Source organism: Elaeis guineensis, chromosome 13, assembly GCF_000442705.2.
Source record: "Elaeis guineensis isolate ETL-2024a chromosome 13, EG11, whole genome shotgun sequence".
Taxonomy (NCBI): domain Eukaryota; kingdom Viridiplantae; phylum Streptophyta; class Magnoliopsida; order Arecales; family Arecaceae; genus Elaeis; species Elaeis guineensis.
Window position 1 is genome coordinate 12,775,044 of NC_026005.2, and position 72,089 is coordinate 12,847,132.

Here is a 72,089-nt window from a genome sequence, read left to right on the forward strand (position 1 = left end):
AAGAAAGTATTAGAAATTAAATAAGCTGGGTTGCCTCCCAGAAGCGCTAAGTTTTATGTCTTCAGCCAGACCAAACCTCGAAGCAACTTAATCAGAATAAGTTGGTTCATAAAGAACCATGGCATCTTCAACAGTCTTGACAGGTAATTCCAAGAATGGTTTTAATCGTTGACCATTAACTTTAAAGATAACACCATTACTTGGGTTTTCAATCTCAACAGCTCCGTGTGAAAAAACTTCCTTTACTAAAAATGGTCCTGTCCATCTAGACCTAAGCTTTCCTGGAAACAGATGTAATCTAGAGTTATATAAGAGCACCTTTTGTCTGATATTGAAAGTTTTTCTTATAATTGATTGATCATGAAATGCTTTGGTTCGTTCCTTGTATATCCTTGCATTTTCATAGGCTTCATTTCTAAGTTCTTCTAATTCATTCAATTGAAGCTTCCTATGGTTTCCAGCATCGTTCAAATTTGTATTTAGTTGTTTGATGGCCCACATGGCTTTGTGTTCTATCTCAATAGGCAAGTGACATGGTTTACCAAACACAATCCTATAAGGAGACATTCCTAGATTGGTCTTGAAAGCGGTTCGGTATGCCCAAAGTGCATCAATTAATTTTAAAGACCAATCCTTTCTATTGGCATTAACAGTTTTTTCCAGGATCTGTTTGATTTGTCGGTTTGACACTTCAACTTGCCCACTAGTTTGAGGATGATATGGTGTGGCCAATTTGTGGGTGACATTATACTTTTTCATCAATGTTGCAAAAGGTCGGTTACAAAAATGGGTTCCCCGATCACTAATGATTGCCCTAGGAATACCGAAACGGGAGAGAATATTTTCTTTAAGAAACTTAATGACCATTTTGCTATCAGGTGTTCTACATGCAATTGCTTCTACCCATTTTGAAACATAATCAACTGCTACTAGAATATATTCATTTCCAAAGGAATTTGGAAATGGTCCCATGAAATCGATCCCCCAAACATCAAAAACTTCAACTACCAAGATTGGGTTGAGTGGCATCATGTGTCGCTTGGTGATTCGGCCCATTTTCTGACATTGAGCACAATTTTTACAATATTCGTGAGCATCCTTAAACAAATTGGGCCAATAAAAACCACATTGGAGAACCTTAGCAGCAGTTTTCTTAGACGCGAAGTGACCCCCACATGCTTGATCATGACAAAAAGATAAAATATTCATGACTTCGTTATCTGGGATACACCTTCTAATAATTTGATCAGGACATTGTTTAAAAAGATAAGGATCATCCCAAATGAAATACTTCACTTGGGCAAAGAATTTATATTTATCCTGCTTAGTCCAATGAGAAGGTATCTTGCCTATGGCTAAATAATTTACAATATCAGCAAACCAAGGTTCAGTAGACAAAGACATGAGTTGCTCATCTGGAAAAGATTCATTGATGGGTGGTTCACTAGATGGTGCAACTGGAATTCGGGACAAATGATCTGCTACAACGTTCTCAGTGCCTTTCTTGTCCCTAATTTCTAGGTCAAATTCTTGAAGGAGCAAAATCCATCTGATTAAATGTGCCTTGGCATCCTTCTTTGCTAGGAGATGTCTAATGGCTGAGTGATCGGTGTAAACAATGGTGTGGGTCCCAACCAAATAAGATCTAAATTTCTCTAAAGCAAAGACAACGGCAAGGAACTCCTTCTCAGTTGTGGTGTAGTTAAGCTGCGCATCATTTAAGGTTTTACTTGCATAATATATCACTCTAGGCAGCTTATTTATTCGTTGACCTAAGATTGCGCCCACAACATGATCGGACGCATCACACATTAATTCAAATGGTTCAGACCAGACAGGAGGATGAATGATTGGAGCTGATACAAGTGCATTTTTTAGAAATTCAAAAGATTCCAAGCACTCATGAATAAATTCAAATTTAGTATCCTTTGCCAAAAGATTAGTCAGTGGACGTGCTACTTTGCTAAAGTTGGCAATAAACCTTCTATAGAATTCAGCATGACCTAAAAATGAACGTATTTCTTTCACAGATTTAGGTGGTGGAAGACTTGCAATTAGATCTATTTTGGCCTTGTCCACTTCAATCCCCTTTTTAGAAATGACATGGCCAAGAACTATTCCCTGTTTGACCATAAACTGACATTTTTCCCAGTTGAGAACTAGGTGCTTCTCCTTACATCGTTCTAGAACTAATTGCAGGTGATTCAGACACTCGGAGAAGGTTAGACCAAAAACAGAAAAGTCATCCATAAAAATTTCTAGAAATCGTTCTATCATATCTGAAAATATGCTGATCATGCATCTCTGAAAGGTTGCCGGTGCATTACATAGTCCAAAGGGCATTCGTCTATAGGCAAAAGTACCAAATGGACAGATGAATGTAGTCTTTTCTTGATCTTCAGCGGCTATGGGGATCTGGTTGTAACCGGAGTATCCATCAAGAAAATAGTAAAACTCTTGTCCGGCTAGTCTTTCCAACATTTGATCAATAAATGGCAAAGGAAAGTGATCTTTCCTTGTCGCAGCATTCAACTTTCTATAGTCTATACAGACCCTCCATCCCGTTTGGGTCCTAGTTGGGATAAGTTCGTTTGCATCATTTTGGACCACTGTTACCCCAGATTTCTTGGGTACTACTTGAACTGGGCTTACCCAAGAGCTATCAGAAATAGGATAAATTATTCCACTATCTAGGAGTTTCAGAATCTCCTTTTTAACTACATCCTTCATAACTGGATTAAGCCTTCTTTGGGCTTCTCTTGTTGGTTTAGCTTCTTCCTCTAAGTATATTCTATGTTGAACTATAGAAGGGCTTATTCCTTTGATATCTGCTATGGTCCAACCTATTGCTTCCTGATTTGCTTTTAGAACTGACACTAACTCCTCCTCTTGCTTGGGATCTAGGTCTGATGCAATAATTACAGGCAAAATTTCTTTGGGTCCTAGATATGCATACTTGAGATGTTCTGGGAGGGGTTTCAGTTCTAAAATGGGTGCTTCCTCTATCGATGGTTTAGGTGATGGTTTTACCATCTCAATGATTGGTTCAGTAGGAAGTGTCGATTCCTGATTAATCTGATTTTCTTTAAGTATTTCATTGACATCCTCAGACTCATGGATTAACCAGGGGTTAGACTCTAGGTCGACTTCATCATCACTAATGTCAATGGATTCATAAATACCATCTTGGACTACATTGACATCAGCATGAGAAGAGGATTCTGTTCTAAGTTAAAAACATTAAGCTCAATGGTCATATTCCCAAAGGATAACTTCATCAGACCATTTCGACAATTGATTTCAGCATTGGCCGTAGCTAAGAATGGTCTTCCTAAAATGACAGGTATATGTCCTTTAGGATTCGCAACTGGCTCAGTCTCTAAAACAATAAAATCTATAGGGAAAATAAAATTTTCAACCTTTATCAGAACATCCTCGACCATTCCCTTAGGGATCCTGAGAGATCTATCGGCTAACTGTAATGTGATCCCAGTAGGTTGAAGTTTTTCTAATCCTAGTTGTTCATACACCGAATATGGAAGGATATTCACACTAGCTCCTAGATCTAGCAAGGCCTTTTTTATATTGGTTTCTCCAATAACACAAGAAATTGTTGGAGCTCCAGGGTCCTTATATTTAATTGGCACATGGCTAGATAGGTATGAACTGACACTTGCAGCCAAAAATGCTTTCTTTGGTACATTAGTGGTCCTTTTCTAGTGCAAAGATCTTTTAAAAATTTGGCATAAGTTGGAACCTGATGGATTATATCTAAAAGAGGAATATTAACTTAGACTTGTTTAAATACCTCTAAAATTTTGTCTAAATGTTCAGATTTATTGGATTTCAGTCTGTTTGGAAAAGGAGCTCTAGGACTTTTAAGTACTGGACTAGGTGAATTTTCAGTTTCTGGTGCTTGAGGTTGAAAGGTAGTAGTTTTAGAAGGTGACTCGACAGATGAGTCATCTATATCATCAAGTGCAACTACCTTATTGTCTATTTGTTTTCCTGATCTTAAGGTATGAATGGCATTTATACCATTAACTTGGTTTCCTTGTTGGGGTCGTGGACCATTTTGGTTCCTAGGATTTGGCTCATGTTGGCTAGGTAACCTACCATGTTCTCGTTCACTAATGGTCGAAGCCAGCTGACTTACTTGCATTTCCAGACGGGCTATAGCTTGGGTGTTATTATTTATGAATTGACCCATAGTTTGCATAAAGCTGGTATGTGTTTTCATCATGGCTTCTAGGCTTTTCTCTAAAGAGGTAATTTTTTTGTCATTATCATGGAAGCCTGGCGGGTTGTTCATCACTGGGTTGGACCTTAGATTTTGCTGATTGAAATTTGGATTACCTACATTAGGATTCTGGGACCATGAGAAATTCGGGTGATTCCTCCAACCTGGGTTATATGTGGGTGCATAAGGATTGTTCAATGGTCCTTGATAGGTGGCATTCACCTGTGCACACTCATTCGAGTAGGAACATTCTTCTAAGACATGGTCTGGTGCATTGCACCCTTTACACATGGGTGCAGATATTTGATTTACATTGGCTGGTCTCTGTAATTCTAAGGCTTCCAATCTACGTGTTAAGGTTGCAATCTTGGCCTCTGATGCTAGGGTTGGTTGAATTTGATGCATTCCTCCTCTTGAAGGTGTAGCTTTATCAGGTTCCCTAGTTGTTTCCCACTGTAAATTTTTCTCGGCTAGGTCTTCTAAGAATTGCCAAGCTTCAGTAGTTTCTTTGTCCATAAATTGGCCTTGGCACATGGACTCTAGCATGGTTCTTGAGTTTGAATCTAACCCCTCATAGATGATCTGACACAGTCTCCAAGTTTCTATTCCATGGTGTGGGCATTGGGTCAAAAGATTCTTGAAACGATCAAAGTACTTCCAAAATGATTCACCAGCTAGTTGGTAAAATTGATTTATTTCATTCCTAATCCTAGCTATTTTATGATGGGGAAAATATTTTTTTAAAAATGTTCTCACAAAGCCCTCCCAGGTAGTGACAGAATAGTTTGGCAGACTATAAAGCCACTTCTTAGCATTGTCCTTAAGGGCAAAGTTGATTAATCTAAGTTTGACCTCATCCTCTGTTAATTGTAGTTTCATGGTTGCACATACCTCCTCAAATTCTCTAATAAATATATAGCATCCTCTAATCCTGTGAATTTTGGAAGCATATTTATGATTTGAGGTTTGATTTCAAAATTGTTAGCTGTGGGTTGTGGCAACCTGATACAAGATGGTTGGATGGAGCCAACTGGATAACACAAATCTTTAAGGGTCATGGGTTGGATTGGTTCAGCCATTGGAACAACAGGAATTGACTCAATTCTAACTAGACGACCTGACACTCTTCTCCACACACGAAGTGTACAGTTCTCGATGTTTATACAATTTTTTTTTTTTAATAAAATTTTTATGTATAAGGAAAAGAAAGAAAAGAGAAAAAGTTCTAAAGAGAAGATCCTAAGGAGTCCTAAATCTAAAGAAAAGTAACCAAATTAATTTAAATTTTAAATTTTTTTTTTTTTTTCAAACAAGTGAATCAATAAATTAAACTCAATCTATCCTAGGGTTAACCTAAATCTAGACAGCTCCTAACTGTTCCAAGATGACCCTTCAAACCTTCCAAGTGGAGATTGATCAACTAGTTAGCCAGGTAAGTATAAGAGGTGGGAGGTTCACTCATCGTTGCCTTTCTAGACACCAAACGAGTTGGCCAGGCTAGCAACTGAACCAATTTAACAAACCACCCTCAGGGACTTGCCTAGACACCAACTAATCAAACAACTCAAACTTGGTAGAACTCTTAGGGTTCCTTGTCCTATTGAGCTCGAATTCCTTAAGGTTGACATCTAATTGATTTTAAGATTAAAAGTCTAGGTAATGCAATATGATGGAGATGGTTTTTGGGCTAAGGAAGGGTAATGAAATCCCCACCTTATCTTGTTAATGGGTTGATGCCCTTAGATTAATTATGAAAATGCAAATACAAATAAACAAGATGACCAAGAATGTAAAAGATTTTAATTTAGAATTTTTTTTTTATTTTGATATTTTACTTCACGATTATGAAATATCTTTTGTTTTGTTTTATATTTTTTTTTTTTTGTGATTAAGTAAATTCAAATGATTAGGTCTAAAAGCAAAAGTAATTAACTAAAAATAATAAAAGAGAAATTAGAAGCGTACCTGAGTTTTCCAGCAATCACCAACTAAATATAGAAATCTAAAGAAAAAAAAAAAGAGAGTTATAACGCACGAAGAACAAATATTTGAAAACAATTTAAAACGCCAGATCCCCGGCAACGGCGCCAAAAACTTGATCGTTCAAATCTTAAAATTTATAAATAAAACCGCAAGCGCACGGTGTGCAGAGTAGCACGACCAGCGAGTACGGGTCGATCCCACAGAGACTTGGTTTTAAAAATAATTTTCAAATCTATGCTCAAGCGAGCTTTAACAAAAATCGAAAGTCGAAAGTTGTTTGCTAAAGACAATAAGACTAAGGATCTAGGGTTTTTGAATCCACTAGATCTAGATTAGGAAATTCTACCTAGAATTTTTCTTATTGATCCTAACGACTACTCCTCTTGTCTTTCCCAAGCATAGATTATGAAGGGACTAAGGCCCAACGATAACCCATCAAGATTCTTTACAGGGGAGTAGTAACTAGGATCCCTTAGGGTTTTCTCCTCCTATGCACTGAATCAAGCATGAACTATGAAGGGACTCTGACCCAACTGTAGTTCATCAAAAATTCTTGGCAAAAGAGGAAGAAAAAGAAACCCTAAGAAAAAGAAAGAACCCTATGTAAAATCTCTACTCATGATCTAGCTTCATCGCAAACCCTAGAAGGGATGCTTAGCTAGACATGATCTAAATCTACTTGCAAAATTTAAATACAGAAAAATAAACTATCCTAATTTCATAAATTAAACTATCCTAATAAATTTAAACTGCATAATTTAAACTAACCTAATTGCATAAAATTAAATTGCATAAATTAAACTATCCTAATTGCAAGAAAAATAAATTGCATAATGTAAAGAGATGAAATTGCATAAAAATAAGATTTTATATATAAAAAAAATTTATTACAAAAACCTCAAAGCTCGAGGCTTGAAAAGAGAGCTAAAAAAACCCCACTATCTAGGGTTACAAGCTTGATCAGAAGGAAGAATATATAAAACAAGGGCCTTTGGGGGCTTTTTATAGGCATTTGGGGGTTATAAGGTTTTCAAAACTTCCGATGTGGGACTAAGAGGTTTTAGGGGGTTTATGGTGCGCCGATAGGTCCATGGTCCATGCGCCTGTTGCTGTGGACCAGGCGGCTAACCAGATCACCAAATCAGTTGATTTTTGACCAATTTTGATCTGATTTGACTCGGGTTTGACCCAATTGAGTCTTCTTTCTTCATTCTTCAATTCCTGGGTCAATTTAACTCCGTTTTGCATAAAATTTGCGCCGTTGGAATCCTCTTTCCTTGTTCTTTCTATTGATGATCTCTTCTTCTGCAAAATATAATAACAAGTATCAATTTCTTAATAAAGTTAGATAATTTAGATATTAATTGATACTTTTTATGTCAATTTGTGACATAAATCAGCTCCCCTCCCGCAGACGTCCCCGGGCCCAGCCGCTTGGAGATCATGTTGATGACTCCGGCCGTTGGCTGATTGTTCGCCGCTTCTTCAGTCGGCTGGGATCGTCGATCGGCAACTGGTTGGGTCGGCGGATCCTTCCGAAATTTATCGAGATACCCCCGGCGGATGAGAGCTTCGATCTCATCCTTCAGCTGGATGCACTGCTCGGTGTCGTGGCCGTGGCTTCGGTGAAAATGGCAGTACTTCCGACGGTCGAGGCCTTTTGCCTTCAGAGGCGGAGGCTGTCGTAGGTATTCTTCCCCCTCGATCTCCATTAGAATCTGCGCACGAGGAGCGGAGAGAGGAGTGTAGGAGTCATACCTGGGGCGTGCCGGCCTCGGAGTCTGTTGCCGGGGTGACTTTTGGATTCGTCGGGGTGGCGAGACCCGACTATCGGTCGGGGGCCTGCTAGGTTCGGCGGGCTCCCGACCTTTCCTCCGCTTTTCTTTCAGGCCTCTGGGCTCGGCCAAGCGTCGGTCGGACGCTCCTTCGTCCGCGCGCATATACTTGTATGCGCGCTCCAGTAGCTCGGCATATGTCCGGGGGAGGGTCTTGTCCAGAGAATAGGTGAATCGGGACGCCCTCAGGCCCCGCTTCATGGCTGAGACAGCCATGTCTTCGTTGAGGTCCCGGACCTCAAGCGTGGCCGTGTTGAATCGCGCCACGAAGTGTCAGAGCGTCTCATTTTCCCCCTGTTTGAGGGAGAAAAGGCTGTCCGACGTTCGCGGCAGCTTTCGGCTGGTGCTGAAATGGGCCACGAACGAGTGCTCGAGCTGCCCGAAGGAGTGGATACTTTCCGACCGGAGGCCAGAGTACCAGGCCCTGGCAGCCTTGCGGAGCGTAGCGGGGAAGCCGATGCAAAAAAGAGCGTCAGTTGCCCCTTGAATCGTCATGAGAGCTTTATAGCCCTCGAGGTGGTCGACTGGGTCGGTGGAGCCGTCGTATGGCTCCACGTGCGGCATTTTGAACCGACTGGGAATTGGCTCGTCGAGGACCAGTCGGGAGAGAGGTTGGGCGGTCTGGAAGTCAACGTCGTTCGAAGACTTCTGGCCGTCCATCTGCAACTGGGCGAGTCGGCGGTCGATTTCCTCGAACCGGCGCTCGTAGTCGTCCGCTCGTCGATGCTGGGAGACCCCGGGAGTGGAGTCTCCGAAAGATTCCGAGAGGGAGGCCGACGGCGCGCGCGGTCGTTTCTCCTTCCTTGCCCGTTCCAGCGGGGAAAGGGAGGGCTGCTGGGACCGTCAGTCGTCACGCCAGGGCCGCTCCTCCTCTTCTCCGTGGGAGTGCTGTTGAGGGCGCTCGCGCGGAGGCGACGGAGATCGGTGCGGTCGTCGGCGGCTGCTCCTGGAGGGCATCGGACGGGCCGCCGGTTGCTGCTGGAGGCTTTTGACTGCGTCCGTCAGTACGGTCATCTGCCGTACGGTGGCCGCAATCTGCGCCTCCGTGGTCACTGCAGGGCGCGGAGAGCTGGGCTCCGCCGTCGGTGGTGGCGGGGAGGCCTCTTCCCGGCGGGAAGAGCGCCTTGCCGATCCAGTGATTCTCGATCGTTGAGCTCTTGTCTTTGTCATGCTGTCCCCTTTCTGGCGCGCCAATCTATTGCAGCCAATCGCCTCGTCGATCGATCGTCGGGGGACGTGCACCTGCAAAAATGAGAAGTCCACACTGACCGGAGGCGGCTCCGACGGGGACCCTCCGACGGTCAAGTCAGAGAGGTGACTGGGCAACAGTGAAATGTAGACAGAGAGCTCGATCGAGAGGGAGAGAGGGAGAGAGGAGCGAGCCTGTGGTTTCGAAGTCGAGAAGTGAGGGAGCGGACCGGATCCCTTGCACTGTTGCCTTCCCCGATTTATATAGTGGAGCACGGTATGGCGCCGTCATTAATGGCGCAGACAAGTGAGGAACTGTCAACTCACTGTAGACTGTCAGAGTCGCCGTGAAAGTGTCATGTCGCCGTGTGGCCGTCAAATCACCACGGTTGACAATGCCCTCGGCGGGACAATGCCCCTAGATAGCCGTGCCGCATGTTGCTGTCAGAACTGACAAAGTCTGGCGGCTGTATGGCGATTGGAGGAGCCGACCGACCCTAAGTCGGTGGCCAGCTGAGTGGCGTCGGGCCCCTCCGTTGGTCGGCGAGTCCTTCGTGAGTCGGTCATCAGACCTCTGGGTTCAGTCGGTCGGGAAAGGTGCGCCCGACATATCCTCAGTCGGTCGTGAGCCGATAATTAGTCGGTGATGGCGTCCGTCAGTCGGTCGCTCCGACCGCCAATTGGTCGGTCCGGCCGTCGGTCGGTCGGTCGGACCGTCAGTCGGTCGGTCCTTTCGGCAGTCGGTTGGTTCCTCCGGCCATCGGTCGGTCGGTCGGTGGGTATTCCCCAACAGAGGTGAATGAACAAGAGATATATATCTTAACCACTTTTCTTTGTATCATCCAAGTTTGATGAATGAATCTTTCACTCTTTTCTCTTTGCTCTTCCTTGGTGGATGTTTCAGTGTTTTGCTCAAGGGCATCTTTTCCTTGTTGTTTGCTTTTTGTGCAGGTTCTGATGAAAAGCTGGTGGCTGGGAGGAATGGATGCTATGAGAAATTTGGTGACCATGGGAGTAGCTTCCCACATGGTGCTCCAATGATGCTGGTTCCTTGTTTTGATCATTCTGGTTTATCTGATTCAACCACTGAGGCCTCGGCAACTGAATCAGTGGCCAACCACACGAGCAGTGCTTGGCTGCGTGGTGAAACAGATAATGAGAGGGAGAAGATTAGTCTGCCCTTCTTTGATTTCCTTGGAGTGGGAGCAACATAGAAAGTGAGGTTGCTGCCTACTGTACAGAAAGTCCATAAAGAGGGTGGAAGAAAAAGTGGGGGGCAAAAAAAAGAGGGCGAGAAAGGTTAAAAAGCAGAAACAAAGGGGAAAGAGTGAGAAGGGGAAGTTTTTTTTTTTTTTTGGCTCATTAAAAGCAGCATCTTAGTTTTGTTGCTGGAAACCTTAGTCCGATGTTGTTAACTCTTCTCAATGAGGTTATTAGGAAACTAATGCCATGACATCTGTTTCAATTTTCTGAACAAAGGGGATGCTGCGGTAGCCTGTAATCTCTTGCGCCTTTAGTCATACTTTCTAAGTCTCATATGTGTAAGCTATTGACTTAAACTAAAGTAGGAAACACTGATATATATTTTCAGTCACATAGATGGTGGGATTTGTCAATTAGTATGGCGGAGGTGACGTAGATGGAGAAGGAGGTGCAGGCTCAGTTCTATGATGCGGGGTTTTGGAGGAGCCCATCGCAAAGGGAAGTGGAGGAGGAACGGTGACCGCAAGGGTAATGACATCAGTATCGGTAGCAATCTCTCTTTCTCTATCTTCCTTTTCCCCTATGATTCTCCACAGTAAAAAATTAAAAGACGTGTCTTTTTTTTTTCTTTCAGACACTCTTTATTTTTTGTTTTATCTTTTCGAGACTTGATTTTTACTGTTCGTCTCACTGGATTCCACGGAGGAAGAAAGATATGGTTCCAAGATATTATATATAAAGTTTAATATAGTTTTTTTTTTTATTGAGAAAGTTTAATATTGTTGAGTCGGTCTAATATACAGAGAAAGGTTAAACGATCTGAACAATTATTATCAAAATTTTTATTTTTATTATATATATTAATTATATTATTATAGTGTAAGTGTTTAATAATATATGTAATTGATTCTGTTGAGAAAGTGTCAATTTCGATCAATAAGGAATAATTGATTTTGATATCTCATGTATGGTATAGGATTCTAAGCTAGTATAATAATAAAAGAAATAGTCAAATTGGTGACGTTTTAATAAGTGACATTCTAAATATTTGATAAGTGACATTATAAGTGTTTAGCATGATCTATTATAATTTGATAGAGAGAAACATATTAATGACCTTTTGATAAGTGACATTTTGAGTATTTGATAAGTGGCATTTTGAGTATTTGAAAAATGACATTCTGAATATTTAATATTATTTATTATATTAATAAAAAATTTATATTAATTATTAAATTAAAAATTATTTATTAATAATTTTTAATATTAGATCAATTAATTAGTTTCAATTATTATTTTATTTAATTTTAAAAAAATATATAATTTTATATATATATATATATATATATATATATATATATATATATATATATATATTTTTTTTTTTTTTTTTTTTTTTTTTTTTTTTTTTTTTTTTTTTTTTTTTGTTACCCGTGCATCAGATGGATTTTAATATCTAGTAATTTTAAATCAAGACCTAACCTTCAACTAATCAACCAATCTCCAGTTAAATTAATAGAAAGTATTTTAGGCTCACTGGGTCCACTACCTCACGTCAAGTCATGCACAACCTAATTTAGCCCAATGCAGTGGTAGGCCTAGTTGAACATAGGTTCATGTCCCATACAAGATAAAATGAAGTATCCCAGTAATAACATATTTAAAAGAAAGACTAAAAAGCGACAATAACGATATACGTAACAGATGGAAAATAATTAAAACAAGCAAATAATCCATGCACAAAAAATTAAAAGATTAAAAAATAAAATTTGCTTTAACTTATTTTTTTCCCCACGTACCTTCGGAGTGCTTCAATAGCCAGGCCCTTAAATTCTCAGGGCTATTTACGTCATTTCGTTCTTATTTCCCGCCGTCTGCCAACGGGGGGTCGCAACGGCAACGGATGCCCAACCGCGTTGCCGGAAATCCTAGTTCAAGGCAGCAATCCCCTTGTCTCTCTCTCCACCCCCAACTCCCCAACCGAAACCCTGACTCTAATTTTTCCCTTCTTCCTCCCCCAACCGAACTATAGAGTAAGATCAATGGGGAGCACGATTCACCCCCTGGCTCACTGCTAGAATTCGAGAAGAATCTAGCTTCTAGAGGCTCTAGATTTAGGTTTGGGAGAGAGGGGGAGAAAAAGGCGGGGGGGGGAGGGATTGGCGATGCGGGAAGCACCAGGGCACCACCGAGCAGCCAGCATGAAAGACGCTGACCGGGCGCCGCTGGTGGCGGTGGCGATTGACGACGATAGGAATAGTCAGCACGCGCTAAAATGGGCGGCGGACCATGTCTTGACGCGGGGGCAGATCTTCTATCTCCTCCATGTCCGCCGGAAGATCCGTGACATCCAATCTCCAAGTCAGCCCACTCCGTTGTCTTGTTTTGTTACATAAAAAATTGATTTTCATTGCATTCAGTGTGTTTTATCGGTGTTTTGTGTTGACGAGCAGCTCAAAATTTGATCTTTTGGCATAATAATAATAATAATAGCATCAGCAGTAGTATTATATATTTAGATATGTTTAAGCTATATATTTAACAATATGGTTCTAATCAGCTAGGAAAATTGTTGCCGATTATCTCAAGAAGTCATCTTGGAGGGAAATATAACAAATTTATAGGATGTTGACCTGGAAAAGTTATCTAAAACTTCAATAGGGCTTATTTTATGGTTAAAGAATGCTCACTCTGAGTTGAAAATATTTTACCTCTGGACTAAAGTATGTTATTTCACCAAATATATTCTATCCTCTGACTCTGTCTTCTTTCTTTAGTTTTTAATAATTGAAATTTGGCAACTTATTTTTCGCTCCATCACATTACAAGAATTGATGTGGAGATCGTATGATCTTCATAACAAGGACATCAGTTGAAAGAATAACTATGCTGGAAAGATCCTGCTCGTCAAATAATAAATCTGTTTTTTAAACATCTCTGCTAAATCTGAAGATTTTTCAGTTCGCAATCTGGACCAAAAAACTGGAACAGACCCAGTATCCAGTGATTTTATCTCTCGCTAGTTTATTTCCATTAAACTGCTCTGAAAAAAATGGCACTTTAGTAATCAAGAGTTACTTCATCTTGCTTGGGATCTTTGATTGCTGAGGAAGCTCATTGATGCTTTAACAAATATTAGTGCATCAACTGCGTATAGAGGAAACTTTGCAAGGTGCGGCAAAAAGGGCACGCACTTTGTTTGGATCTGCCAGGGATTTTACTGTGGAGGTATAGATCATAATTTCGATGACAAGAGAAATAATGCTGGAAGAAGATTTTGGTTCGTTGGATCTGTCTTTTGCAGCTAAGAAACCTGAATAGAGAAGTATTAGTTGGAAGTGCACTCATATATAATATTTTATTCTGTTGGAAGGATAGAACTTGTATATGCTGATTAGGATATCTTATTTGTAAGCTGCTTTTGTTTTGGCTTAAAATGGAAAACTCTTCAATAATCTGTGCCTGCAGTTAAATTGATCTCTTTGAATTCCTATTGATTGTCATTATGATATACTTTTCTTTGTTTTCTAAAGTTTATATTTAATTATTTTCCTTGTTCTAATTACATAATTCTTTGGAGATATTTATTCAATGTACAGTTGGACAGCAGCCTTCAATATCAGAAGTGAATGATGGTGTTGCTCTTGGCTTTCTTGAACAAATGGACTTTCAAACTAAAGAACTACTTCTTCCTTTTCAATGTTTCTGCAACAGAAGAGGGGTATGTAATTGGTCATCTTTTTTGAGGAAAGTTTATACTCTCAGAAAGTATGAGTACACCATCCTGAATGGCTTGAATTGTTTTATAGGATAGAACAGAAATACAAGTCAAGCATTCTTGATACTTCAAATCAATAGAACTAGTTATAATGTTTTATTCCTTATGTAGAAATGTGATTAAAATTTTAAAGTATTTCTATAAGACATTTTCACTTAAAAGTGATGCAGAGAGCAATTGTAAGAATCCATATCATTCACTCCTTTCATTTTTTTCTTAAATTATGTTCTGCATGATTTACACAGCTTTTTTCCCTCTCTACTGTTATAGTGATTCTATATTTCATGCCTCTGAACTGTTGTTTTAATTTTTTGAAAAAGAAGCATTGTATCTGTAAACTTCAGGCTGCACTGCTTTTTTAATATCCTCTTTTCGAGGAAGACATTTCTATATATCTATATTTATATACAAATATGTATTACATTTTGTAGCTAGGAATCTGGCTTCAAACTTTGTATTTTTGTCTCAAATTACAGATTTTTTCATACTATTGGTTACAGTTAAGAATCTTGCTTACACCTCAACCTTTCCTACATAGTATTGGCAATCATAGGTGCTCGTATGCTTGATTTTCATTTAGGGCCATTTAGATATTGATGGGTGCATGTCATCAAAAAGTCCCTGCTTAGAGGGGTCATGTTGTTAAGGGCAGTGGAGTGGATATGTTGTTTTGTCATTGAAATAGCAATATACTTACAGAGCAGATTATATATATCACCTTCACTTTCCTATATAGGTCATTCCAAATTCAGAAGCACGTAGACCTTGCTACATCAGAATATGTCATGTTACTCAGGAATTGCAACCTTGAATCTGGGCAGATTATTGCTTCCTAACAAATTATCTATGAAGTTTTCAATTGTTATTTAGGGCTTGCAGATGGGGTCATTTCTAATTTGCAATTGCATCATCTTAAAAGGGGCAACAGAGCAAGATCTTTTTTTAAAGAGAGAGAAAAAGCTAGCAGTGGAAGATCCTTATATTTATATCAGGTGCTCATAGTTTGTCCTCTGTTTAAAGTAAAATTTATCATGCATTTATACTTTGATCCACATAGCTAAACCATATAGATGAGGTTCGGCTTTGAATTAAGCTTGTTCTAAAGAAGCTCATTAAAAAATTCTGTTGAACCGATGCAATTTTTGTGTGGTATCTGATTCTTAGGAATGGTCAATATAGGCTATGGTCCCTTCAAGACTTACTAGATGCATTTTTCTTGAAGTGCTTATACATTGTTGTCCTTTCAACCTATAGAATGTCTTTCACCTGTGGTTATATGGATTTTCTAATCCTTTCATAGGATTGTACATTTTCTTTTCTTTCTTCTTTTTTTTTTTTTTTTTTTGCATGTTTTTCTTCCATTTTTCCTTTTTGTTTGGTTGGTACATTGGCTTCTTTTATTGTTTTCATGTTTGTTTATCTTTTGTAAATGCAGTTGCAGTTCAAGGAAGTTATTTTGGATGACACTGATGTGCCAAAGGCAATTGTTGATTTTATTGAAAACCAGATCATTGACAAACTATTCCTGGGGGCATCATCTAGGAATGTTTTGATTAGGTACCTGTTTTCCAATTTTAAACATCCTATAACCTTTCTGCTTTTTTTTTAGTTCCATGTTACCACTAATCTTTTTAACAATTTCATTTTAGTTTTTCCTCAAAGATTTGTTCACTTTAGTTTCTGATGTAGCAGATCTTTTAAGGCACCTGATGTGCCTACCACTGTTTCCAAGACTGCACCAGAGTTTTGCTGTATATATGTTATATCAAAGGGGAAGTTATCTTCAACTAGGCCTGCTACTTTTTCAATGGTACGACGACCAGCTCCCAAGTTCGAAACTGACAGTGCCATAAATCAATTCCAGTCTATCAAAAGTTTGTCAATCTGACATAATTACTTTTTGTATTATCTGACCTGTAGTTTAACACAACTATGTCTTTTTATGCTGATTGTCCCAGTGCATGTGAATGTTTGCAGGTGAACCAGATGCCAGGCACCATACCAGAGTACCTGCAAGGTTAGCTGACCACTTTGTCTTCACTCCATTTTCATAAATATTGATTTAAAAGAGTACTTGTTATCATATTTATCAGAGCTGTCATAGAAATTTATGCTTGTTTCTTTTTGAGAACTATGATGGGAGGAAACCTGGCCATAATTGGGGTGAGAATGGGATTCGAACCTAGGTTGCTGTTACTGGCACTCGATGACTTTACCAACCGAGCTAGTTGGTACCCTCATTTCCACTTGCTATGTTGCTTTCTAAACCATAACACCAATGATGGTTACCTTCACAAATTCTAATGAACATTTTCCTAGCTACAAATTCTTTCTATGTAAAGTTAATCAATTCAGGCAGTTGAACCTCCTCTTACTGAATTTGAACCGGGACCATTTCATATTATTGGGAAATTGTGTACTGACCAGTGATAATCCAAAGTCAACCAAGAACAAAAGAAAAAAAAATCCAAGTACGAATGCTATTGTTGAAAAAAGAGTACTCTTAGTCACTGTTGGGATCTTTTACCTGATCTGGATCTTTGGGTGGTGGAATATGCACATGATGTCTTTGTTGGCTTTCGTTGTCAGATAACAAGACATTTATCTGTTTCTTCAAGGATCTTCTGACTGGTTTCAATGTGTATCAGACTTAGACAAATATCATTCATCTGTTTTGGCATTGTTACTAAATTATTATACTCTTTATCCATTATGAAAGATACATAGATGCTATTATCATCCTATGAGGAACTTGGGATTGTTGCTTCATTCCTTCCTATTTATTAGGCCTTCTTATGTTGAAGTTCATCTTGCTGATGCTAAATGTTTTATCAGGTTTCATCCAGCTGCAATTGGTTATGGTGGTGAAAATGGGTCATTTGAAAGGAGTTATGAAGCCAGAATTAGCGAGAAGATCAGAAAGGACAACCATGCAGGGGGTTGTCTTGACTTTTCATATCAGAGTGTAGCTTCATGTCCCAGCCCGAGTAGGACAAGTATCGACCAATCAAATAATTATGTTCCTCAACAATTTTGTCCTACTGGGGAACCTCAATCTTTTATGTCTAATGCAATCAGTGAATACAGTTTTCATAGCCACCATGATAAGCAACAGAATACTAGTGCCTAATCTTCAAACAAGAATACTAGTGCCTATTGTTCAAGTGGTTCAGGACCCAGTAGCTATGAGCGTTCATTTCAGATCTTGAAGGAGGAATCTTCTTTGTCCAGCCACTCAGTGGTATGCTCAGTTGCTTCTCCGATATTAGATTCATAAACTTTCTAATATTTCCGAGGATTCTTTATCATTATGTTTCTTCTATATTGTGAATAACGACCAACAAGACTCAATTCATATCTTTGAGAGACTCTATTAAATATATATCTGTTGGTAGAATTAGCTATACATGGCAAAGACTTGCTCATCAGTAAGAGGAAGTCCTTTCACATTTTTCTCACAACTTCCACCTGACGTTTTATTGCATTCCACATTTTAGCCGATCCCTTCTCATGAATTTGATCCTTGTGAAGCTATCTATGGTAGTATTATTTTTATCATTTTCTCCTGTACTGATGCTGCACCTGATCTTCTTTTAGTATACCAACAACTATATTTGTCCTTGAAACTGCTCAGGACATCATTCTTGGACATTTCTTCTCAATGGACCTTCAATGGGCTCTTGTTTTAGTTTTCTTCTTAGAACTGTACTGCATGCAAACTGTAAAGAAATAAGTGCTTCGTGCCAATGTTGGTGTAGCATTAGCCTAGTAGAAAATTAGCGTGTCTGGCTAAAACTAGTTCTTGTGCTTGCTTATACACCATCTTATGTTGTCCTCACATTACAGTCCCCTGAGTATATCGGTCATCATATATACCAAATTGCAACTTTTTGGGTTGTAATATAAACTATTGTTTCCCCTTTGTCTTTAAATTCATACAATGTATACATAAACATGGAGGCTGGGAGCAAAGTGCCTAACTCGCATGGTCTTGGGTCTTCCCGTGGATGGGCTTAAATTTTCTCCCTTGGACACCAAACATTGCAGTCTATTTTGCTAACTTATAAATTCACCAGTTCATTAGCATTTTACCTTATTCTAACATAATTTTGGCCGGTCTATCATTAAGGTGAAGCTTTGAATGTTGATAGAACTAAACTTAGGATTCCCTTGATGAGACGTATGGTCAAAGAAACTGCAGATTGGTTGACTAGGACTCAGATGGTTGATGATGGAAACTCTGTCCACATTCTTATGGTATCTACGTATAGAGAACAAAAATGAAAGAAAGAATATATCAGAGTGATATGAAATAAACTGAGAAACTCTATTTGGGAAAAAGTCATATAGAATACTATTAGCTTTCAAAGTAACCTAGATAAAATGTCTATGAACAATGGACTAACATATAATGGTTACATAGGATATTTTCATGAGACTTGGATACACCAACCATAACCTGACTCATTTCCAAGTCTTTGTAACGTAAGTGAACAACTTTTAGGGGCTGAGGCATATTTATCTAGAATGATAGAATCTATGTCTTGAAAGTTCTGCATTCATTTCCTAGTGGATTCTGTCCAAACCTTTTCTCAAATATATATCATTTGTAGACTCAGAAATTTTGTTTCTTACATTAAATTTTATGATTAATTTATGAATTCAACTACTTGAGTCATGAATATTCACCATGATCATTTATATAATGGATATTAGTTTATTAAAGTTATAAGTGAAAAACTGAGAGAGGATCTAGGACAATTTGGTGGATCCACGTCGAAGAAGAAACCATATATATCCTGATACATGGTCAGAAAACAAGGTAAGGTACATGCTTGGCATGGTTTTGATATTATGCTTTTTAGGCACAGTTGCTCCCATAAGAAAGCATGCACATTGTTGTTGCCTTTTTTGGGCAAAAGAAGGCATCTATGCTTGATACACAAGAATTTTCAAGTAAACATAAGTCTTGTACTTCTAAAGAAGAGATGGTTCATGTGTCCTACAAGGTTATACTGATGTCCTCAAAGCTCGCATGAGTTTCTAGTAGGTTTGTACATGTCCCACTGGGATGTATGAATACCAACTAGGGCATATTTTTGTTAGAAGATGTGTCCTAAAGCCAATCATCTAGGTTATAGATGATTTGATCCATACATGTATATGAATTATAAATTGATAAATGTTATCTGGTAGATTCATCATAAGGAATATATCTTCCTAAATAGAACTCATATGTTATGATGAAGTCCTTAGAGCTACTTCCAAAACGATAAAGGAGGATTTATCGTATGATCTTAAATCTTGCTCACAATCAAATGATACAATTGTTACAAGGACGATAATTATATTGAGTGTAGGTCGTTGTGTGCCATATTAATTGATTGTCCTTTTAACCAAGGCGTGTGGTGACACGGGTATGGCATATGGGTGATATGTAGGAGTATATTTCACTGAGAGTGACTACTTTCGGAGCACTCTGCTGTCAAGAGTTGCTTTGATGGGATATTGGTATAAATATCCCTCTGACCTGAGCCTGCCTCGGTGATTTGCAAGCAACTTACTGTGTTTTGGTACCGAACTATCCGAATTTCTAATTCGGTAACGGAATATTTCTGGGTACAGTCAAGTACTTATGAAGTCTGAGTGCGAGTCAAGATGGGATTGACCGCTCCAAATAAAATTGGAGATGATGCATCACTGTGTTTCAATTCAGTAAAACTCTGACCAGAGTAGTCCTAGTAAGGAGTCATAGGATTTTTAAGGTTGAGACACAATGTGGACCACTTATCTAGGATTGACAATTTAACCCTAAGTCGTCCTTGAGCATCGAGAGTCAAAAGAGATGAATTATACGGTAACTATATCCACATGGGTTCTAGAGTATTGTTGGACATACATTCATCCTATCTAGGCATCGGGAACTATTGCTAGATGGTAGCTTCGATTAGTACAAAAATCGATTCCTGTGCTACCAGTTTCGGTTCAAACCTATGGGATCACACATATAGAAGTACCTGTCTGATCAAATGGCTGATCGATGATTATGAATCGTTGAAAGATTTAATTATTAATGTGATTTATGATTAATCCTATACAAAGATTGCAATAAATTATTTATTAATGGTCGGTAAATTAGAGGAACAATTAATTAACAATATAATTATTATTGGTTCAATTTGATTGAGCTATAGAGATTGGATCAGATCTAATTGAATTGGATTCAGTTAGGTTTGCTTTGGATTGATTGAATGCAGCCCTATTGGATAACAGGGCTTGTTCCAATTGATCTCAGGGATACAAATCAAATTTTGAGTTGAATAAGATTCAATTTAGTTTAATATAGGCTTTGATTGGATCAAATCCTATTGAACAATAGGCTTAATTGGATCAAGCCCTATTGAATAAAAAATGCTTCCCACCAGACTGGGTCTTAACCTAACTAATTTTCTAATTGGATTAGGACCTAATTAGTTTCATAATTAGGCTAGGACCTAATTAGTTAATTTGTTATAACTAATTCCTAAATTAGTTAGGATTGGATCCAAAAATTAGTTAGAACTGGAATAAGATTCATGAGCCCTATTTGGAATAGGACTGAACCAACCCGTAACCCATCTATTTAAGAATTCCTCACGCCCCACCTCTTCACCGTGAGAAATCCCATGCCCCAAATCAGATGTGCGCCATCTCCTCTCTTCCATGAAAGTATTTTGGGCGTCCCTCTCTCCCTTGTTGTCGCCAAAAGGAAAAAAATAAGGAGGGGCATCCAAGAGTTGGACACCCCAATTCCACATGATGCCAACCCCTCTTCTCCTCCCCATCTTGATGTGATTTTGTGAGACTTTTGCTGCTGGTTCTTAGGCGTCAAAGAGAGGCTCTCTTGCTGGTCTTACAGCAGAAAATTGGAGAAGAAAAGTTCTTTCCAACGAGAGAAAGAGAAGGAAGAAAAATCTTCTTTCTTGTACGCAGCCTTGGAGGAGTTCTTCTCTCATATTTTTCTTTATTTTTCTTTAAGATGACAATCAGATTGGATCTCATTTTTAACATGAGAATTTAAAGAAGAAATACCAAAAAAATATGGTTGGATGTTTGAGGCTTCCTAAGGCTCTAGATTAAGGAGAAAAAGGGAGAAGATGAGAGAAGAACAGCTCTTCTCTTGGATCTCTTTTTTGGGTTCTTCTAGAGCTTAAAATTTCATATTATTTTTTACATGAGAAATCAGATTAGATCTGATTTTCATCATGAAAAATCAGAGAAGAAAAGTTCTTCTTAAAGGTGTGAAAGGAAGAGAGAAAGGTTCTCTCTTGTACGTGGGATAATTGAGAAGAAAGGATTCTTCTCTTGATCTCTATCATAGAGATTTGATGCGTAGATCTAGGAAGAATAAGAGAGGATCTCCTTGTTCTTCATCTTCTTCATGTTCTTCCTAGATCAGCCAAAGCATGGTGTCTTCGTGAGCTAGCACTCCCGGAGAGATCGATCAGCATAAGGACTTCGTGTGGATACCTGTAGAGGTCGGATATGTGTGCGACTGCTGAGCATTATAAAGAATCAATTATTACAGATTTCGAATGCGGTGATCTGCTATCCACGCTCAGGTATGGAGTTTTGAACTCAATTCATATTTAGAAATAATCTAAATATAATTTAAATATGATCTAATTTGATATAGATATGATCTATACTTGTTGAACTTTAGATTTCAAATTTACATACATGTATATTAGTTCATGTCATAGTTTCTGTATAGTAGTTTTAGATTTGATCTATGCATGCATTGTAGATTAAATTATTTAATCTATATATATTCTACTGTAAAATTTTAAAAATGCATGCACAAAACCACCACGCTTCTCTTTAAGTAGTATCAGAGCGAAGGTTCGTTATGACATGAACATATATGCATGTAGAGTTGAAATCTAGATTTAGTAATGCATGAGATGTGTTATGATCTGATTTTAGATATGATCTAATGTAAAAGTCAGATCTATATAATTTAGATTAGATTTAAATTTTTGCATATATGATATATGAGTAGATTAGATGATCTGGTTAGCAAGTACTTGGATTGGGTTGATCACCAAGCCATCCAATCATTGGAGCAAAAAAAATTTAAAGGCCCTCTCTTCCTATTCGATAGGGTGCTCTTATGGCGTGTAGAGATGCCACGTGATTTAATCCCATGAAGAAGAATACGAAAGGAAGAACTTACTTTTCTACAAAATTCTAGATGTTAAAACCCTAAGAATTGTTGTATATGATACAAAACTTGAGTTGTATGAAAAGTAGAACATCTAATCTGTATGATTAAAATTATTTTAATTGTGAAAAATAAAATTTGGAATCATAAAATATTTAGATATGATCTAAAGTTCGTTATGATTGATTTTATTTCAGTTTATGCGAGATTTTTTAGATCGAAATTATATGATATCTATTGGCATGCCAACTAAGCCGACTCAATTTTGAACTAAGTCGATCCAGTCCCCTAGTTTAATCGACTCAGTGTTGACTGACCCAACCCAGTTATCTCAGGCCGAATAGTAATGGTTACTGTTCATGATCAGTTAGTCGATCAAGTATCAGATTTAGTCGACCCACTGAAGTAAGCCGACTCAGTTCAGGGGTGAGCCGACGTAGTTTTCAGAACAAAAAATTTTGCATAAAAATAATGTAAAATTATTTTACAAAATTAAAATGGTTTCAATTAATAACCTTAACTCATGTTAATGCTATACTTAATTAAGAATTAAGAAATATATTTTAGATCTAGAATTATGATTAAAGATCTAATGATATTGCATAAAACATGGGGCATGGGTTAGCTCAAATCAGGTCCTTTTAATTAGGTTAGACCTAAGGTTAGATTCAAAGACTTAATAGACTAACAATAGTAGTTGATCAAATCTAACCAATAGTTGATTTAGATTAGATTAAGGATACTCTAGATCAAATACAATAGTTGTAGTTGATCGAGTACATGTCTTTGACTAAACCAAATGAACTTTGATTGAGGCTCAATGGTTGAGCCTGAGTCATTGGATTGATTAGATCACTAAGTGACTCGAGTTGACCCATATCGTTAAGATTAATCAGTATAACTGATTTAGGTGCCCTGGACCGACTTGTCTCTAGTCTTTCTCATGACTTGATGAAGTTAGTGGAGAATTTATGACTTGTCAGTTAGACCAGCTTGTCTCTAATCCTTCTCATGACTTGGTGAAGTCAGTAAGAGGATTTATGACTTACCGGTTGGACCAGCTAATCACTAGTCTTTTTCATAATTTGGTAAAGTCAGTGAGAGAATTTATGACTTGCAGGTCGACTAATGTCGTCTAAAATGTATTAAGCAAATCCTCTAAATTATTAGGTCTATAAAATGAGCTAGTTATGGAGATAACTAGATCATAACCTCCCATTAAGGTGAATGATAATGTGTCCAATATTCTAAATAGGTATTAGAGGTGCCACACGCCTAGTGTCTATTGGGTATTGAAACTATCATTTATCATATAATCGTCTTGTTGTATCCTTCAGATCAATGGTCAGGTTGGCCGAGCCACACTCGGGTCTGGACATTCGTTTGCTGGATGCACTTGATGCAGTCATATTAATGGTTGGATTTAATCAAATTTTTTAGTGGAGGCACCACACGCCTGCTGAAGATATACCTGGGGCAAAATCTGATTGCTAGAAATTATTTGGAGAAATAATTGGTTATGAACCTACCCATGGATGCACTAGGGTTGGCCAAGCCACACTCGAATCCGAATGCAGTCTGTGTGGATTCCAGTACCTTCTAAGGAATTAAAGTAATTTCTCGGATTGGAGGTAGAGGCTACCAATTCGTATAAAATAGTGGGAGAACCTTTAGATTAAAGTCCAAGTCTTTAGGTTTAAAACAGTTCATATACTAATAGGTCAATTGTTCTCTTTTCAGAAATGACTAGAAATTGTCACTCTGTTCACTGTTAAACAGTGACAACGTTATCAGACCTAACTTCGATAGCTAGTATCAAAAGTTGAATGTAGTTTTTGAGTTGAATTGATCAAGAAGTCTAAGGCTAACCCAAACAGGTTTAAAAGAGAAATCAGCAAATGGTTGCTGGTCAAGATAGTTATATGATAACTCCTTAAAATTTTTTTATTGGTAATACTACTACCGAGTATTGGATGCTGACAGTATAAGTCATGTTTGCAAATAATTGTAAAAAACTTCGAGATAGTAAAAGGTTTGAAAACGGCAAGAGACTCCTGAATGTAAGAGATGGAAGTCTGTTCCAGTCTTAATATTGAGAATCGTCGAGCTTATTTTCAATCCTGAAGATGTCATTTTAAGTGATTGTCACTATTATCCAATCTTATTGATGGTGTCAATAAAAATGATTATTATGAAATCATTGTGAATGATACTGCAATAACGAGGAAACAATTAAAAATGATATAAACTCAATACCATAGCCTATTGGTGTAAAGTACACATCAAACTAGCATCCTAGATTAGATAATATCACTGAAGCCTCTCTTTAGCATAGTTGACTTAGTCACCTTTTATTGGAAAGGGTGAATGAGTCAGTAATGTTCTAAGTTAGATACATATTGATGTATTTGCACTCATAAACATAAGTGTCAAAAGAAGGCTTTACTACTTCATTAAAATCTCTGACGACCTATGTTGGCATGGGTGCGTCTTGTTTATGAAGCACAAGTCCTAATCGGTTGAAATGTTCAAATGATTCCGTAATGAGGTAGAAAAATAAACTACAAAGAGTATTAGAACTCATCGGTTTAACTGATGAAGTGAATATCTTTACAGTAAGTTTTAGACATATCTAGGAGAGAATTGGATTCTCTCTTAATGGATCTCTCCTAGGATATCACTATTTAAAAAGGATGTCTGAAAGGAGGAATTGAACTTTGTTAGACATGGTTCGGTCCACTGCAGAGTTTGCTAGTCTGCTTGAAATTATGTTTCGAAACTACTTAATATATGCTCGAGAATGTTCTGAGCAAACTGATAACCAAAACTCCATATGAGATATGGACTTGCGTAATTCGATACTCTCTTACCTTAGGATTTAGGGGATCGAACTTATGTGAAATATTTACAAACCGACTAGCTTGGATCTTGGTCTGATAAATATCATACTAGGGATATTTTTTTTACCTTTCTGATAGACATGAGATGTTCATGAATCTTAAGGCATTTTTTTTGAAAAAAAAAAATTTTGGTGAAGAAACTGATGCCGTTAAGAGCAAGCTTAGTGAAGCTTAATAGGTAGAGAAAATGATTCTGACACAAACCAACATAATCAGAGTTGATTAGATCAAATCCGAAGTCCAATGTAAAGGCATCCTTGAGAAGATACAATAGAGTACCGTGTCAGTAGGACGATATTTCGATTTTCAGGTTTGAGATGGGGATTTGATCTCCCATACGGATGCCATACAGGGATCTAACTTTGAGAAGTGGCTTGAAGCTATTAAATCTGAAATGAAGTCCATGAAGATCGACGATGTATGGACGTTCGTTGATTTACCTGAAAGAGTAAGATCCATAGGGTGTAAGTGGATTTTAGATGGATAAGAGGCACAGATGGAAAGGTGGAGACCTATTAATTCTGTCCGATTGTCAAAAGATTTGATCAAAGTTATAGTGTTGACTATGATGAGATATTTTTCTTGTGGCAATCCTCAAGTCCATTCGGATTGAATCAAATTTCTCGGAGTTGGAACATATGTTTTGAATGTATGGCTTCATTGAGAACGAAGCAAAATATATATACAAATAGGCTAATAGTTCTGTAATAGTATTCTTTGTGTTATTTGGATGAAATTCTCTTAATAGAGAATGATATCCCTACATTACAGAGAATACAAGGTTGATTGTCATCTCTATTCTCCATAAAGGTCTAGAAAGTTATGAGAATTACCTTAAATATTTATGAAATACTAAAGATCAATGGCTCATTTATGAAGAATCTGACTCAAATCTGTGGAATATTGATTCCAGTTTTTAATTGGATCGAAATAACAAAGTTGTATCTGGTTATATTTTTATCCTAAAAAGAAGAGCGACAAGCTGAAAAGATTTTATGCAGTATTCAGTAACTAGATTTATTTGCGATACGGAGTTCTTTGCAGTATTTGATGCTAATAAAGAAGTTGTTTGGTTATAAAAGTTTATTAGTGAGTTTGGAGTGGCATCCTCCATTGATGGTCCAATTCTTTTATATTGACAGCAGTACTGGAGCCATAGCTTAAGCTGAAGAACTGATGTTCCATCTAAGAATCAAACACTTTCTGTATCGCTATCATCTTGTTCGATAAGATCGAAATAAAGTCGATATTAGGAAGATTGACTGAAAGGAGAACTTGACCAACTTATTGACTAGAGCAATCGGATCTAATGAGTTCGATGATCTCAATGAAAGATGGGTATTTGATACCAATTTGATTGGCTTTCGTCCAAGTGGAAGTTGTTGAAAAATATATCCTAAAGCCAATCATCTAGGTTGTAGATGATTGTGCTCCATACATGTATATGAATTATAAATTGATAAATGTTATCTGACAGATTCATCATAAGAAAAACATCTTCCGAAATAGAACTCATATGTTATGATGAAGTCCTTAGAGCTACTTCCAAAATGATAAAGAAAGATTTATCATGTGATTCTTAAATCTTGCTCATGACCAAATGATACAATTGTTATAAAGACGATAATTGTATCGATTGTAGGTCGTTGTGTGTCATATTAGTTCGTTGTCCTTTTAATCAAAATGTATGGTAATATGGGTATGGCATACGGATGATATATAGGAGTATATTTCACTGAGAGTGACCACTTTCGGAGTACTCTACTGTCAAGGGTTGCTCTAATGGGATATAGGTATAAATGTTCCTTTGACCTAAACCTGCCTCGGTGACTTGCAAGCAACTCACTGTGCTTTGGTGCCGAACTATCCGAATTTCTAATTCGGTGATAAAAGATTTCTGGGTACAGTCAAATACTTATGAAGTCTGAGTGCAAGACAAGATGGGATTGACCGCTCTAAATAAAATTAGAAATGATGCATCACTGTATTTCGATTCAACAAAACTCTGGTCAAAGTAGTCCCAGTGAGGAGTCAGGATTTTTGAGGTTGAGACACAATGTGGACCACTTATCTAGGATTGACAGTTTAATCCTAAGTCATCTTTATGCATCGAGAGTCAAAGGGATGAATTATACGGTAACTATATCCACATGGATTCTAGAGTGTTGCTAGGTATACATTCGACCTATCTGGACGTCAGGAATCATTGCTAGATGATAGCTTCAATTAGTACAGGAATCGGTTCTTTTGCTATCGACTTAGTTTCGAACCTATGGGGTTACACACATAAAAGTACCTGTCTGATCAAATGACTGATCGATGATTATAAATCATTGAAGGATTTAATTATCAATGTGATTGATGATTAATCCTATATAAATATTGCAATAAATTATTTACTAATAATTGATAAATTAGAGGAACAATTAATTAACAATATGATTGTTATTGGCTCAATTTGATTGAGCTATGGGGATTGGATCAGATTTAATTGAATTGGATTTAGTTATGTTTGCTTTGGATTGATTGGATGCAGTCCTATTGGATAACAGGACTTGTTCCAATTGATCTCAGAGATGCAAATCAAATTTTGAGTTGAATAAGATTCAATTTAGTTTGATATAAGCTTTGATTGGATCAAATCTTATTGAACAATAGGCTTGATTGGATCAAGTCCTATTGAATAAAAATGCTTCCCACAGACAAGGTCTTAACCTAACTAATTTTCTAATTGGGTTGAGGCCTAATTAGTTTCATAATTGGGCTAGGACCTAATTAGTTAATTTGTTATAACTAATTCCTAAATTAGTTAGGATTGGGTCTAAGAATTAGTTAGAATTGGAATAAGATTCATGAACCCTATTTGGAATAGAACTGAACCAATCCATAACCCATCTATTCAAGAATTCCTCACGCCCCACCTCTTCACCGTGAGAAATCCCACGCCCCAAATCAGATGTGCACCATCTCCTCTCTTCCGTGAAAGTATTTTGGGCATCCCTCTCTCCCTTGTTGTCGCCAAAAGGAAAAAAATAAGGAGGGGCGTCCAACTCCAATTCCACATGACGCCAATCCCTCTTCTCCTTCCTCTTGGACGCCCAAATTCCACATGATGCCAACCCCTCTTCTCCTTCCCATCTTGACGTGATTTTGTGAGGCTTTTGCTGCTGGTTCTTAAGCGTCAAAGAGAGGCTCTCTTGCTGGTCTTACAGCAGAAAATTGGAGAAGAAAAATTCTTCCCAACGAGAGAAAGAGAAGGAAGAAGAAAAGTCTTCTTTCTTGTGCGCAGCCTTGGAGGAGTTTTGCTCTCGGATTTTTTTTTATTTTTTTCTAAGATGAAAATCAGATTGGATCTGATTTTTAACATGAGAATTTAGAGAAAAAATACCAAAAAAATCTGGTTGAATGTTTGGGGCTTCCTAAGGCTCTAGATCAAGAAGAAGAAGAGAGAAGAATGGTTCTTCTCTTGGGTCTCTCTTTTGGGTTCTTCTAGAGCTTAGGATTCCATGTTATTTTCTACATGAAAAATCAGATTAAATCTGATTTTTATCCTGAAAAATCAAAGAAGAAAAGTTCTTTTTAAAGGTGTGAAAGGAGAGAGAAAGGTTCTCTCATGTGCATGGGAGAATTGAGAAGAAAAGGTTCTTCTCTTAATCTTTATCGTAGAAATTTGATGCGTGGATCCAGGAAGAATAGGAGAGGATCTCCTTGTTCTTCATCTTCTTCATGTTTTTTCTAGATCAGCCAAAGCATGGTGTCTTCGTGAGCTAGCACTCCTGGGGAGATCGATCAGCATAAGGGCTTCATGTAGATACCTATAGAGGCCAAACACGTATGCGGCTGCTGAGCATCATGAAAAATCAATTACCACGGATTTCAAATGCGGTGATCTATTATCCGTGCTCAGGTATGGAGTTTTGAACTCAATTCATATTTCGATATGATCTAAATATAATTTAGATATGATCTAATTTGATATAGATATGATCTATACTTGCTGAATTTTAGATTTCAAATTCACATACATGCATATTAGTTCGTGTCGTAGTTCCTGTATGGTAGTTTTAGATTTGATCTATGCATGTATTATAGATTAAGTTGTTTAATCTATGTATGTTCCGCTGCAAAATTTTAAAAATGAACGCACAAAACCACCACACTTTCCTTCAATTTTAGGGGCCTTTTCAAATGGCCTAGGAGATATGAAAGTCGGTGGAGGCTTTTGGGTATGACCGATATTCTTTTAGATGTCCAAGGAGGCTTTTCACGCAAGTGTTATATAAACATCGAGAAATGCCATGGTGGCTAATGCTTTTGTATATTGTAACAAGTGCTAATGTTTCTTGCACAAATGTTCTGACTTATGCAAGTCTCAAAAGCATGGTTCGCTGAACCATCCTGAACCAAATGGTTCGGGGCGTTCCAAGCCGTATTGATTGGAAATCAGGATGGTTTGATCTTCCAAATCGGAACACCAGATGAGGGAGAGAGAAAGAGAGGAAGAGAGAGAGAGGAGAGGAAGGAAAGAGAGGATGACACCGTTGGAGGGCCGACGGTGGCACGTTAAGGCCACTGAAGGGCTACGGAGGCATCCATGGCTCCGTGTCGCTGGATAGAGCATTTAATCAAGAGAGATAGAGAGAGGGAAAAACAAGTGTACTAAAGGGAGATGCAGCTAGTGGAGAGGCTGTCGGAGGGCACCAGGTGGCTACCATGGCCACTGAGCGACGAAAAACGTGCGGGCAAGGCCACAGCCGCGGAACAAGGGTGACCATTCCTATTCATCATATTTTTTTTAAAATGATAATGAATAGTAAAGCTGACCATGGGTTTGCCAGCTTCACTGTTTTAGAAATTTTTTGAATTTTTTAAAAGACTCCATGAAACAAGGATGATCACCCCTATTTCATGCCCGCGGAGTTGCGGTCCGCAATTTCACTGTTCGACAGCCTCTCCGCCAACTTCTCCCTCTTTTTCTTTCCTTCCTTCCTCTCTCTATCTCTTTTTCTTGGCCACAATTTGGCAGAGGAAGTGGAGACCTTGGTGGCTCTCCGAGCACGCTCACAGCTGGCCTGTGGCCACAGCCGACGTCTCCCCTAGCCACCCTCTCCCTCCCCATCCCTCCCTCTCCCCTCTCTCTTTTCCTCCTCGGTTCCTTTCTTCGCTATTGTATCGGTTCACACCAGTCCGGTCCGATACGGATGCATACCAACTCATATTGCTGGCCGGCTGACTCTCGATGACGATTCCACAAACCTTGCTTAGGAGACTTGTCACGTATAGTGGAATATGTATGACTGCTCAAAAGGCTTTTTGAGTGCAACACCTTGATGAGTACCAAGAGCCCTCATGGCTTGCAAAATTGCCTTGAAGACTGGTACAACACTTTGAAAGTTCATACCAGTACATGTGCCCCACAGGATTGTACAAGTTCTAGGCAGCTCATATGTGTGTCATTGACACTTGCATAAGTTTCATAAAGGCTTTTATAACAGCCTACTTGTAGTTGTGAACTTGTATAAGTGCCTTATAAGACTTTACATGTTCCCTTGATGGTTGTATGTGTGCTTAAGTATTGCAATTGCCCCTAGAGGGCTTGTAGGCTCACACACTTAACTTCAAGAAGATCAAGTTGTTTTTCGGAGCCATGCTTGTATTTTATTATGTCTAGTGCAAAATAGGGCATTCTTCTGTTCTATGTATAAGGACATGGTTATGTGGATTGTCAGTATGTCTTGTCAACAAGGTCATTTATTTCAGCTTCTCGAGTGCGAACAAGACTTGGATTCATTGCTTGGCACCCCTCTTCATGGTGCCTGAGCTGGCAAGTCAGTGTAATGTGGGTTTGGATTGTATCTTTCGCATCACAGAATGATTGATCTTCTTTCGCAATGTGAACCATTGGATCGCGCTTTGCATAGCTTTCAAAGCCCTCCAAACCTCTTCCTTCCATCTGCCAGCATAGATCATGAAGTAGACATTGCCTTTGAAAGATGTGCAAAGTGCAATCCAATGGATCACATCGCAAAAGAAGATCAATCATTCTTTCGCATGAAAGGTACAACCTGCACCCATGTAATGCTAGGGAGAGGTGCTGCATTTGAATTCAGATGGTTCATTCTCACCACATTTCCCAAAAGAATATTTTAGGTTCTTGACTAACCTTCCATACACTTTAATATCAAGTTTTGGTGCCAATGAACCCTTTGAATTCAAAGGATAAATATTTAATACTTTATTGAGAACTAAACTTGTTAAGGGCTTGTTTGGATAATCCAACAAGATTTGAGCTGAATTTCCTACTAAATTCACGGACAGGGAAGTCATTTGAGCACGGTCCATATCAACCCAACACCCCCTAGCCCGAACTATCGAAAGAAGAAAAACACACTTTAGCCCGAATGAGTCTTGTTTTCTTATTACAGATTAACAGGCCCATAGGCTAGGGTTTAGGCTAGGCCTTCAGCAGGCGCTTGGAAGATGCAGGCTGGCGGGTGAACAGGCCTGATTCGTACAGTGTATTCCTGCAAGAATATCCAAACTGACCCTAAATAGTTGAAGCCACCCTATAGGGACATTTTCTTTTGGTTGAGGGGAGTGGGAGGGGGTGTTTGATGACATCTCTTATGCCAATTTAAATAATTCCACTGGTGGAATTTTAATGGGTTGGATATTTAGTGACATTGCTTGAATGTAATGGAAGAGTGGAACAAGTAAATGCTAATAGAATGTCGCTCAAAATCTTATGATGGTGGCAATGAGTTCTAGCAGTTTCGGATGCTGGCCAGATGAGATTTGAGTAAATCAGGTCACTGCTTTCTTAGGCTTTTGTCCCATAGTGTAAGGTATTGATAACTTGGTAGTTCCACTTATCCTTCAACATCATTTTCTTATAGACAAAGAATTAAGCACTTGCCATCTATACATACCTCTCTAGATATTATAGTTCTCATAGAAAGTGCTGCACTGCAAAATTGACTTAGGCATGTAGAAATGTTAGGGACAAACAATAATCTGGGAAGCTCTCTCTACATCATTCCTTAGATATTGTCTAATTGCTTGGAATTGTCATGCTGATTTTCTTATTCCTTCATTTTGGGTTATGCTTGCATTCACCACTATTGTTCACTAAACTTTTTTATATCAATATTTTGTAGGAAGACATCAAAGTTAAGATAAGACAGCTAAAGTTTGAGCCAAGGCGGATGATGGATATGTCAGAAGTCACTGATAAAGAGGTATGTAATGCAAAATATTAGGTGAAACTTATTATTTGTGTAAAAAATCTTAACTCATAGATGATGCAACACCACTCGGTTGGACGCAAGGTCCACAGAATCGGAACCGAGATCTGTACCGGTCGGCTAGCGATACGAGTTGGTATAGGTCCGTACCATACCGGACCAGACCGACACGAGCAGACATAGAAGAGAATGGAATCTGGGAGGGGAAGGGATGGGGAGGGAGGAAGAGGGTGGCCAGAGGAGATGCCGGCGGTGGCCATAGGCGGGCCACGGGCGTGCTCGGAGGGCCGCCAAGGCCTCCACTTCGCCAAATCTCGATCGAGAGAGAGATAGAGAGAGGGAGGAGGGAAAGAAAACGAGGAAGAGGAAGTTGCTGAAGAGGCCGCAGAGGGCCTCCGGACTGTGCGATCGTGGTCTACAGCACCGCAGGCATGAAACAGGGGCGATCGCCTTTGTTTCATAGAATTTGTTTAAAAGGTTCCAACCACGGTGAAGCCGATAATGGGTTTGCTGATTTCACTGTTTTTCTGATTTTTTAAAAAAATCGTGAACTATTTATTATCATTTTTAAAAAAATATGATGAACTGAATGGGGACGGTCGCTCCTGTTCCATGGTTGCGGCTCCGTCCGTGCATTTTTCCATTGTCTGATGGTCACGGTGGCCACCTGGCACCCTCCGACAGCCTCTTCGTCGGCTGCACCTCCCTCTGGTACCATCGCTCCCCCCTTCTCTCTATCTACCTCTCTCAATTAAACGTCATATTTGGTGACACTAAGCTATAAAGGCCTCCGCAGCCCTCCAACGGCCTCGACAGGCCACCTCCAGCCTCCAGCGGCATCATCCCCTCTTTCCCTCTCCTCCTTTCTCTCTCTTTTTCTCTCTTTCCCTCTTCCTCATTCGATATTCCGATTTATCTGTCCAAACTATCCCAGTTTGCTGCCCGTACGGCTTGGAATGCTCCGAACCGTCTGGTTTAGGACGGTTTGGCGAACGTTGATAGGGGGTAAATGATAGGTATATTGTATATAGAAGCAATATTTTCCCAAGACTAATAATTCGTCTATATAGAAATTAATTTTTCTTTCATCGAGGCTTGAGTAAATAAACTTTTAACATAACTATATGGCATTTTACACTCTATAGAAGCAAATAGCAGCTTATATTTAGCATCAAGTGTACCCTGAAAGCAGTTGCATGCTCACCTTTTATTTCTCATTGATGAGTACTCACCTTTTCTTTTTCCCCTCCGACAAAGTTTCTGTGCCTCCAATTTATGAAATTGTTTTCTGCAGTCAGTATAAGGTAGTCTTTTTGCACATACAGGCAAATTATGGCAAGGCTGATGGAGGGCTGAGAATGGAAGAGACAAGGTCGGCTGGGGAAATGACGTCACATGTGGCAGAAAAGGAGCAGAAATCTAAGGCATTGCTTCAAAGGAATTTTTCAGATTGTTTTCATTCAAACATTCGTTATAGGAGATATACTGTTGAAGAGATTCAGAAGGCGACACACAACTTTTCAGATGCGTTAAAGATTGGGGAGGGAGGATATGGACCTGTTTACAAATGTAACCTTGATCATACTGTTGTCGCAATTAAGATTCTTCGATCTGATCCAACTCAAGGAATGAAACAATTTCATCAAGAGGTATGCAGAGATGTCATGCTATCTTTCTTTTTCTCAAGTCTTTTCCCTTCCTATGTTCTGTAGCCTAGTCACAATCTTCAATTGTTTCTTATATATGATCTGCACATCAAAATTTTGATGTCTCAATGGAATAAAAAAATGCATCAAGACAAGAGGCCACATTACGACAGTTTCGTTGTCTTAATTGAATAAAAAAGAGCATCAAACCAAGAGGCCACATCAATATAGGTAAACAGGAAATAAGAAAATCCAGTCTTAACAAAATCCATTGGTATCAGCGAGTGTTAAATACTGGCTAACCACTTGCAGGTTTGATAAAGCTTCAACCACAACTGGTGTATGTGATTTTATTGCTGTAGTTTTATGTGTTGCATCTGCTTTCATTTCTGTAACATATATGCAGATTTGCTAAAATACCCCATCTTTGCGGTTCTATGTAGAAATGTCAGTTGCAATCTCACAGATCTGTTTCTTAAGCTTCTATACTTTATCATCTTATTATGTTGTATCTAATAAGCACAATCATGATTCAGTCACTATGACTAAAAGGTCTTATCCTTTGTATTCAGAAATTGTATTCTTTCCTCATCAGTGGTTCTTATCGAAACTAATCTCTTTTATCAAGATTACTAATTTGTCCAAAGCTCATGTAGAGAATTGACAGTGTTGTAGATGTGAATGCCCTTGTGTTTTGGACAATGAAGCAGTATTTTGTGCTGAACCACTCATAATTCTTCTCACACTTACTTGGTTACCTTTTTGCTTTTATTTTCAACTTCATTTTTCAGATTCCATGTTTATTTTGATTGCCTAGTCTGCTAATAGTATTTAGTCACTGTATCACCCTGAAACTTTTTTAAAAACTCACCTTTAATATTCAAAAATTCTTCAGATCGAGGTTCTGAGCTGCATACGCCATCCAAATATGGTCCTCCTCATGGGTGCATGCCCAGAATATGGATGCCTGGTGTATGAGCATATGGCCAATGGCAGCCTTGAGGACCGCCTTTTCTGCCAAAATGGCACTCCACCACTCTCTTGGCGTCTGCGTTTCAAGATTGCGGCAGAAACAGCTACCGGCCTGCTCTTCCTCCACCAGACTAAGCCCGAGCCGCTTGTCCATGGTGATCTCAAGCCTGGCAATATCCTCCTTGACCAGAACTTTGTTAGCAAGATTGCAGATGTTGGCCTTGCACGCCATATTCCTCCTGCTGCAGACTCAGCTGTTACTCAATATCGCATGACTGCTGCAGCTGGAACTTTCTGTTACATCGACCCTGAGTACCAGACAACTGGATTGCTCGGCGTTAAATCTGATATCTATGCCTTTGGAATCATCCTCCTACGGTTGATCACTGCACAGCCACCCATGGGGCTTGCACATAATGTTGAACATGCTTTGGAGAACGCAACTCTTGGTAAGCTATTGGATCCTAACGTGCCAGATTGGCCAATGGAGGAGACAGTGAAGTTTGCACAGTTAGCTCTGAAGTGTGCTGAGCTTCGACGCAAAGATCGTCCAGATTTAGCTCGCGTTATATCACCAGAACTGAATCGATTGCGGGAAGTGGCTGCATCAGCAGAAGACTCCTTTTGGAATCACCGTCAGCCACGTTATGGAAGCTTCAGGTTACCATGTTGAAATTTTCCACTCCTCAGTACTCTTCAAGTAATGTGATACACTGAAATAGTGTTCTCATATTCTTTATGTAATAAAAAAATACTTTTTCGTTCTTTTTACATGATTTTTTCGTCGGCAGAGGCTATTGTCGTCTGTTCATATATAGCAGTTTCTCGATGACTGAATGGTGGAGTCATCCTTCTTTGAATAAGATGGGTATAAGAAGACGCCTGCTTACCAAGCTGGCCAAGTCTTTGATAGTTGTACGAAGTTGTCTGGGACTAAATCCTTCCCATTACTTGCGGGCCCAAATTGCTGATCTTCTTGAACCTACTTAAAAACTAATCCGACGCTCTCCTATATCTGCCCTTTAACTTTTATTGCCATGATTACTAAAATTAAACTGAGGCTTTCATCAATAAAGGACAAGTGGCTGCTTTGTCAGCCTCCTTCAACCATTGAAAGGAAAAAAAAAAAAAAAAAACTAAGATTGAGCTTGTCTTGGATGACTTAAAAAGAAGCTCTGTAACTCATTAGCAATGCTAGATTGAGACATGACAAAACCAAGACTTGTATCTCAAAAATTATAGTTTATGCAGGTATTGCTATGAGACTAGGTATAGCTATCCCTCCAAAGAACCAGGATGATTTTTTCTTAACGAATTGCCTGTATTGGCAGTACTGCAAGGCTCTTGCTTGTATTGCCACATCCACTTGATCCAAATAATCTTTCAGGTGCATTAATCGTGCAACGTCTTTAGCCATTGCATGCCTGAAAAGAAAGCATAACTCAAAACATAATTTGGTTCGTTGCAACTTAATTAAACAGGGATTTAATTCTATACATCATGCAAGCTGTACTACCTTCTGGACTACTGCTATCTATGGCGTGAGGAGCCTTATAAGTCATAACTGCCCTTTCTAAATGAACCACACGAACCTTGAGGGTCTCCAAAGATAGCAAATTGGAACTCACTGAATGTTCTGTTGCCTTTGCATGACTAGTCCAGAGCACTCTCCTCAGCAACATACCCACATACTTGAGGATAAACTTAATGTGCCTGGCCCCTTAATAATAAGGGATCTAAGAACATAGTGCCTCTAGAAATCTCAAGTACCAAAATTAGATGTCTTGTAAAATAGAACAGATCGATGGCAGCAAGAATTTAAAAGACGTGCTTGTGTTCTATATTCGAGTCTACATTCTTGTAGACAAAACAATAACGATGATGGTCCAGCTTGTCCTAGCTATATAGGTCAACTTTGTTTTCATTCTCTGGTACTCCTGTTAAGGCCAAACAGTAGTGCTGTTCATGCTTGTCAAAATCTGTTCTCACAATTTTTTTTTATCATTTTTTTAAGGAAGAGAACCTTGACTGTATTACTTGTTCTTTTGGCTGAAATGATCTTAAGCCATGACAGTGATCAGTTCAATACTTCCAGCCACGAAAGAAGCAACCAGAACATCGGCTTACCACCTCGGGCAGGCTGTGTCTTCGTATCTTTGTCCACAATCGCATGGCTCAGATCCAATAGCGGGTGCAAGGATGCTTGGCTCGTACTCCCAGTGCTCTGCCCGTTCACCCATGCATGCCCTTTCCATATTCCTTTCGAGTCCAGCACCATGCTATCATTGCCACCAACAACCTCATAGGTTGCCTAACACAAGCAAAACTAAACAAACATATTAGACCAACATTCCTAATGGATTGAAATTAGCCAAACACTCGAGCATTTGAACTATAAATTATCACCAAGCTAAAAAAATGCAATGTGGTGATGCCTGTACTGTAAGTGAGTATCATCCGAACTTTCGGGGGTGGTAATGCCGAGTAAAGCTGCGCTCCTCCCCCATCCAATCCGATCTAAAGGCAATGCAAGCTGATCTTAATGGTATTAGAAAAAGGCCAAGGGCCTATTTGGATGACAAGACCAAAAATTCTACAGGAATTATGGATTTGAGCTATACAACTACTTAAATGAGGCCTAGCTCAATCTGTCTTCATACATTCTCAGAATATTATTGTTGGGGCCAGCTCGAATTTCACGAGGAAAAAAAATAAATAACCATATGAATTTACAAAGATAGGTTTAGTTCAATCTCATTTAGTTGGTTGTAAAGGCTCAAACCCACATTCCTATAGAATTTTGGGCCCAGTCATCCAAACAGGCTCTAAGGACTTGTTTGGTCTACGAGAAGAACTTTTTTTTATCAGAAAATAGTTGCTTCCTGAGAAGTTATTTTTTGAGAATAAAATTTTGACACGTTTGGTTGATGACTTATTACAAAATAACTTATATTTGATTGAACATCTATTTTTCTAAGAAGACTGTATAAAATACCTATTATATCCTTAATAGATATAAGACCATATTTTTTTGCTTCGAAACTTTATAAAAATATTAATATTATATTTATATTTATATAAATATATTATAATATAATATTAGATCATAATAATTTATTATTTTAACATAATATTAATATATATTAATATTATATTAATATAATATTAATATTTTAATATAATAAATTTATTAATATAAATTTAAGTATAATATTATATTAATATAAATATTATATTAATATTAACAACAATATTATAATAGTATAAATATTAAAATAATATTAAAATATAATAAATATTATAATATTAATATTATATTTATATAAATATTAAGATAATATAAATATTATATTATATTATTATTCAGTATTTCATTCTAACCATCCATTGATATTTTATAAAATTTTAGCCATATATTTTAAAAGAATATTTTTGAGAAAAAAAATACAACCACTTTCCATCCCATAGGAAGTACCAAAATCCATCTCCCTCATGGGTTTTCACTTCTCCTAAAAATGAAAGATGACTTTTCGCGGCAAGAACTTTTTTCACTCTTTCTCCTCTTAAAATTTTAATCAAACAAGAAACCACCTCTCTACTTCCCAGAAAGTGCCTCTTCCCTCTCCCCACTTTTCGTCAACCAAACGAGCCCTGAAGAGAGAGAAAAACAAAGAGTTTGTTGGTTAATGGGTCACATATGGCAGGTTCATCGAATATGCATGACATCATGGCTCAATCACAATCATTGATCGCACCAATTCTTGTGAGTCACAAAAATCTCCTTGTAACGTGTAGCCAGAGAAACACTTTGTATGACAAACTAATACCTCTAAGCCTTAGCATTTGTTAAGTGTGATGCACATAATTGACTTTTTTTCCTGTCAGATTAAATTTTTGGAATTGATTCGGTTAACATAATATAAATGTATAAGCTTGTCTGAGGTTATACGTCCGCATTATCTGTGATCCTAATTATTATTTATCTTTGACTTAGTTATTCTTTCAAGTGCATGATGCAAGCCATATGTTAGAGTGTGTTAAGCTTAAAATACATCGTTGACCCTTTCTCCATTAACTTGAGTTTTTGAAATTAACTTGGTTAGTCAACAACATTACTCTCCCAAATCAAAGTAATTGTTTTTTGAGTTTTTCCTTCTCCCAAAAATGGAAAATAGCTGGTTTTTTTATGAAGTGGGAGGATATACCACCCTTGATTTTATTGATGGTTTATGATGCTTTATGTGGTAGAGTATTTACAGAGGGATGGTAATGGATCATGCTCAGAGAGCTTGGATCCATTCCTATAGATGTACAGTGGAAAACAGGTTTTCCTGTAAACAGAGTATTTACAGGGGAACGGAGCTGCTGTTTATAGATTTTCAGAGTATGTGGATACAGGTTTTCAGGTATTTAGATATTCAGAATGAGCATGAATGAAGTTCATTTTTGTCAGAGATCCTGCTATATGCTTTATCCCAGATTTTCAAGCAGGTTAATTAGTTGAGTATTGTTGCTGAATTTTGTCTGACTTAGCCATTCTCACGAAACCGAGCAGACAATTTTTATTGTTTTAATAGGAGAGTTAGCTTCAAATCTGAGGATCCTATTATTTCTTTCTTTCCAAACGCACCAAAAGTTAGCAGCAGCAATGCAATTGATGCCAGCCTGAGTCCAGATGGTGCCCTTAAAGGTACTGTCTTGTTCTTGTAGTGTATATTAGAAATCAATATCCACCACTTCATTTGGTATTATGTATGGTATCTCCACAGTTGCTTGAGCAGCATGCATTTGCTAAAAAGTCGAAGGTTCAGAATCCTCAATCCTCCAAATTTTTTTAGCCTGCAAACTTGTTTCTATCTTATGAGACAATGACCTCCCGAGCAATGTTGCTCGCCTCTCTATAGGAAATATCTTTTTCTCTTATGTATTTAGTCTACCACATTAGATGGGAGGAGAAAGATTGACATCCAATAAGTAGGTAGGGCACTTAGGACTATATTAACTAGCATTAGGCATCCTCCAAGAGATAGAAGCTTACCCTTCCAAGCAGATAACAACTTATCCACTTTCTCCACTAAGAAGCTCCAATCCATCGATCTTACATCACTGCTATTTAGAGGAAACCTCAAGTATTTGGTTGGCATGGAGGAGAGAGGACATCCCAATATTGCCACCAATTGCTTGCTTCTAATTTCAAGTATATTAATTCCAAACCATGCACTTTTGTCAAAATTAATCTTCAGTCCTGAAATGATTTCAAAGGAATATAGAATAAACTTAAGATGTTGAATATGTCTCGGGTTGTCGTTGCTTAAAATCATTATATCATCAGCCTATTATAAACGTAAGACATCTAATGCAGTTCTTGGGTGGGTAATCCCATGGATGAGCCTATTTTTTGCTGCCAACAAAAGAATCCAGGGAAGTGAATCTATAATGAGGATGATCAGAAGAGGAGATATGGAAAATAGCTATTAGGGCATCTAAAAAAATTAATGCTATACATTTAAAATAAAGTATTGATTTTTATTTCATAGACCAATATAAGCTGGGTATTACAAATTTTCGATAGAAATATATTGATTGAGATCGTTGTTATATCAAATGCACTTCTAATAATTAATTGTTAAACCAATGCTTTAAAATAGATGTTTTAAAATGGTAGTTATCCAGGTCTTTCTATATTGATTAATATCTTGATTATTTCAATGTTGGCTAAGAAAAATTCTCTACCATCCATCATCAACTAAAAGCTTGATCCATCTCCCAGCTAAATACAACAACTTAAACATCGTGTTACTTTAAAAATAAATAAATAAATAAATAAATAAAAATCATCAATTCAGCAATACCACCACTTGTCTCACGTGACTAAAAAATGTGACGATTGACGGCATGCATTTAAACCCATCTATCGCCAACGCTACGCGTCTTTCGTTGCTCCAGAGATTGTAGAAAGAGAGAGAGAGCGGCCATGAGCACCCTGAAGTTCTGCTGCCAATGGTACATCATTCATCTCTCCGAAACACCTGATTTATTCCCTCTTTTTATTCTGTATGATTTTGTAACGAAGACGGTGATAGATGAATGAGGGTTTCCCTTTTTTTCTTCTCTTTGTTTTCTTGATGGAATGCAGCAACAACACGCTGTACCCCAAGGAGGACAGGGAGCGGCGGACCCTCCTCTACGCCTGCCGCAACTGCGACCATCAGGTCTAATCCCTCTAACATCTTATCCGACTTTTTTTTTTTTTTTTGCCTTTATTCTTTCCTATCCTATCATTAGTATCAGAATCCTTCGGAATAATGTGAGAACGGGCTTTCGTCTTTTATTATAATTATGATGGTAGCCCTCCTCCAGTATATATAAATATATAACAATTAAGTCCTTGGAGAGCTCTCGTTAATGCACGCTTTCATGTAATATGAGTTGTTGTTGAGGGGATTCCTATACATTTCTGCCGTTGGAGTGTGCTTGGTGTTTTCATTTACAAGAAACCTTTTCTTCTTCTTCTTCTTTTTTGAGGGGATTCACTATCTTGACCCTTTTGGCATCTTTGTTCGTTAGTTTTTTTGGTATGGTAAGTGTCAACCTGGTGAATTTTTTTACCTATCTCTTTACTGGTTCTACATTTCCGAGTTTCTTTTAAGCTCTTTCATTGCAGGAAAAGGATGAGAGGTAGGCCTTTAAATTCATTCAAATCTTCATTATTGTCGATGGGGAGAAAACTTGTGCTTGATCTTGCTATGTCAATATATGTGCCTTCTCCATTCATCCTCTTGCTTGACGTTATTAAGTAATTCTCAATGTTTTATGTATAATCTCTATTGGCAGGGCACCCTCTCCATTGATGCTTACAGACTTCGAAAAATGCGGATTTTACATTTCTAATGCTTTCTTTAATACAACATTCTTGAAGCTGATCAGCTTGTTCATGAGAGCGACCATGGTCTTGGATGACTCATACTCTTAAACAGTAGCCATTAGCACTCTAGCCAGACATCAGAATTAGTGACCGTTGTACTCTTATTCGCTTGAACTAATAGCTTACTGACTTAGACCGTGGAGAACTTCATCATGTCTATATGTTGCATCTGATGCTCTTTTCCAATTTCTCTCTTCCACATTGTTGGTCCTTAATTTACTCCCATTAAGTTGTTCCTTCAAGCACAGGTCCATGCCTCACCTGATTCTTTTGGGTTATCCGGCTCCCTAATGCAAACCATATGCCAGATAATATCTTAACCTGCTTAATTATGAGACTTAAAGTTGTGCTCCCTCTCACTTTTTCAAAGTCCAGAAAATCCTGGAAGCTAATTGATCTCGGATCATGCTCTCTGGCTTATGGGCAGTGGATACGCATGGCAATGTCTCAGATGATGCTATTTGGTCTGCCTTTAGTCCCAGGATACTTTAAGCATGCAATCAAGTTCTTAATTTTGGGCTAGGACAGTATGTAATAACAGGCCGAGCAGCTTATCAAAACTCTGGTTTTTTCATTGACAATAGTGCTATCGATTTTATTTGTTTATCCACCATAAACATTAATTAGGATTATTATTTTTTTTTATGGGATTAGAATTATTTTTATTAATTTCAATGTTCTTCAATTTCATATGTATAGGCTGGCTATAATTTTTTTTCTGCTTCCAACTCTCTTGTTTCTTTTGATTTCCTGGGCAGTGGATCTTAGTTTCAATTAATTGGAATCTTTTTTACAAAATATGGTAAGTTATCAGATATGTGGCTTGGATGTGAAGCTTAGGTGATTTCAATAGTTCCATACTTAACCTTTGTGTATGTAGTGGATGCTAATCCTCAATAAATATTTAGAGTTATTTTCCAATCTTTATGTTCCTAAGCATTCTGTACCTTATCAGATTAGTAGGAGTTCCTCCATGTCTAAACTGAGGACCACAGTCAACCCAAACTTGGCTTCGAGGATTAGGGATCACTGACTGAAAATGTTTAAATCAGTTTAATTTCTGGTTAGTTTATGTTATTCTGACCTGACATTTGAACCATATTTTGTTGTGTCTAGTTAAGCTGGGCAGAGTATAGAAATGTAAAGTGAACGCAAAATGTTTTTAGAAAAAAGGCCTCCACATGGAAGTCTAGAAGTTACGGACCTTTAGGAACCCTTGTCCAAGATCTTTTCATTTATGCAGGAATCCTTATATTTCTTTTTATTTATTTAAAGAAAGTCCTAGGAGTTTTAAGTCAGAGCGCAAGTGTTTTAATTGTTTGATTAACTGGCTGAAGTATAGGTTCCTAGGTTAGGGAAAGATTAAGGACCTTCATTGTAGAAAACATGTGAAGACTATTCTCATAATGTTTTGGTCCTACTTTGAGAAAAGCTTCTGATCATAGGTTTAGGGAATCCTAAAGTCAAGAGTTGCTAAGGCATTTTTTTTGTCGCACTCCCAGGGAATCTGAATGTTGCAGCTTTAATAGTTGTTGTTTTCTAGGTATAAGAAAATCCTTTTAGTCATCTAAAATAGACATTCTATCATTATGTTGGTGTCTGATTGTGGGATAGCCATACAAGGTCCCAATAGGGTGCTATAGATTTGGGGCCCGTATCTAATCCTTGAAGTCTGAAACTTTCATTGAGTTGAGTAAATACCAAGTCTGTTTCGAGGGAAATCCATGTCTCTGAGCACAATTTCAGTGCTATTTTTTAGCATAATCTTGCCTATCCAATCATACAAGTTGCAATTGGCTATCCACTGCAAGGTATAAAATATCTCTTTTCATTCTTTGGCTTAGTATTACCAAGGATGTACTATCTCTTTTATTTGAAAACATTTACTCTGCAAGTAACTATGTGTTCTGTGAAGAAATTCATACAAACCTAGACTCGACATGGAACCCTTCACTGGAAACTCTTCATATAGTTCTTGATCATGTGACTGCAAATGATGCTTGGCATATCAACATTACTTACCAAGTATTGAGACTACACTTGCTTCATGACAGGAATAAAGACGTTCGAATAAGAGCTTGCAATTCAAAATCAGATATATAAATGGCACTTGGCTTTGGAGATCTGGATAAAAATCACTTTACATTTTTTTTTAAGAACAAGTACAAGGGGAAGCCTGGCCAAAATCAGAGTGAGGGCAGGATCAAAACCAAGGTCACTGGCATTCAAGACCTCGTGACTTTACCAACTCAACCAGTTGGCATGCTTATTGTGGTCTGGTTTCTTAAGATCTAAGATCCGCTTGTGATTGTCACGAATGTATTTCAAAGTCCAACTCTGCTAGGCTGAATATATGGCAAATGGAGAATACATTTTGATCATCCTTGATATAATCTTGCAGTAAACAGAAATGTTTTAGAGAAGAGAAGAGAGAAAAGAAATGTTTCCATAGTCTCCAACGTTAGGTGCTGAACCTATTATGAGAACTAGCCTCCCACCTGCTCTAGATGCTTCCAAATGTTCATTCATTGCTATAATTACCTACTGTTACTAAGAATCCTTAACTTGGAGGTTTAAAACTTATGCGGTCTCTTTTTTTTTTTTTTTTTTTTTTTTTGCCCATCTCTAAAATATTTTTAGAGAAGATCCATTCAGCAAGCTTTATTAATGCAAATTTTTCTCAATTACGTCAGTTTTCTACCACTTTCTAGAATACATATTTCTTTCTTTCCACTTCATGCTAAGCGGTAAATGTAAAAAGTTAATAGGTTCTCTATGCATCTCAATATGTGCTATCATTGCCTGCCTTTCGAAATTAGATTGCATTTATGTAATGAATGACGATCTCAATATTTTATCAACACCAATAAGCAGCTTATTTCCTTCCATATTGGGTTGTCTTACCGGATATTCTTTGGCATTGGTTTCAGTCAGAGGCCAAGGTCTCCAATAATACCTGTTTTTTCAGAACCCTTCTCACTACTCCCAACCAAGTATTCTTTCCTATCCCTTCCACATCTTTGATCATAGAGCTTGAATTTGAGACATCTCTGGCTGACACTATCAACTATCAAACTATCTCAACCAGTTCCTCCTCACTCAATTTTCCAATAGTAAGAAACATTTGTGCAAAGTGCTTTGTCTATTTTTGCTTATTGAATATTATACTTTTCTAACTATTTGTATTTTTTCCTGCAATTTTTTGAGTAAATTTCTATCTGAATGCAGGAGGTGGCTGATAGTAGCTGTGTCTATAGGATGGAGATACATCACTCCGCCAGCAAATGCTCGCAAGACCCACAGGATCCAACAGCTGATCCCTCTCTCCCTCACACCAAGTGTGTTAAATGCTACAAGTGTAATAATCCAGAAGCTGTCTTCTTCCAGGTCAGATCAGCTTAACTTGCTCTACTTATTTTTCTGTGTCACTTATGGAAAAAAGGTCATTTGTCTAACAATTCCTGCTGGAATGCACACCATGTGGATGGTGGAATTATGCTGCTTCTATTACCACTCACAAAAGAATCTGTCTTGTTCATGCTGCTTATCTAATTGGGCATGATTTGCCCAACAATGGACCTCATATTGTTCTTTTAACCATATGTTTGTTTTAAGCCCAAAATAAGAATTGCAACTTAGAGACAAAACTAGCAAGATTCACCATCTTGATAGCAGACCCCATGCCGGTACCGTTCTATTATAGTGTTGATACACAACGGTATGAGACGGCAGGCATATTGAGTCTCGGTATAGTACAAGATTGCATACCGGTATGGTACAGTATGCCTGTACAAACCAGCATAGCAAACCTTGCAAAATGGTCTTATGATAACAAAAATATTTCTTCTCCTTCTTTTCTTCTTTTTTCCTTTTTTTTGGTAGGTTAGTTGCTTACTAGGACCAATGAAGATGAGCTATTTCAGTGTGGCTTCCAGATTTTGTTGCTGAAGTTTTGCAATGTCCAATGGCACATGTTTTTAAACTAAAACTTTCGTGAATTTGATAAGTTTTCTTTGAAATTCATGTTATTTAGTTTTGAAATAGCCACTACATCTATTTTCTTGTATAATATTATCTTGCTTAGGGTATTTAAACAAGCTAGAACACAAAGCCAGTACCTGCACTTTCACTTATTTAAACAGGAGTTTGTCAAGATGATGTGCTTCAAGGGAACTTTTGTCTTTACAACTTGCTTCTCATGGATGCTTCAAATATTTGATGTATAGAACTAACCGTGGCCTTGATATATGTTTTTGACATTTTCTCCAATCATACTCTTTGTAGGTCACTGTTGGTTTTGCTTATTCTTTATCAATTGTTTTATCAACTTCTATAGACTCCTGTTTTGTTTAATGGTGAGAAGAATCCAACTACTGCAAATACTAGTAGTGCAAAGTCAATGTTATTGCTCTGATCTTCTCAATTTTTTAAACTGCAAGCAGTGTGAGCATTTTGCTGGTCAAACTTACATATGAATCTAGCTTAAAAGATAATAACACCAACAACAACAATAAGAAAGAAAAGAATCACATGCATATCTGCATCTGCATATCTTATCAACACTAAATCAATGGAGCCATCTCAAAGTTTTAATCTACGATATTGTTCATGATCTATGATATCTAAATTGACTAGAAACTAACAATTATGTATGTTAGATATTTCTTACCTTTGTATGAAGTGGATACAAAATGGACAATGCTAATAGTATGCACCATACGTTGATTTGGTTTATAATTCAGAAGCATCTAACACTATTATAGTTCGGGTAGGATTTGTTTTTAGCTCACTAGTTATATTGCTAAAGCATCGTTTCATGTCCATTTGATGCATAGGGAAGCAACCTCCAACATACTTGAGTTTTGGTTTCTTGGCTATTTAGACATTGTAGAGCAACGTTAACTATGTGAATATTCATTTTGAAAGGCCTCTCAACGATGATAAACCATAACACTTGCCACTTGGTGGAAATCCTTTAAATGAGGGTAATGTTCTGTTTAGCAGAAGCTCAGTTGGCTTCTGTAACTGAAAAATGACTTTTTCATGTTCGTTAAATAACCAATATGATGTTTTTCTCGCTTCAATTATCTGCAGCTTATAAATGAAAACAATTGAATAGTTTAAAATGCATCAATAAGGCGGTGTTGCAACCATTACATTGTTTTAAGTATTAATAGTGAAATTAACACTGAACAGCTGATCATGAAAAAGCAATTATGTCTATCAGATTGCACAAATCCTCATATACCTCTACAAGTACGAGTAGGAATATATAGACAGCTAAACACCTACCTACCTATGAGAGGTATATGAGTTATCATTTCCACATGTTCTTTAATAAAGTTAGATTCTACCTTCCAGTATATCTATTAGAATATATCTATTAGAAGACATAAACAAAAATCAGCATCTCATTGGCATTGTTAGAGCACAAGCAGATAAATGAAATTATAATTGCATATTTAAAGAAACGAGTGTTAATAAATTAACAGTTGTAGTGAACAAGACAAACCACACGTTATGAGGCATATAAAAAATAGGAATGCAACACAACAACTCAAAACATAGGTGTACGTATATCCTCCAGAATGAGGACATCAATAGCCACTCTGCCATTGAATTGGATCAAGAACTAGACAATTGAGATATTTTTAAGTTCCATTGGGATCAATATCTGCTTTCAGACTTATGAACATTTTGCGGGTTATGTATTTTAAAGATTCTATTTTCTACCAAGAACCTAAACCTACCATCTGAATTTCATGTTTTAGTGGGAAAGCTCATCACAGCATAAGCAATGGACCTACATCCCTGTCAGGCATACAACATGGATTTAAGTACATAGTCCCACTTTTTTATATGCATTGTTTCGAGCCAAATGGTTGAAACACACAAGAACATTTCATTGATAAATGAAATATGTTCTTTTACATGCATTTAGTTGCAAGAAGTGCTCACTGATTCCACTTGTTTCGCATTCACTGCTGATACTCTTATTGTCATATGGCTGCTTTTTAAACAATTGGAGAATTTGCAGGCACCTTCTAAGGGGGAGGAAGGCATGGCACTGTTCTTTGTCTGCTGCAACCCAAATTGCGGTCACAGGTGGAGGGATTGATGAAAGTGATACCATACTTTACTGTTCTAGTTTAAGCTTGAGTTTGGTATGTACTTTGTTCTCCAGGATACAAATGCATCATATATCTTCCAAAATAGAGCTCTCATAACATCCAAACACCTCCTTTTTCTTGGAATTTCAAGGGGACATAGCTTTTTGCTATTGAGTTAAAAGCAGAGTTAGCTGAACTGGTTTTTTGCAGTAATTTGAAATTTAAAAGCTCAAATATTTGAGATCATGAGATTTTTCCAGATATTCCTGCGAGGAGCATTCTCGAATACTGCCTTGATTTTTCCTTCTTCACCCTGCTTATGAGAGAGTTTAGCTTTATCTCCTTCGCGCACTGAGTTGTTTGTGATTATTTTGACTTTTCACACCTAAAGCTGCACTTAGATTAAAGTATAGCTTTAAGTCTGGTGGTTAATTCACTATCGCATCCATATAAACATAGAAATGTTGGCTCTAATAGAAATACTGACAGAAAAGCACTCAACCAAGCCAAGCAGCATTAACAATCCCCAAGAGTGCTGAATTTGACCGTGGTGAGGTGATCTTTGCAAGGCAAATAAGATCTCTTGCCAAGCAGTTGGTGGCTGTGGCAAATCCAAGACAATCAGTGTGACGTACCGATGCTACCGAGAAATCACATCGACATGGCCGAGATGTGCTGAAGGGGCAAATCGTCGAACACCCAGTAGGCGCCGGCATAGGCTGATCAAAAGATGACCGGCTTCTGAAGTCTGCCAACTATAGCAGAAGCCACTAAGCCAGCAAGGTGGTTGAGTTTCCAGCTATCTAAGACAAACCAACAAGCTCCTATGCAGTAGTTGGCACTTGATTGCAAAGAGAAAATCAACAAACAGCTGGTAGATGCGGTTGTGACAGCAAGCAGATGGTTTCGTAGAGATAGATCAGCAGGCTGCTACTCGCAAGAAGGTAACCAATAAACAGCTGATTGGTTTAGCACTTTGCAATAGCAACCAGCAGGTTGCACAGAAACAATCCAGCGAACAGCTGGTTGGCGCTAATTTTGTGGCACACAGAAGATGAAATCTGGTTAGATGGCTGGTCTTGATCAAGTAGACTATTCCTATAAATAGTGGATCTTAAGTCCCAGCAGATGGGCAAAATAGGATGAAGATGAACCTTATTAATAGTAATCAAAGGAGAGCAAACAGCAAACTCCTATGGCACCCTTCCACTGGAAAAATGAAGCACAAGGATGACAATGCCAGTGTTGAAGATGATTACACATCAAGCAGTATGGCTTCATAGCACAATAGATTGAAATGAAAGGAACAAGAGAAGCCTAAGTATGTGAAAAATGTTAAGATATGACTCAAAAAGGTAAATATAAAAAGGACTTACCCCAAGAAAGATATATACAATATATAAATTAGAATATGCATACTTGAATATTGTTGCGTTCTGGTGAGATCATTATATGAGTAAATTTGATAAAATTAGCTAAGGTCTTGTGCGTTGCTTATAAAAAGTTGAGCCTACCAAATAATGCAAGTTGGGACGGATGGATAATCTTAAGCGTATCGTGCATCTGAAATCTCATGCACTTATCTCGTATATTTATTTGATCCACTTGATCTGATCTTGTGTTTGTTTATGTTTTGTGGTGTTCCTCGCCATCAGTATTTAGTCCTTTGTTTTAAAAGCCCTCCTAAACTATTGGAGCAGCTTCCTTAGCTCCAGGTGCTTTAGCCTTTAGCAGTCTTTGTTCACAGGGTGAGGGGCAAGCCATGAGTTGTCTATGGTGAACAGCCTTCTCATCAACAAGCCAGTGGAGCATGAACTCATCTTAGCAATAAATAAATGAATAAACGAAATATAAATGCTTCCACTAGTCGCCACTTTAGAAAAACTCGGGAATAAATAAAGAGAAGCGTCACCTTCATTAGAGATTTCATCAAAGATTTATTCCCGGTAAGCAACTTCACTTATAATTAAATTGTTATAACATCAACGTTATCATTCTCATATTACACTATTGAACACCAACTATCCCAAAGCAAGCGAATATGATACGTAATATAAAAGGCAAGACAGCCCTTTCTGAAAGTGACCCTTCACTGAATCTATCAAACCTATCCTCTTTTTGAAGCAGCACTAAGTTAATATATTGTTTTTATGGATTGGAACTGGGTCAGGTAGATCACAAGCTGACTCAGCTCTAAAGATCCATTAATGGGTCGGATTCGGATATAGATTCGGACCCAATAATTTTGGATATAGGATTGGTAGTATTACGGGTACGTTTAGCTCGCGACGAGGGTCATAACTGAAATGGATTGGAATAAGAATCAGAATCATCATCTCCTAATGCATTTGGTTCATGATCAAAATTGGAATAGGCTTTAAATGCTAGAAGAGGATAAAAATTAAATTTTGCAAAATTGAAATATTCTCATTTTTTCTTGAAATCAGAATGAGAATGAGACTCCTTCCACTATATATTTCTATTTCCATTCTAGAGTCTAACCTCTTCTAATAAAAAATAATCTATATTTATCTAAATACTCTTAAACTCAAAATATGAGGCCATAATATTCATATTCAACTCAAACATTCTGACCAAAAGAATTTGATGTGGGGTTGGAATCCTATGGTCACGCACGGAGGAGGTAGATGCATCAGTTTGTCCCCTTTTTTTTTTTTTTTTTTAAGAAATAAAAAAAAAAGAGGAATCTGGTGTGGGTTGAGATGATAATTCAAATCCAATTTCACATCAATTATAAAGAGGAATACTTTTTAAAGGTGGTGGGAGATATTATTCCCAACTAAAATAGAATTTAGATTACAGAAACATACAAAGTTATATCATGAGGAAAAGTAACCCCATGTGGGTCCTATTAGAAACCATGGGCCACATCTGTCACCACAACCCATCTAAGTCTCTGCTCCCTCCATTGATTGATCAGGAACATCGGGTCCCACCCTCCCCGTATGGGGCCTTAACAGGCCATGGTTTGTCTTGCCCACAAAACTATGGAAGGCACGATGATTTGACGGAAAGAGCAAGGGTTACCACCATCTAAGAAAAAAATTGGGCCCACATGTCCATTCCAAGGACAGAGACTTTGGAGATTTTTTAAAAAGAGGTCCATAGAATGCTTTTCTTGATTTATGAATGTCATAACGTTATATTTGCCACTGTAACGTTTTTTTAACTTTTTTTTTTATTGAAAAGAAGGAAATTCTCTCTTATGTTATACATGAGAGTTGAATCCAAATCTAACCCTTTTCTAATAGCTACTATTAGCTTTGACTTTGTCAGACTCCCTCAGGGTTACATATAACCAAAAAAAAAAAAAAAAAGGAAAGTATTGTCTTACTTCTATATTAAAGGATAAATATTTATTAAATAATGATATCATATCCTATGAACGGTGATTTTGTTGAGAAACACCATCGATTTGCTGTGATCGATGGTTCGCATCATATAATGGTATTCTGAGATAACGGCGTTAACGGATCGCGGGTAGACACTGAAAGCAACCACAGCATGAGAGTTTTATTTCAGCGGTGTGGTGGACTTACACAGACGGGTGGTCTGGGCCCAGGACAAAAGGCTGTGTCAACTTCGCGGGCCTGTCAATGGCGTGGAAGTGGGCGTCGTTTAGTGGAGTGGCCACTGGTAGGGCCACAGTCGTCACGTGGATCGAGGAGTCCTAGCAAATGAGGGTCTTCGACGTGTAAAGTTACACGTGAGACGTACGTGGGCCCCGCGAACTGATGGAGGGTGGGGGGGACCTTTTGGTGGCTAGTGGAGTTCCGGGTCCTGAGGACGTCATAATCGAAGGGGAAGGACCATCCCAATAAAAAGACGAGGCCGCCCTTCCCTTTTTTAGTGCAGCGCGGTTCATTGAGTGGCCGTGGAAGATTGATAAATGATAGCAATTCTGTTGATCTGTTCTTTCTAACTTTGATCAAAAGCATGTAAATACATTCAAGATTTAACGTTTAGACATCAAAATTTTTAAAAATTTTAATTTAAAAACCATAAATAGTTAATTTATTATGCTGAAATATTTTTTTCTCTCTATTTTTTTATTTTATAATTTATATTAATATAATATAAATATATTCAAAAAAATCGAAAAGCAAAATATCTTCGAAAAATCTTGTAGTAGCATTGACATCAATCCACGGCAACTTGTTGGAGTGTTCTATAATAAAAAAAACAACCTAGTCCATCATTTACTTTCTAATAGACATGCCTTGCAGAAAACACGATCTCCTTCCTCGCTAAAAACCAAATATCTTATAGTAGAAGGTGTATGCTTATCCCCCTGCTCTGCTTCCAGATTCATGTAATGACCGCAATAGGGTCTCCCTCAAAAAGGATAAAGTCTACTCCTGCGGGCATAGCTAATGCCTGCCATTTAACCCTCAGCTCCGCTCTAAAGATCGAGGTATCAAAAATTGGACTCCCACCTGCTGCTATGAATCTCAAGTTTGAACGTCTAATTACAAACCTTGCTCCATCTCTACTATCGCTGTCAGTCATACTACCATCAAAATTATCCTTATGGAAGCTCGGAGGTCGAACTTCTAAGTGAAAGATATAGTCCGAATCACTTCAAGAGAAGACAAAGAGTCCCAAATATCTCAAGCTATCAAAAGCTCTCTAAAATATTGAATCTAAATGACTGAACCCCTCTCAAAAATCCAGATATTTATAACTAGCCAAATGTGATCGGCTATATAAACCTTCCAAATGACAATCATCCTCGAGACCGATCTACTAACATTACTTTACAAATATGCTAGGAAGGTATCAATTGAGATCTCTGACTATAAAAATTTCTGGTGCATACTAGCCAATCTCCGCACCTTATTATTTTTCGACTACATCTCTCGCTCTCCCTCTCTCGACGTGACCAATCTATGATAACCAATAGTTATTTAAATTTATGCAGTTGTTCAAATCAAAAATATTAAAGTTTGAATTTACATACAATTTTTAAGATATATATATAACATTTGACTAATAATTTATTTTTTAATTATTATATATTTAATAAAATTTTTATATCATATTTTTTTTTTTGGGCACAAATTACATTCTAATTTTTCAGAATTGAATTATCTACGGCATCATAACTTTGAAATGTATTTGTGAGTCGTTAATATATTTGCAGGATATCCCAAGATAATCCAGGAGGGCATTTTGGTCATCCCGCTCCGTCCGGCCACCAGGATTCCAACCCATCGTTTTCCAGCCCCTGGACTCGTGGTTTCGTTTCCGGTCACAGCCCCAGCAAGTCACATCCTCCCGACGCGTGTCCGTCCGTCCCCACGAAACCGGCATCTGCAAACCCTTTCCGGTCACCCATCTATATCGTCGGAGATGGACAGCTCTGACGTCCTCCCAGACTATGATTTAGATTCCAAGTCGATTACCATGTGATCCTTCCACAGCCTTAACATTTGTATCACCCACCTCATTGCCTCAATTCAACCGTCCATCCCATCATTTGGACGGCAAAGATTGATGGGTTACAATCTCTGGCACAGATATTTCTGCGCAGAAGACTCACAAGGTTATCGCCCACCTTTTCTGATCATGGGTTTCAGCACCCAATCATCGCCCAATAACATTAAAAAAATATAAAACAACTAAAAGAAGGAACAATATTAATTGAAATGGAGACCTTGAAGCCTTTAAAAAGATCCAAGAGAACCCAATTCTCCACTCTTCCCTCAATACCACTTTCGTCTCTTTCCCTTCGCCAATTATTGGACTCCCTCCGGCCCGGATGGCCCAGAGATCCCGGCCGACCATCCGGAAGCTACCGGACCCGATACACGCCTGCGACCGGCCATTTTGGCCCGCCGACGTGTCCCCAAGCCCGCTGGAGCGCAACCCGCTGTCGCCGAAGGGGTGGAAGAATCGGGAATCGGATGGCATTGGGCTGGGCATCGTGGCGGCCCTCGAGAAGGCCGGCGGGGAGGGTTCGAAGAAGCTCGTCGTGGGTGCGCCGAGTTTCCACGCGACGGCGCCGATAGTGATCAATTCTCCGGGGACCGCCGGGAGAAGTAGATGGTGTGTAGATGTGTCCGAATTGAGATGCGGCGGAAGCTGCGCAACTACGACAAGTGGGTGTTGTTGTGGTGGGGGTAAAGGCGGTGAGGATTTGAGATGGAGGGAGCTGGGTCACTTTTGGGGGTCGACGAAGAGGGTTCCCGAAGAAGCGCCGGCGTTCCAGCTGGCTGACTTCCTGAGCTATTGCTACTTGTGCCGGAAGAGGCTCCACGGCAAAGATATATACATGTACAGGTAATTATTTTAAAGTTTTTGTCCATCGTATGATATGTGTTTCTGTACCTTTTTCTCTTCTCTAAAAATTTTCAAAATTAGTAAAGTAATATTAGAAGATTATTATGTAAAACTTTTAAATATATTTAAAACTTATGATGGTCACAAGCTGTAAGATTTAATCTTTGGCCGTCTTCTTCTCCCCAGTTTTTTTGGGAGTACAAGACCAAACTTTAGACCAAGTCTTATATTTCTCTTGCGAATCGCAAGACAGTTGAGACTTATGTTGTTAAAATTGTACTTGGTACATATGCTGATTGGGATTTAATTGGTTTTGTGATTGCAACAGAGGGGAGAAGGCGTTTTGTAGCATGGAGTGCCGGTACCGGCAAATCGTAAGCGACGAGTACCAGGAGAAATGTGGATCAGAAGTTTCGAAGCCATCTGATCATGTCTCGAGCTCACCATACTCCAGTGGACAGCTCTTCTTTACAGGCATCGTGGCAGCCTAGCACTTGAATCCATCATGGAGTGTTGAGAGAGGTTGATGATTGAGAGATAGGCATAGGAGAGCATAAGAATTGGCGGCCGTACGTACGTGGTTCGTGCAAGGCGATGTTAGCATAAAAAGGAGGTGTAATAGGATCGGCAGAGCAAAATTTTGGCAACATGAGCTTTGACGTGTAATCTGTGTTTGGGGTTGAAGAAAATAATAATATACCTTTTGAAATTTTCTTCGTAAAAGATTTGGGAAGATCATTTGCCACAAATCATCTTGTTTCATAATTGAGCAAGTGGACCTTCTAACTATCATGTTAATACTTCTCTCCATGCTGTTTGGAGTCTTCATGAATGAATATAACTGCATCACATAAGTTTTTTTTTTTTTTTTGATGAAAAACTGCATCACATAAATTAGAAGGGGAAATTAAGAGGACTTCAATGGCATTTAGAGGAGGAAATGATCTGATGGAGAGCTAGATGGAGTATTTCCATTCATATGCTAACTCTTCAAACCAGATTGAGCAAAAGATCCAGGCAAACTAAAAATGAATCGGATCCTTTCCTATTGATTTGAACACCTTAGGACAAGAGGACAAAAGAAAAATAAAAAGTGAATCTCAAAAAGGTTTCCAAAAAAAAAAAATATTTCTCGGAAACGTACGTATTGGAAGGAAAAGATGTAACTGAGAAAAGACGAGTAATTTGTCGATTAGTTTCCCAGCGTTCAACTTCTTGGCTTTTAATTCATCGTCAAACACCATATTGACTGGCAATAGTTGATAGCATTTATTGAATTCCAAATCAGTAAAATACAAATGAGAAAGCTTAACCAACAAAGTTGTCAATTTTTTAACATGAAACTTTTGTCCTTGGGCAATTTAACCTTATGGAGGCTCTCTCTTAAATTATCGTACGTGGCTATCTCTCAAGGAAATGGCTGGACTGTTTCAAGGATGCTTGTTGCTGCAATGTGTTGGCTGACATGGCTCACTAGAGCTTTTTTTTTTTTATCTCAAGGGGAAAAGGATATGTCTCAATATAGCGGGGCGGCGGGGAAGGAGAGCAGGAAACGGCACCGGTTGGATGGGGATGGGAGGAGGATTGGTTTCGGTAATCCGCTTCTTATTGTACCCCGTTTCCGAGGGCTTTGGTAAAAGCCTAGAGCCTAGCTATTTACAGGATTCGATTCCTTTCCATTGTCATTTTTTTGGATTAACCGGAAGAGGAAATTTTCTCGTGCTCTCTCCTCCTTGAATTTCTCCAATAAACTGTACTTTTTCAGCAAAGAAACAACTTAATTCTGAAGAACCAAAGACTATCCTGGATAGCTAACACCACTTCAATGTATTTAATCATTGATATTCCGCCCCTAGCCAGCTAACCGGTGAATATTCATTATTCGGTGGATGCGCCTGTATCACATGCTCTTATCTCGAGGACTTGAGAAAAATTTTATAGGATGATGTGGAGCCTGCAATGTTGTTTTCTCAAAGTCTAGATAATAAAGAAACTATATGAAAAAAAAAAAAAAAAAATTGAATGCTATAGAACTACGAATGTTAAGATGGATATGCGATAAAATTATGAAAGTAATTAAGATATAGATATATTAGAGGAGATACAGGAGTTGCAAAAATAAAAAAATAGAATAATGAAAAATAATTAAAATATTGTAGACATGCACAATAAAAATCAAATAAAGCTCCTTCATGAAGACGTACCTTATTTTATATTGAAAATTATAGTAAAAAGAGAATAAAAATCTGAATTAATGTAACGAAGGTTGTGAAAAAGGATATGAAAAAAAATTGAAATAACGTTACACATGATCCTGGAAAGGAATACTTGGTGGATGATGATCCATAAAATCAAATCTAAATAATTAAAATGAACGTTAGATTGTTATGAATTAAAATGGTCATTTAAGAAGCTAATTTCCCGAATATATCCCTTTGCAATTGCTGTGATAAAAATTTTTATATTTTCTATCGTGGGTGGAGGGATGCGCAATGCTGTCACAAAGTACTTTCCAGCGAAAATAATCATGCTCAAGTCCGAGCCGTGCTGAAATTGCAAAAGCAATTAGACAGAATCCTAGGCCCAAACTCAAAATAGCGGACGTTAACAACAGCCCAAACGACAAGTTCATCGATTAGCTCTTCCCTCTAAAACTAAATTAACACCCCTCCCAAAACGGAAACACCACTTATGATCACAGAAATTTATCCGCCCATAAACCTTTAAGAAAACCAGGTTTTCCAGCCTGCAGCCCTAATGTAATTCTTCCCCTTCACGCAGAAACAAGCCTCAAAAAATTAGGAAAATCAGACAGCCACAACCAAAGCACATTAGCATTGCCAAATACAAATTCTTAAGCCATAGGAATTAAATTAAATACTGCAAATGTTTACTCCATACTTACATACCACAATATTACTCTTGTACTTGACACCACCTAAGCAAAGTGAATTCAGAAAGGAATAGAAGATATGGCTTAACATAGACCTTTGCCCATAAAATAATATGGCAACAGCGAACCATGATGCCGAGTAAAACCTCAGGGCTAAAGAAATAAAAACTGAATATGCAAGAAAAATAATAGAACAAGAGTTCCCCGATTACTTTTTATCATCCCTACAAACACTCCATATGCGACCTTAAAAAATATCCATACAATCATAAAAGCATGCGAGGGGACAAGCACAACCAAATAAAAGTATAGTAGAAGATTTTAAGGTACAGAAGAAAAGATCGCGAAGAAAGCAGCAGAAGAAAACTTCCAAGAAACCCAGGAGTACATAAAGCCTAGTTTGGGTTGGTGTCAACTGAATAACTAGTAATACATGAGTTGTTGTGCCGCACTAACGTTCTGGAACCCGCCATCATAGATAGCCTGACTAGCTCCAGCACCCATTCCCATTGCAGCTTGCTTCAGGGCATGCTGACTCTGGGCATGCATCAGTGCCTGACTAGAACCCATCTTACTCAATGCCAGAGAACGCTCATAGGCCAACAGGTCAGTTGCTGAGAGTCCAGGGAAGGCAGCAGCAGGAGGGGGCAGCGGATTTGAGGCTGTCCCAGGTGGCGTGGGCTTACTGCCCCACGAACACTGCAAAAATAAAGGTAAAACAACTGAGTAACATTTAGCAGTCAAAAGACAATGACTCCTATTTACTTATATTCATACACACTAGAATCAGTTAAAAAGTTATGATCCAACGAAAACTAATTGCAGATCAATTTAATCTAGTTGCCAGTCACAACATTTCATCATTGGAAATTAAGGCCTTGTTTGGTTCCCAAATAGCTAGCTGAATCGTAGATACCTCAACCCATTGCTAGCCACCCCCTAATCAAATAACAGAGGCTTTCAATTAGTTGCTATTTGGTTAGCCTTCAAGAGTTGAAAGGTGAAAAAAGCACAGAGAGGAGAGATCTGCGGTAGTTAAATCTATTTTCCTATGAAGTAAAACCTAACCCAGTTAAACCACTTTTTGGAGTCCCGACCAAATAAAATTAACATCATTTTTTCCACTACTTTGGCTAATTAAGTGGACAACCACCACATAACCATCCCCTAACCAGGGTTCAAACAGGGCCTAAGTGCCCCTAATGCAGGAGGAACACAGGTTTTCCTAATAAACATCTAGCATACCAGATATATTTAAAGCACCAAATGATAATATTATGATATGGATTTCACCAATTTTCGCAATCAACATCACATATTCTTCTTGTGAAAACAAACGTGCAAGAATATACAATTTGAATGAACCTTTCTGACCAAGCTCAACCTGCCTGGTCCTTAAAACTGATTAGACTAAAGCACTAAACACCGAATTGGGTGGGTGGGGAATTGAGCTGGAAGTTTGAAAACCAGGCCCAACCAGTTAGCATGTGAGTGACTTGAGACCTCCCGACAAACCTCATGTGATCCTGTCCCACCTCAACCATCCTACCATGCAGCTACCTGCTCAAGTAAGAGGGTGATGAATTGAAAACCAGTGCCAAACAAACCATTAGCAATGTGTACCCATTAATTAGCAGATGTTTCTCTCTTTCCTCAGCTTTTCTCAATAATATAGGATACCATACATGTTTTCTCCACTCACTGTTTATTGTTATCTCACACAGAGTCCGCCCCCCCCCCCCCCCCCCCCCCAGATTATTTCTGCAAGTTTACCTTCAATATATATCTACTCTCATGAATCAGATATGTACTAGTTCTGGAACAAAAAATGCCTTCCCATCCTTCAAAATGTCCTCAGATATGGCTGCAAAGCATGTTTTTTTTTAAACGACCGACAAGGCTTAAGGTTAGCACCTTGGCCCCAAATTAACACCCAAAACCCCATGCATCGCACAAAAAAAAAAAAAAAAAAAAAAAAGGTTGAAACCCTCCCAGGACATTCTTGGTGAAATTCATCAGTCACTATTCTGGAACTAAAATGCACCAAACTGGAAGGAGAATTTTCCAATGACGAGCATATTTACTCAAATGAGCAGAGGAGAATTATGACAAATTACAAACCCACAAATCAAGTAACTAAGTCATTTTCCCCTTAGCCTTTCCAAATCAGTATAATCCTAATCCACATCCACAAGATCTCAACTTGGTCAAACTGTATTCATTCAAAACAGCAAAATTGCAAATTAAACTAAGGTCCGAATCACCCACTAATTAACTAAGCCATACATCTTAGCCCCTCTTTCTTAACTTCACAAGATCCCCACCAATCCTACTCAGCACATTCAACTGGCTGGCAAGCCTTCCAGTGATTGGCCTCTATCTCACTGAGCAAAGAATATTTTCCCATAACTCACAAAACCTTCCCCGAAATTATACCAACCCATTCAAACTACACGACAAAACTATACTCTTTGCTATCAAAAGACCATTATTGAAAATAATCAAAATATACCTTGATTGGCTTTCCAGAAAGAATTTGACCATTCCCCATCTGAATAGCCAGGGCAGCTTCTGCATGGTTACTGTATCTCACAAAACCAAAACCTTTATCCCGTTGTATACGAACCTCTTCAATCACTCCAGCATTAAGGGCATGGAAGAGGCGGTGAAGATCAACTTGTGCAACCTGCCATTTATTCGATGTTGAAAAATCAATATAAAATTAACTTCACCAAAAATTACAAAATGCAAAACAGCAAGGATCTTGGGAAGCTAAGCATGTTTGACAATTGAATCCAGAAAGCATCACACATTTAATATTCATACACTGAGAAGTTGAGTGTAACTAGACAATGTATAATGGATAAAAATGACTTTGCTGGGAGGCAAGATAGGTAAGTGGTATGCATCCATGCATTTAGAGGGGGGAGGGGGAGAGAGAGAGAGAGAGAGAGAGAGAGAGAGAGAGAGAGAGCTTGCCTCATGAGCAATGTTGCCCACATAGACAGTTGTATATTGTGGGTTATTCTCTGGGCCATCATCATTTGCATTCTCTTGACCATCTTCTGCACAAGAAAAATCAGGTAGGTAAAAATATATTCATACTAAACTAGCAAAGATACAATAAAGATAAAGATACCTACAAATGAGAAGAAGATTTTAAGATTATCAGTCAACCAAGAACCCTGAGGAATAGAAATAGAGGTTTCTTTTAAAAAATTCTCTTAGGGCCCATTCTTGTGTGGGTAAATACTATGGAAAAGTTGTAAATTCCGATCGACCAACTTACCCAATATTCTCCCGCTTTTTAAGATAGATAAGTTGTTTCCATGGGTGGCATTTACCTATGAAATGAGAGGTCGTTCTTTTGTAGGTAAATACCATGGGAAAGTTGGTCAATTTTTCCATTGACCAACTTACCCATGTTCTCCCACTTTTCAAGATGGGTAAGTTACTTTACCAGAAGCAACATTTACCCATAAAATGGGAAAAAATTTTACCCACCCAGGGGGTAGCTAAATCATTTTCCCATCAATTAGTAAAGTAGGCATTTAATGCTGTACCTAAAATATCCATCCTCATTTCCAATGTCTCCATCGTTCAATGCTTAATAACTTAGTCGAATCTAAAAAGCATAAGGAATATCATGGAAAATATGGATAAATTTTACCAACTTATCCAAAAAAGTGATAATGTAAAAGAACATGGGTAACAAATTTCGAAGCCACTTTCCTATGTGTAAAAGAACATAGGTAAATTATTTTTCTATCTAAATATTGTCTAAGAAATATTTACCCAGGAAAGTATAGGTTCGCAGGCAAATCTTTTACTTGCAAAAGAACGGACCCTAAAGGAAAAATCTTACTCACCTAAAGGTGGCTAAATTATTTTCCCATTAGCTAGTAAAGTAGGTATTTAATTTTATTCCTAAAATGCCCTATCATCATTTCCAATGCCTCCATCATTCAATGCTCAATAACTCAATTACCCACTTTCTCCAAACCTAAAAAGCATAAAGGGTATTATGAAAAATATGGATAAGCTTTAGCAACTTATTCAAGAAAGTAGTAATGCAAAAGAACATGGATAACATATTTTAAAGCCACTTTTCTATACATAAAAGAACATGGATAAATTATTTTTCTATCTAAATGTTGCCTAGAAAATACTTTAAAAAATATAGATTCCCAAGTAAATTTTTTATCCACAAAAAAACGGACCCTTAAAGTCAACCAAGCCCAAATTGAACTTATTTTAACACCACAGAATTATTCAATATTGAATAAACCCTTAGGAAATCAGTAAAACAAATAAAAAATGGCACAAATACAGCATATGAAGATCAAAGCAAGCAGATAAGATCTTTTTTACAAAATAATTGCGGGCTTAAACTAGCTTGACATATAAGAGTGAATTTGCTTTTGATGCAACCTTATCTCACGTTTATGTCATTATCTGCTAAGTTGAGGGAAAGTGAGTGAGATATATTCATTTTTTAAAAAAAAAAAAAAGACTCCAAAACTAATGTGCATTTCAACTTTCATGGGAAGTGATAACAAACCATATCTAGGGCATGAATTGAGACCAAAACCAACCCTACCCTGAAGAGGAAGGTAATCAAGCAGCCAGTAAAGGTTCCACCAAGAAACTAAGAAACCAAGCTATGGTCAATGGTCATGGCTTCTTTACATATCGTTAGATTATCAACAAAATTTCACATCAACCATTTTTAGACCTAGGTTTGTTTATAATTGAGAATTTGTACATATACTTGATCATAACCATGTGTCTTGCTACATTAGCTTCTGCCAGTTTCTAGACCTGGTCTTTTCAACCAATTGCTTCTCATGTTTCTCCTCTAATCTTATTTTAAAACTCCAATATGTATACACAAATATGTATGTATATTATATTATGTATATGCCTACCGTCTATATTCTTAGTACCCAATCAAAAGTGGCCAAAAAGTCAAAAACAATCACAATATTTCGTGCTTGCACCCATCTGGGAAAAAAAAATCAAAGTTTCAGCTTTGACCTAATAGCATCCGGAAGTTTCAGATAGCAACCATTGTTTTCGGGCATATTTTAAAAATAGATTGATTCTGATGGTTGGACACCATCTTTACGGCATTAACAAGTCTGTCAGGTATAATGTCAACCGCTGCACAATTCAAGTTAAATATTTTGCCAAAAACATTAGTTTTAAGCAAATGCAAGGAAATCCTAAACTAAAACGAATTAAATGAAAAAAAAGAGAGAATTGTAAACTTAGGAATCACAACTATCCATTGACAAATTTTATTAAAAAAAAAGTAAATGGAATTCTGAGTTCTCGTGCAGTTATGCCACTTTAAAAATTGAAACTGAACAAATATTAATTTCCGATGTGTTTAAAATTCTATCAGGTGATTACATAAATTGGCTTTTAATATAACAAGTCCGGTAATGGTGCTATTGTTGAAAACGGAAAATTATAAGAAAAAGATCAAATTAGCTGTTTCTGAAAAATAAATAAATAAAAAAATAATTACTGAATTGCAGTGAAACAGGTAATTTGGTAATAGTAACCCCATGATCTCAACATACATACATATGTATATGTATAATGTACGTATGTGTGCGTGTGCGTGTGTGTGTGTGTGTATATGTGTGTGTGTGTACATATGTACGTATATGTACATGTATGTATGTACATGTACATGATACATATACATACATGCATGTATGTATATGTATCATGTACATGTACATACATACATGTACATATATATATATATATATATATATATATATATATATATAGCATCATAAAAGCACCATGTTGCAGCGCTGTTAAAGCAGCAATTCACAGTGACTGCATTTCTCAATCACACTCACCTCCTGATCCATTTGTTAGCTCCACCACACTCTTAGAATCTGAGTTTTGTTTGTCCTCACTAGTATTGGCACCCTTTGTAGCCCAGTTGCAACGAATCTGCCGACTGCCAAGCCACTTACCTGCAAGTTATAGGCATACAAACCAAAATCTTCAAGACTGCAAGTCACATTTTTCACATTCATTAAAAAGAGAAGCAAATAGAAAGACCCTCTTCTCATAGAACCGCACAATCTTGGCACATTTGTTCCAAGTGGATTTAAACATATAAATTCATGAGTCTGACAAGAAATATCCTACATGCTTCAATGGCAATTTCAACATGTAAGTCAATTATTGAGATATAGGCCCAAATTAGCATGCACACACAAGAAAGTGGAGAAAAAAAGATAATCACTGGTACTCTAACTATAGAAATGCGACTTACCAGTTAAATCATTTATGGCACTTTGTGCATCCTGTCAACAGAACAATGAAGAGGATTTAGTAAAAGCACATCCAGAACACAGACACACACACAAAAAAAAAAAAAAAGAGGGGGGGGGATCATAGCTTCATCAATTCACCTGTTGATTTCGGAAAGAAACAAAACCATACCCTCTTGAGCGCCCTGTCTTTTGGTCCCACATAACCCTAGCATCTCTACAATAAAATAATAGCTTGAGTGATCTCACAAATGGTAACATGCAAATTATTATCAATATTCAAGGACAGCCAAAAAGGTTCTACATAATCATTCATAAGCGCTAACACATAAAATGTACTTAACTGATCATTTATGAAGCATATATTAAGTGAACATGCATGCAATTATGTAAAACAAATGTAAAGGCCATATGAATCTTACGAGCAGCTGGGATATACAGAGAAGCATGCAAATAAGGTTGAATCCGTGACTTCAGGGCTGAGGTCACCAACAAAGATGTTGTAATGTCCTGCAGATTGGTTTAAAAAAGGAAGACATGATCAATCATTAAGAACAAGATGCTTAGATGCACTTAAGATTAAAAGGTGTGAAGGAAAAATCAAGAAAAAAAATTCATAAAACCTGATGTGTCCTCTCTTTGCCCACTGGCATATGCCCAATTAACTTTAATAGGTTGCCCAAACCTGAAAGTACACAGTACCAAAATGAAGAAAAATTTGCAAAACAAGTCACAGCCAACAAGACGATAATATATGTTACTTACAGCTGCCTCCCATTGAGTGTCACAATTGCAAGTGCAGCAGATCTACGGTCATAGTAGTCAACAAAACCAAAGGATGACTGCAAAAGTGGAAGGAAACTTCAACAACCATTGTATGACAAGAAGTTTGACATAGATAGAGTCACGGCAAAACAGATGAGCAAAATGAAGAAACATAGGGTTTGGTCAAAGCAGAAGACAAAAGTATTTGGAAGACATATAAAATATGCCGACAAGTTTCATCATGTAAGCAAATTGTTTGATATAGGGAAAAAAAATGATATTATGATTGGCATCATGTATTACCCAATGTATCTTAAAAGTTAAAGAATGGGCTAGGATACACAATAAGCACATCTGTGTGATATACCATTTACTGCTGAAGTGGGAAAGCATGGGCTGTTTGGGCTACGAATTAGAGTAAAAAATGTCTATCTGCTTAACCAAAAAAATCCCCCAAAAAATTGGATACAAGAATCTAAGTATTCATCTTTAAATTCATGGTCTTCTAAATGAGAAGCAATTACTTACTGATGCAACCACATCTGCACTACAATTTTTCATATTCCATCAAGCAGAGAAATAACTGACCCAATATAAAAAAGAGGCGGGAATTTGCAGAAACAATGAGGGGCATGATCAACCCGAGCCTGATCAGACCCCGAGCTTGATCAAGCTCGGGTCTGATCAAGCTTGGTCTGTAATTAATTTCAAGCTTGAATTTTGAAATCAAGCTTGATTTGTTTGTCATTACTTTGAGCTCAGTCCAAGATTAATGTCAAAGCAAGTGGAATATAAGCCCAATTAAGCAGCTCGATAATCCTAAAGTGAGCTGAAACCAGTTCAAGCTTGGTTCAAGCTTGAAATATGACTTGATTTGAGTTCGATATCATGCTTCGTCCAAGACTGAATTAATAATTAGTTGCTTCAAAGAATAAATAAAATAAAAACAATTAAAGCCGTAAACTGATGGTCCATCATCTATAACAATATAACGTAAGTATGAATCTATTCAAGCCTTGTCGAGTTATTGAGCTGGCTAAATTTCTACAACGGCTTGAAATCAATTTTGAGCTTGTTTTATCCATGTTCAAGCTTGATTTGTTGAGCCTTGAATCAAACTTGGTCCGAGCTTTTCTTGAGCTGCGCTCAAGCCAAACTCAAGTAGCTCAATTTGTTTGACAGCCCTGCAAACAATCCACTTATCAGACAAGAAGATTTAAAAATGAAAAGATGGCCGTGCAAAGTCTAATAGATAATGTCAAATATGTTTTTGCTGTGCTGTTTGCAAGTATCACTCAAAAGACTCTCTAATTATTTCTTAAAACCAATGAAGGTCTGATAATTGATAGGCTATACTAATCCAAGAACACCCAATAAGAGGTTGCAGGAAAAAGTGTACATGCCAATCAAATTTCTAATTATCTGCTTGAATGACAATTGCATGATACTAATTAGGTTGACATGAAGAGCATAAAACAAAACGAACTAATTCCTTTTTTGGCTGAGAAAGTGTATATGAGCCTTTTTGACATAGTAGGGAGCCTTTTTGACATGCTATAAGGCAGCAAACTGGAAAAGTTGTTAACAAATAACTTGCATTTTTTCCTACCTTCAGTGCACATATGAACGCCTAGACAGATGAACTAAATAATATATTAAGTAATGCAACTGAATTAGAAAACAGGGGATTGAACTAGAAGTGCATCTTGACAGGGGAGGAAAAAAAAAAACCTTTTCTTTCCTAATGAGCTTGCATCCTTCAACTGGACCCGTACTTTGGAACACCTCTTGGAGAAGTGCTTCCGTAACTTGAACATGAACATTGCCAACATACCTAAAGTTCTCTCAGAAAACAAAGTGCAGGAACCAAATTAGCACCACAGCAAATGCATCAGGGAGGAAAGTCTGAAAAGCATGTTGCTTAAAAACTGTTGAAAACATGACATAACTTTAAAAGAGCTCATATTGCAAACTGAACATGAACATTGGCTTCAAGCAATCTAACCTAGCAAAGATAAGTACAACTCGAAAAAGCAGTTCCATCATTTTGGGATGAGGGGAAAAACATGGACCAAAACTTAACCCCAAATATGGCAGGGGTTTCATGATCAAATGTTAAGCTAATTATTTAAAAAAAAAGCATTAACCAAAAAATAGAGGTATATAAGGACACCTGGTATAGTGCGCATTAAATTAAAAAAAAATGAAAAAGAATAAAAGGAATGCCCCAACAACACTCACACACTGCGGCATGTACTTGGATCAAATCCAGGAGGCAGATTTCCACTTAGGATTGGCTCTATCTGCAAAAATAAAAGTGTAAAAGAACAAGAAAAGAACAACAACGCCCCCAAGTAAAAAACGGAAACAAAAAGGACTCAAGTGAAAATTTAAAAAAAAAAATACCAACCCTACGAGATAGCAGAAAAAAAACCAAATGGCATGTCATGTCAAAAGAAAATATGAAAACTCCAAAGTAAAATACCTATTCTCACTCTCATACACTCAATTTTCCTACATAAGTGGATGCAAAAATGGTAAAACAACTATTTGTAGCAACCTTCCTATGCCATAGCATAACCTACGAAAACATTACAAACAGAAGCCCAAGCAAAAGAGGAAATGATCGCAAAAGGCAGGCCTGGATGCTAACAGACTGCAATTAAATAAGTGGCCAGTTGATGAAAATGTAACAAAGGGCCAAAATTAGAACCATACAGGAGTATAGTCCTCGGTCATTCTAAACTCGATGCTAATTCTGCCTCCACATGTTCAATAGATTGGATATTTGTTGGGGAAAACTAACCTAGAATTTCAAGAAAAGCTTTTCGCTTTACAACAGATAGCTGCAGTATTCAACTGATTTATACGAACATTGATCATCTAAAGAAAATGTATTCATCTAAAATATGATTTTCACAGACCAAAATCACGCAAGGAATTACAGACAAACTTCTGGCACCGATCATCTAAAAAGAAGAAGAATCTCATTCGGACTCCAAACCCAAATGTGCCCCCGAATAATTCGCTTAACGAAAAGAAATACAATCAAAAAGCAACACGGCAATCACACAAAACCCGAAACCCAAAATCAAGCTGTCCCACAAGTCAAAGTTCATATTTTCTTAAAGAAACAACAAGAATATACCCCAAATGAAAAGCAAAGCCACAAATCAAAGAAACAAACTGGTAGTAAAAACCCTAATTTCCAAATCAAACCAAAACTCGTAGTCAAAACCCTAACCATCAAAGTAGAAATCACTGGGAAAAATCACCAGTAGAATAAAGCAACAAACGGAAATCAGCAGATTCCTGAAACAAAAACCCTAATTTCGTAGCCCTATCAAAGCCGCCACCAAAACCCTAATCGCAGGACCAAAAACCCCTTATGCATCAAAACAACCATAGAAAAAGGGCACCGGGTGGCGAAAAACTCTAATCCGAGAACACTACCGCAGGAAATCAAACAAATACGTCATCTTTAACAGAGAACTCGAAATCGAAGAGAACGATCTAAAAGTGACCTAAGGGGCTTCGATTTGGGGGAACCTGAGGGGCAGCCAGGAGGCCTGGATGGTGATAGAGGGACTGCTGCTGCTGCTGCTGGAGGAGAGCTTGCTGCATCAGGGCCTGCTGCTGCTTGAGCCTGGGCTGCTGCATTTTTCCTCGCCCTAGGGTTCTTACCGGATATGGCGACCGCTCGAATTCAATCGAATCGAAGGAGCGAGGGTCACGGTTTACAAAGATATGAAAAAAGAAAAAAAAAATGGAAAGAAACAAAAACCCTCAAAATCGAGGGGGAAAAGGGGAAGAATGGCGGAGAAAAGGGGAAGAGACTGAGGGGATCACACAAGGATCGGGAAGGCGAGTATTTAAAGAGAGAGAGTTGGGAGGTGGGGTAGGGATCGGGAGAGATGTGATCGATAATCTAGCAGCGGTCCTTTCTCCGAAATATCTCATGGTTCTAAGATATATCGGAAACGTCGACCGCTTGGCTGATGTACCGGCCTGAGTAAAACCATGGGTGATGGGTCGAATGGGTCCGGGAGTTCATACGCGGAAAAAGGTATCCTGGAAGTTCGTAAGATAAAAAATAGTTCGCGGTCTGCGATACATTGGATTTGTCCGGTCCGGAAACGGATCCATAGTGGACCGGATCAAAATGGTGGGCCGGATGGGATGAAAAACCCAGACTAAACCGGTGACGGGTGGTAACTCGACGAACCAGGTATATGAGATGCATCCCACAACCCATCTCGGTGGATGGCCTCATGGGATGCGTAGGAGGGGAAGCACAGGGGAACGTGGTTCGTCAAATTTTGTTAAATTTCATGGTAGCGTTTGATTGCCGTTATTTTCAATAGAATAATTTTTTTTATTTATTTTTTAAATATTAAATATATTTTTGATGAATCTTATAAATTTAATTATTTTGATCAATAAATATTAATTATGCATTAATTACATCTTATTTCCATCTACTTTGAATAAGCTATTCTATGTTGTACCATAGAATAGCTTATTCTAGATGCTTAATGAGAAATAATTACTATCTTATTCTCAATACGTCCACATATTTCCAACCAAATATTAATCAGAAAAATAATTATTTTAAAAAAATTTATATTCTTATTTCATGAATACTTTTAGGGCTACCAAACACTACCATATCTTTTAAGTTGATGAATTAGATTTTCGATTTTCAAGGCAGTTTGTTCCTGTCTCCTTTCATTACTTCACGTAGAAAAAGGACTAGACAAAAATAAATATATCCATGAAAAATCATTGGATGTATTGCCCATGAAAAATAAAGAAATAAAAAAATTTTTATCTAGATCAAAATATTTTATTATAATGATTGTTGCTGCACGACTCAAAATCTGGAGTAAGCGGATCGAATCGAATGAGACTGGCCTAGAATGATCCTTGCGATCCGATGGAAATTTCTCCAATCTATAAAATCAGTCAAGAAATTGGATGGGAATCCTCCGATTCTTGACTCTCTGATGCTTAAGTCTATTCAAGCCTTGAGAACAGGGGTGGAAAAGAATGGGAAAGCAAGAGAGATCGAATGGAACTGGAAGAGCACTGGGTAGATGCCAAGATTCTGGCCTAGTTTCCTACCGACAGAATCTCCTCTAGTTTTCAGAGAACAGAACTTACCGATGGAGGATCCTTGGCCCTCTATTTACAGAAGGATTGAGGAGGCCGTTCTAAAATTTGTTAGGCTGTTAGAGGAGTTTATTAGACGGTTAGAAAGCCATCTGTAAGTGAGCTGATGTACAGCTGTGCATATAAGCTGAACATGAGATCATATCTGACTGTACCTACCAACCGTATATGAGATCATGGCCAGCTGTGGCTTGGTTGCAGAAACCACCGTATATGTTCACAGAACGATCAAGTCCGTCAATATAATATTCACTTCGGTAGATGACCAGGATAAAATAGAGACTAGTCATAATAATCATCTCGGATATAAGAGGCATCGCGATTTAGATCGGTAAATACCCAACCTGAATATTCTTTTATCAGCTGTGACTTGTCATCCTAGACATAAAATATCAGGGTGTCTCTTATTCAGATCGGTAAAATACCAATCTGAATCTGCTTATCGATAAGTTGATTTATTGGAATTTGGTGCTTTGAGATTGATACCTCTTTGATCTCATATGATGATGTCACGTGTCTTGAGACTGGTTTAGTGCACCAACACTTTACCCTCCACTTTCTATATCCGAGGTAATAATCTTTCGATTGGATTAGAAAGTAGAAGTATCTTCATATTTACTCTGTAGATTGGGTTTTCACTAGTTTGGGAGATGTTTGCCATTGAGATCGGATTTTACCGATCAGAAGATCTTATCTCCATACTAGCTATTTTGGCTCGATTTTCACCGATCAGGAGATTTTGTCTTCGTACTCACTTTTTTTATCCAATTTTTATCAGTCAGGAGATCTTCCATATTTACCATTTGATTCGGTTCTTACCGATCAGGAGATCTTATCGCTGTACTTGTCTTTTAATCTGATTTTCACTAGTCAAGAGATCTTATCTCCGTATTTATCTTTTTGCTGAATTTTATACCGATCAGGAGATCTTATCTCTGTACTTGCCTTTTGCTTTGATTTTCCACCGTCAGAAGATCTTATCTCTATTTTTGTCATTTTGCTTAATTTTTTATCGATCAGAAGATCTTATCCCCGCACTTATCTTTTGGTCTGATTTTTCATAAGTCAGGAGATCTTATCTCCATATTTGTATTTTTGCTCGATTTTTTATCGATCAGGAGATCTTATCTCCACACTTATCTTTTGGTCTGATTTTTCACCAACCAAGAGATCTTATCTCTATATTTATCTTTTGATCCGATTTTTCATCGATCAGGACATCTTATCTTCATATTTATCTTTTAATCTGATTTTTACCGATCCGGAGATCTTATCTCCATATTTATTTTTTGGTCTGATTTTTATCGTTCAGAAGATTTTATCTCCACACTTGCTTTTTGATGTAATTTTCACCAGTCATGAGATCTTATCTCCGTATTTACTTTTTAGTCTGATTTTTATCGATCAGAAGATCTTATCCCATATTTATCTTTGAACTTGATTTTTTATCGATAAGAAGATCTTATCTCCATATTTATCTTTTGGCTCGATTTTTCACCGATCAGGAGATCTTATCTCCATATTTGCTTTTTGGTTCAATTTTTACCGATCAGGAGATCTTATCTCAATACTTGTCTTTTGATCCAATTTTTTATTGGTCAAAAAATTTTATCTCCGTATTTATCTTTTGGCTCGATTTTTATCGATCAAGAGATCTTATCTCCGTATTTATTTTTTGATCCGATTTTTATCGATCAAGAGATCTTATTTTCACACTTACTTTTTGGCTCAATTTTCATCGATCGGATGATCTTATCTCCATATTTACTTTTTGATCTAATTTTTATCGATTAGGAGATCTTTTCTCCATATTTGCTTTTTGATTCTATTTTTATCGATCAGGAGATCTTATCTCCACACTTGTTTTTTGGCCTAATTTTCATCGATCAGGAGATCTTATATCCGTATTTGCTTTTTGTTCTGATTTTTATCGATCAGGAGATCTTATCTTTATATTTACCTTTATGCTCGATTTTTTAACGATCAGAAGATCTTATCTCTATATTTATCTTTTAGCTCGATTTTTTACCGATCAGAAGATCTTATCTCCATATTTGCTTTTTGATCTGATTTTTATTGATCAGGAGATCTTATCTCTACACTTATTTTTTGCTCAATTTTTTACCGATCAGGAGATCTTATCTCCGCACTTGCCTTTTGGTCTAATTTTCCACCGATCAGGAGATCTAATCTCCGTATTTGCTTTTTAATCTAATTTTTATCGATCAAGAGATCTTATCTTCATATTTATCTTTTGACTCGATTTTCTATCAATTAGGAGATCTTATCTCCATATTTTATTTCAAAGTTTTCAGACTAGTATTGTCGTCACCTGGAATAGATGCATTAAGCCTCGAGAGTATCAACATTAATTATTTAGTCAAAAAATGAAATGATTTGATATTTAGGAAAATAATTCGCCATATC

At 37.8% G+C, this 72,089-nt stretch overlaps 3 protein-coding genes, 1 non-coding gene and 1 pseudogene across 5 annotated transcripts; 4 read left to right on the forward strand and 1 right to left on the reverse strand.

Moving 5' to 3' along the window:
- The first annotated feature begins 4,844 nt into the window (after positions 1–4,844).
- Positions 4,845–4,951, forward strand: LOC140853495 (small nucleolar RNA R71). The gene has a single exon (XR_012136565.1). It is a non-coding gene; the product is annotated as a small nucleolar RNA R71 (small nucleolar RNA).
- A 6,941-nt stretch (positions 4,952–11,892) lies between these two features.
- On the forward strand, positions 11,893–35,959 carry LOC105056698 (U-box domain-containing protein 52-like; annotated as a pseudogene).
- A 5,166-nt stretch (positions 35,960–41,125) lies between these two features.
- Positions 41,126–48,471, forward strand: LOC105056699 (DNA-directed RNA polymerases II, IV and V subunit 9A). The gene is made up of 4 exons (XM_010939002.3): positions 41,126–41,195; positions 41,329–41,404; positions 45,346–45,504; positions 48,155–48,471. The coding sequence occupies exons 1-4, from the start codon at positions 41,167–41,169 to the stop codon at positions 48,233–48,235; spliced, it is 345 nt and encodes a 114-aa protein (XP_010937304.1). The 5' UTR covers positions 41,126–41,166; the 3' UTR covers positions 48,236–48,471.
- Positions 48,472–53,908: 5,437 nt separating this feature from the next.
- Positions 53,909–55,253, forward strand: LOC105056700 (FCS-Like Zinc finger 13). Its single transcript, XM_010939003.4, has 2 exons — positions 53,909–54,530; positions 54,859–55,253. The coding sequence occupies exons 1-2, from the start codon at positions 54,010–54,012 to the stop codon at positions 55,019–55,021; spliced, it is 684 nt and encodes a 227-aa protein (XP_010937305.1). The 5' UTR covers positions 53,909–54,009; the 3' UTR covers positions 55,022–55,253.
- A 2,345-nt stretch (positions 55,254–57,598) lies between these two features.
- On the reverse strand, positions 57,599–68,335 carry LOC105056701 (oligouridylate-binding protein 1B). 2 transcript variants are annotated; one of them, XM_010939005.4, is made up of 12 exons: positions 68,040–68,335; positions 66,732–66,793; positions 66,222–66,324; positions 64,491–64,567; positions 64,349–64,410; positions 64,148–64,235; positions 63,867–63,942; positions 63,728–63,758; positions 63,303–63,422; positions 60,403–60,485; positions 59,936–60,109; positions 57,599–58,122 (listed from the first exon to the last, which is right to left on the reverse strand). In XM_010939005.4, the coding sequence occupies exons 1-12, from the start codon at positions 68,148–68,150 to the stop codon at positions 57,847–57,849; spliced, it is 1,263 nt and encodes a 420-aa protein (XP_010937307.1). In that variant the 5' UTR covers positions 68,151–68,335; the 3' UTR covers positions 57,599–57,846. The 2 variants fall into 2 exon arrangements, with proteins under 2 accessions (XP_010937307.1, XP_010937306.1); XM_010939004.4 differs by having other exon boundaries at positions 60,403–60,488.
- Positions 68,336–72,089: the final 3,754 nt, after the last annotated feature.

Bases quoted from the DNA above. Each gene is read 5' to 3' on its own strand.
- LOC105056700 (XM_010939003.4), top strand. From the start codon at position 54,010: ATGGCCCAGAGATCCCGGCCGACCATCCGGAAGCTACCGGACCCGATA. The intron at 54,531-54,858 runs GTAATTATTTTA...TGATTGCAACAG, and splicing joins AAAGATATATACATGTACAG to AGGGGAGAAGGCGTTTTGTA.
- LOC105056701 (XM_010939004.4), bottom strand. From the start codon at position 68,150: ATGCAGCAGCCCAGGCTCAAGCAGCAGCAGGCCCTGATGCAGCAAGCT. The intron at 66,325-66,731 runs GTGAGTGTTGTT...AGAGAACTTTAG, and splicing joins CCAAGTACATGCCGCAGTGT to GTATGTTGGCAATGTTCATG. The intron at 64,236-64,348 runs GTTTTATGAATT...ACCAATCTGCAG, and splicing joins GCAAAGAGAGGACACATCAG to GACATTACAACATCTTTGTT.
- LOC105056699 (XM_010939002.3), top strand. From the start codon at position 41,167: ATGAGCACCCTGAAGTTCTGCTGCCAATG. The intron at 41,196-41,328 runs GTACATCATTCA...GATGGAATGCAG, and splicing joins CTGAAGTTCTGCTGCCAATG to CAACAACACGCTGTACCCCA. The intron at 45,505-48,154 runs GTCAGATCAGCT...GAGAATTTGCAG, and splicing joins CAGAAGCTGTCTTCTTCCAG to GCACCTTCTAAGGGGGAGGA.